This window comes from Patagioenas fasciata, chromosome 25, assembly GCF_037038585.1.
Source record: "Patagioenas fasciata isolate bPatFas1 chromosome 25, bPatFas1.hap1, whole genome shotgun sequence".
In the NCBI taxonomy this organism is placed as follows: Eukaryota; Metazoa; Chordata; class Aves; order Columbiformes; family Columbidae; genus Patagioenas; species Patagioenas fasciata.
Genome location: NC_092544.1, coordinates 6,762,231 through 6,823,496, shown reverse-complemented (window position 1 = coordinate 6,823,496; position 61,266 = coordinate 6,762,231). Strand labels below are relative to the sequence as shown.

Sequence of the window (61,266 nt, the reverse complement as noted above, 5' to 3'; positions counted from 1 at the left end):
GGTCCACAAGGCAGAAAGGCCGGGGCACTGCCTGTGCGGCCCCAGGGATGGGTCCCCAGCTTGGTGACCTGCAAACCACGTTTTTGTGCAGACGGGGAGGAATGGGGACTGAATCATTGTTAGGGAGGACGAGACAGGAGGGTGCTGGGGACCCGGAGGGTTCTGAGAAAAGGATTGTCAGCGTTGTGGCGATGAGGAACGATTCACACAGACGCAAACGGGCCGCACAGGCACAGGGTTCTTGTTGGCAGCAAGAGCAGAGCCGGGCAGAGCTGAGCTCTCTTTTATTAACGGTTCTCCATTTATAGATTTACAGGGATGAGCTTGGGCTAAGAGGTTAGACAAATGACTTTGTTCAATAATTGTTATTCTAAACACACCACACTCCTATTGTGACTGGTTTCAGTCACGTTCCCATGCGTATCTTGTGGGCGGCATTCCGACCCACTCGTTCACACGCCCAGGCCCAACATTCACACATCGCACACACGGGGGTGGTTTTCTGACCCGATATTGTTCTCACCAGTCTGGGCCATCACGTCTTACACCCATAGAAAACATACTTCTGTGTAATCTGTCCAAGGCCCTTTAGCTGGAACCGCACACCCTGCCATTCCCGCAAGAGTTATCGACCCTGAGCCCTTCGACGGCCCGTGGGACCAGGCGGGCGGCCTGGAGCCGGGCGACCTGTGGCACGGAGCGTTAATGAGCCCTAGGGCACCGCGAGTGCTGCTGCATGGACCAGGCCTCTCTCCTGGGAACACCAAGGGAGCAGCGGCCATCCATCACCACCCTGTTTGGTTCGGCAGCCTGAACCCCCTCCCCGAGTTTGGCAACGGCACCCCCCTCAGCACCTTCAGCAAATCAGAGCAGTCCTCTCCATGGCACTGGGAACCGTGAGCAGCGGGAGCTGCAGCGGGACCCGTGTGGGAGCAGGTCCGGTGCTGCCGGGGCCGGTGGGAGAGGGGTGCAGCCGGCTCCAAAGCCGGTGTGAGCAGCCATCGCCTGCCCAAGCTGCGCCAGGCAGGGCAGCCGCGCTCCCCGCTGCAGACACGTTGGGTGAGAGGGGCAGGAAGAAGCGGGGAAGGGTGGAAGGAAGCCCATCGGCGCTTGCAGCCCGGTGTCCCCATGTGGGGACATGGCAGGGGTGGCCTGGGGAAACCCCTCCCGCTCAGGACACAGTGGGGTGGGGGCAGCTCCCGGAAGCCCCTGCCCACTGCAGAGCCCCTGGCAGGGCCTGGGGGGAGGGTGTGTGCAGCCCCTCTGTGACACGGTCCGGGGTCACAGTGGGACAGCCACACGTCACAGTGGTGACAGCCCCCCTGTCCCTGTCGTGACCAGCGTCTGCCCCACTCACCCGGTGAGGCCGAGTGGACTCCAAGTGCTGAGAGCTGCTCTCGCACCGCTCTGCTCTGGAGTAGCTGCTCTGCAGTGAGGAGGAGAAGGCGGAGAGAGGGAGCACGACAGCACCAAGGAGGGTGAAGGGTGGAGAAGGAGAAGGAGGAGGAGGAGGAGAGAAAAAGAAGGAGGAGGAGGAGAAGGAGAAGGAGAAGAAGGATCAGGAGAAGAAGGAGGAGGAGAAGGACGAGGACAAGGAGAAGCAGTAAAGCCATTGTCCAGCCACTCTCTGCAGTTGTTGACTTGAAGCAGGAGTGGAACTAAGATGGCAAGACAGCTCTTCTTGCAGCCTCACCTGAGCCCAACTATTGAGAAGCTGGAGCGTTATGGTAAGGCCTTCAGGCCCAATTTCACATGTGTGTCTGGGTCAAGGACATCTCTGAAATCAGGCATGGAAACCCGAGGGCTGTGGGGGGTGGTTGCTCAGGAGTGGTGACTGCAAGGAGGGACCTGCTTGACCATCCCAAAGGGCTGAGGGGCTGATGTGGCAGCCAGGGCTCCTGGTTCCCTCCCTGGCGTGGCCCCTGCCTTCCTGGGGCAGCCCAGGCAGAAGCCCCTGACCCCAAGGGGCTGCCCTTGCCTGGCGCTGGGCATTGCCCACGCTGAGCTCACGTCTGAATGGAAGAGCTGAAGGTGCTCGTGGGCCACGTGGGCTCTGTGTGTTCAGAGATGTGACCCGGCAAAACTGGCCCCTGCTGGGGAGACACCAGGGCCTGCCCTGAGCCTCCGAGAGCCGCGTGGAGCGCAGCCCCGTGCCCCGCGGGCAGGGCAGAGCACTGCCGGCTTCCCGTGGGAGTGGGTCACACCCTGGAGAGCTGCACCCGCAAGGAAAGGAGAAAGGAGCCCCTTGGAGGCAGCATGAGGTGTCCCTTGGTTCTTGCCGGGCTGGAGAGAGACCACCTGAAATGCCTGAGTGAAAGATGCATCGCTCCTTGGACAGGAGTGGGCCGAATGGTCTTGAGCTTGCTGCCTCAGAGCATGACGGGTCTTTCCCTTGTTCTTCCAGAGTTCGCTAAGATTTGGGCCAGCACATCGTATCACCTCAGCCTGCAGCTGGCTCTCCACCAGGTGGGCCTCACCTCCTTCTCCCCTCACACCCTGATGAACGCTGATCAAGTCCTGACAGCCCTTTGCCATCGGGTGCAGCTGTTCTTCCCCTCCATTGAAAGCAGGAGCAACGCCCCAGCACAACACTGCAATGCACACCGTGACATGGACACCTTCTCTGTCCATTCAGATGTACAAGAAGGTCCCCCCGTCAGAGTTGCATGTGAAAACCTGGAAGCCTGGGACACATCTGGATTTATTCCAAGCGTGGGAACCCCCTGCCTTCTATCTGATTGAGCCAGAGGGTGTTTGTCAGCTTTCCCTCACCTATTTGGTTCTTCGTAGCTGAAGCGGGGTGCGAGGGAAAAGCGCAGCCCCTGTTTGTGTTCTCCCAAGGAGCCCATCTTGCTCCTTTGTACCTCAGGCCAGGGCAGGGCACTAAGCACCATCAGCCTCCTCTGACAAGTCACCCGTCTGCCCCTCCAAGGCTTCTTCCCATCCGCCATCTCCTCTGTTCCAGGCTGTCCGCATTCCCGGAATCGGGACTTTTGCGGTTGTCACGAAGCGAGTAGCCCTCAGCGAGCAGGATCTGGTGATCGTGGAGAGACCCGTGTTTCAACCTGAAAAGGCTGTTGCGCAGGACCGTGAGCTCCGCTGTGCTTGCACAGACTTTCCTGGTGAGCAGCGTGAAAGCGGCGCTGGCCTTGAGCAGGGTGGGAGGGGTGCTGTGCTCTCCAGAGGTGACTGAGGGGAGCACCAACCACCCACCGCGGCCCTGCCAAGAGCTCCACTCGACAAAGCCGGCCGGCTGTGGAAGGACCCTGCCCAGCTGTTTGTTTTAAAGAATCACCAGAGGACAATGCAGCTAAGAGCGCACTCTCTTTGTCCTGCTTCAACAACAGGGTCCCTCACAGCTTCCTTGGTGTGGTGTCTTCTGGTTCCATGATGCTTCAACTCTTGCTCCCCCTTTCCGCTGCTCTAGACCTCGTCCAGGCAAATGCCGGGGCTCTTCCAGCTCCCTCAGCCTCCTTGCACGGGGGAAAAGCAGGGGAAACCCAGGGGGGAAAGACGGTTCCTTCCAAAAGCCACTGGCGGGACACCTGCGCCTTCTGGTCACTGCTGCCTTTGGGGCAGCTGTTGTGGGACCCCGGGGAGCACCCAGAGCTTGGGGCTGTGTTTGGGGTGCGTTTCTCTCTAAAGACAAAGACAGCACCGAGTGTGGGCTGGCACCCTCCAGCTGCCCTGGGACCTGGCGCCTATCTCCCCACTTTGTCCCGCAGTCACTCTTCTTCCCACCAAGTGCCTAAGACTCTTTGTTTCCCTTTCTGTATCAGAGAAGGCACCACTGTCTGCTCCGCACCTCACTGTCCGCTTTAAGAGGAAGGGACAAGCCGAGCGTCTCCTCAGAGGCGCTGGCCCAGCCAGACAGCCCAGTACCAAAGTGCTGCCCGAGGGCCTGGAGGCTGCAGACCTTTGATTGTAGCCTGCCCAGCAGGTCTGCAAGCTCATGTGTTCCTCTTCTCTCATCTTTCAGGCCACCAAGATTTCGAGCAACTGCCGTATGCTCAGATAGCCTCAGAGAACGCTGTCTCTGAGGGCACCGTGCAGCTCTACATGGAAAGGACCACGCACCTTTTCCATGCCTGCGTAGAGAACGGGCAGAACGTTGCCATCATCTGGAGGGACGTGGGCATGCTGATTGTCCAGGGAAAAGACGTGAAAATGAGATTTTACTTAGACTTTCTGGAAAGGCTGAATGGCGCTGGCAAGATGCTGCAAGCTCTTCTCGAGGTAGGATTTTCACTTTCCCAGCGCCACTCCTGCTGCTTCTGAAATGCTTTCTGGGGGCTGCTTTCCCCTGGCCGGCCATGCCTCGTTCAGCCCCTGGGCTCCTGGAGCTCTAGAGCACAGCAGGCTCTCTGCAGAGCACCTCCCTGGCGTGCAATGGCCCGGCTTTGCAAGAGCCACCCCCAGAGGAGCTGCCCTTTGCGAGAAAAGGCCGGCGTTGATGGCGGGGAGCGCTGCGTGCCCCACTCTGGGGGCCGGGAGCAGAGGCACAGGCAGAGCAAGGCTTGCTGAGCCCAGAGCCCTTGGGCGGCTCTGGCTCTTTGCTGGCGCTAGGCTGAGGCGGAGCGAGCAGCCGGCCCTTCCCAGCGTCCGCTCCTCCCGTCATCCGCCTCTGTCCTCGTTGCAGATGCCGGAGATGAGGGACTCGGTCATCTCACGCCATGACACCGCTGCTTCCCAGACCTCTTCTGGACGTGTTGTCGTCCTGCCATGGTACGTTTGACTTCACTTGGAGGAACGGGGGACAGTGGCACAGCTTCTGCATCTGTCCTGCTGTGGACCTAGAGACGCATTTAGGCAACATTTCCCGCTACGTTTCTCCTGCTCCTTTTCTTTCCTCTCTGGGAGAGACTGCTCTTAGGTCTGGAAACGTTAATCTGCAAGGCTCTACGAGGAACTCGGAGGGCAAGATCAGAATTCAAAGGCGTCTTAGAAAACCAGAGCACTAGATAATACTCTGCTCTCCATGTGCGCGATGAGCAGAGTCATTTCCCCAGCAGCAGCAAGGGGGTTTTGTGGGAGGACGGCCATTCTCAGGGAAGGATGGAGAAACGCGGGCACAGGCTGACGGGGCCTCTCCCGGCACTGGAGCTTCTGCTGCGTCCCTCCGGGTTGGGCTGCGGTGGGAAACAACGTGGTGTCCTTTCTTCAGCCTGCTGCCTTCTTCCTCTGCCAGGTACCAACTTGAGACCGTGCCCAAAGTGCCAGCGCTGATAGACCTGAACGGATGTGTGAAGGGAAAAGGTGATGGCCTGTGGTGTGAACCTGCCCCAGCAGCAAATCTGTGTGCACGGGACCAAGGCAGAAACCCCAGAGCCGGGTTCCCTTGAGATAAATGATTCCCCTCCCCAGAATGACTCCTGGACAGCACCAGTATCTCCCATGGAACCCCCCATTTCAGCACACGGATGAGAGAAAGCCATGCAAACAGTCTTCCCCAGGGAATAACGGTGCACTGTAGGCATGGGGCGTTGGATGAAAAAACAGTGTCAGAAAAGGCCTAAGACCTCCCAGGAAACATGGCTTTCCCCCAAAGGGATGAAAAGGACCACCTTCCCCAGTGTTACCACAGCCCTGAGCAGACCCGCACGTCACTCTCCTTGGAACTGGCACACGAGTGGCACCCGGTTCCCAGAACAACACCGAGATGCTGTTCTGAAGAACCGTCTCCTTTCCCGTTTCTAGAGGATGCTGCCGGGAAGCGCCTCCTCCGTCGAGCCAGGCTTCCTCCACATCGGTTACCTGCCCTGACTGTGACGCCAGAGCAGGGTCAGAAAGCCGAGGGGAGTGAGCCTCGCGCCAGGTGAGACACTCGCATAAACGGGTGAGCGTGGCCCCCTGCTCCGGTCTCTGTGGGAGCGAGACGTTTCTCCCGGAAACACCCCACGTGCGCTTTGCCCACGTCCCACTGACTCACGGTTTCTTGCTCATGGCAGTGTCTGCAGCTTCTTGGCAGACTCTGCTGGCACCACCATTTCTTTCTTCCCTTCCGATGTGCAGATCTCTTGAGTAGCCAAGTGCAAAGGCTCGTTCCAGGAGCAGAAGGTCATTTTGGCGTTCCCTTCAGGTTGAAATGAGCCTGGCCTTTCTGTTTGCTGAGAACAGAGCTCTGCAGTTAGTTACTGCAGAGGATTGCCCTGAGCAACCAGGAGCCTCTTCTGCGCTGACGCCTGTCTTACGGAGAGCTCAGTGGCAGGATGGCTTTTCTCGTGGGCTCGTGTCCTCCTCCCTTTGACACTGTGTCCCCAGCGCCCACCCTGCCCGTACAGGGCGTAGCGCTATCTCCGGGCACAGGACCCTGTTCCTCTGGGTGCTCCAGCAAGAGAGGGCCGAGACCTGGGCATCCTGGGTTGCAGGGGGGCTGTTGGGCACATCCGAGGCTGACAGCTTGGGGTCTTCTCTGTGCCTGGGGACTTGATCACAAGGATGTGAGCAGAGCCCGTTCTGCTGCAGAAGCAGGGGCGCCACCTGGAAGCACAGGATGCAGAACCAGCTCCTCCTGCGCGCCTGCCAACACGCCCTGTTGTGTCTTTGCAGGCAGCTACCGGTCATCCAGAGGAGCTGCTTGAAGGAAAAGGAGGAGAAAGGAAAGCTACCGCCTCTGGTTGCCCCCAGAGAAGTGGACTTCATAGCCAGAGCCATTGAGAGGAGAGAAAAGGTACCCGACACCGGATGCTGCAGGAGCACATCCTACTGGACTGTAGAGCAGCGTTGCTCCACACATGCCAGCGCTCACAAGATTCTTCACTGGGTGTTCACGGGACCACTGACCGGTTGCTTTGGTGTTTGCTTGGAGAGAGGCGGGTCACTGTCAGTTGAGAATATACTTGTCACTTCCAGCAGCCTGGAAACACCCCCAGAGCCCTCACGCGGGGCTGTTTCTGTCGGCCCGGTGGCTGCAGGGCTTGTCTGGGCTCGCCAGCTGCCGGCTGGTTTGTAGCCCGGTGGTGGCTGATCTCCCTGGTCATCCCAGACGGGCTCCTCGGTGGAGCCTGCGGGAACCTGGGAGCAAACCAGCGTGGACAGCGAGGCAGAAGAGAAGGGAGGGAAGGGAGGGAAACAGCTCAGCCGTGGCAGGACAGACTGATGCTGCCTGCTATTGCATTTCATTCGGCCTCCAGAATAAACGGCAGAAGAAGAAAGAGGAGAAGCTTCCACAGTATATCCAGAAATTCCTGGAAGGAGAGGAAAAGAAGAAAAAAGAGGCGGCGGTAGGGGAAAAAAGTAAACGGCCGTCAGCCGGAGCAATGAAAGCAAAGGCCGAGGCAGAAAAGGAGACACCCGGTGTGGAAGGAGAGGCAGAAAACCCAGAGGAGATGCAGAGGAGCCAGGTACTTGGGATTCCTGCAGAAGAAGAGCACTTTCTCCCGCGGGGCGGCTGAGACCGCAAAGCACCTCTGGCACCCAAGCCGTCACAGCAGCGTTGCTGCAGCAGAGCCGGGCGGGTGATGCTGCCCTTCCTGAGCAAGAAGGGGGACACAGAGTTGCAGTGAAACCCTGGTGACACTCAGAGGTCACCCCAGGGCCTGCTGAGCTCCTTCTCCCGGTTCTCCCCGTCCCCTGTGGTCCATTCAGAAGTGTTCTGGGGTCTGCGTGCTGGGAAGCAGCACCCTCCGGGTGCGGGGCTGTTGTGTGAGAGTCTCCTCCTGTGCAGGAATCCAGCTCCCCCGAGTGCTCCTCAGACAGCTCCTCGAGCAGCGTGGAGTCAGACGAGTCCAGCTGGGACCTGCTGGAGATCAGGACCATTATGGAGGACTGGGAAGAGGCCGGAGAAGAGCCCCCCACAGTCCCTGAGGACAACAGCGTCCCCCCGAAGCGGTACGAGTGTGCCCGCTCCAGCCGAGCCCTGGGGCCGTGGGGGTGAGCCAGAGGTGGTGGGTACAGGGAGCCAACCCCCGAGCCACGGGGCTGCACAGGGCGCCCGGGGATTTCTGCAGCCACGGGAACGGGCTGGGTTAGACCCCACGGCAGGGGCCAGAGCAGGGGCTTGAAACCCCTCCTGCCTCCGGGGGGTTGTGGGGCAGAACGGGGCCGCATAGCTGTGGGGCTGAGTGTGGGAAGAGGCAGGACGGTCCCAGCTGCAGAGTCAGGGAGACTTTGTCCTTGCTGTTGCAGGAGCCTTTCCCCACGGACAGACCAGGCCCTGCGGGAGGTGGTGACCTGCATCCTGGGGCAGGTGGCCCGCAAGAGGAGAGGGGAGAGGGATGAGCAGCTGGATCTGCAGGACAAGCTCCAGTGGTAAATCTCTCCGGACACGGGCAGCGCTTCCTCTCCCGCAGTCCCTTCCTCCTGCTCCCCGCAGCCCCGCGGGAGAGAGCCGCTTCTCCTGGCACCGGCCTCTCGGCAGAGCCGCTCCTGCGGCCGCGGCTGGCGCCCAGCTGGGAGCCCGGCTGGAGCGCGCTCCTGTGCTCACACCACCTCCTCCCGCTGTGTGTCTGCAGCGAGCTGGCCGTGCTGCGCTGGGAACGGTCGGGGAAAGAGGCAGGCAGCAGCCAACACCTGCGGGAAGCTGCACCCCAGGCTGAACCCCCTGCCAAGGCGGGGGAGAGGAGGGCAGGACCGGTACGTCCCCAAGGCTCGATGTGGTGGCGTTTGTAATGGCGACGGCGCAACGGTGCGGCCAGGCTGGTCTGGGACAGCAAGCAGCCGGGTTGCTTTCAGCCCCGCGCTCCCTTGGCTCAGGGGTCGTTGCAGAAAGGCTCTGCAGTCGGGACCGTGAGCAAAGCAGGGCTGATGGAGAGGCTGAAAAGAAGGGGCAGGAGGGAGGGGGGCGCTGAAATCCCCCCAGCCCCTGCCAGGGACACCAACACTGCCTGCTGCTGCATTGCCGTGGTCCTGCAGGCGCAGCCCCGCGCGTGCACGGAGGAGGAAACACGCAAGCTCTGGGAGTCCTTGTGCAGCAAGATAGAGCAGAAGCGCAGCAGTGGCACCGCCAAAGGCCTGGAAAAAAGAGCCAGAGCAATGGGAGGCCCAGGTACCGCAGGCCGTGAAAAACAACTGGGGAAAGAGCATTCCCAGTTGAGTGTTTGCCTTTTGGAGTGCTCGCCTCTGCAAAAGGGGCTGTGGGCCAGCTTCAGGCCAGAGCTGGGCAAAGAGGGTGTTTTCCTGACAGCCCTGGGGGCACGGAGAGCAGCAGGGTGGGACTGCATCCCAGGGACCTGGACCTGCTCTCTCCAGACAGCAGCAGATCCCACCACAGGTGTCCTGACCAGACTTGTTGCTCTGCACCTCTGTGCATACAAGACTGCAGAGCTTTGTACTCAACTCCGCAGCTCTGGAGAGCGGATCTGCTCCACGTCGGCCAGTGCCAGGAGACCGTCTCAGGCGCTGAGGCTCGCGAGAGAGACGTCCAGCAAGAGCCTTCTCCGGCGTGACGAGCGCCAGTGCCGGCCAGGCTGCTGGCACCAGCTCTTGCCCCCATCAGTAAAGCCCCCCCTGCAAACCGCTGGGTCTCACGCTGTGGGTGTTTCCTTGGTGGCTGTGAGGCTGCGCTGGGCAGTGGGTGAGCGCTGGTGGGGCAGGGAAAGGCCTGCAGGGAGAGGGCTGGAGCTCCGGCCCTGCTCCAAGGGCAGCCCTCCCCAAGGCTCTGCTGGACCCGCTCGGCTGCGGCCCCGCTCTTGGTGCCCCTGCAGCCCGTGGCCCTGGCACTGAGCCTGCTGCAGCTGCACATCCCGGACAGGAGCGGGAGGAGGAGGAGGAGGAGGAGGATGTGAAAAATGCAGTTGTGATTCGCGCTAAGATGTTGAATGTTTACAGATATAACCAAATGAGGCACGGACTCTGAACTTGGAAAAGGGAAAAAGGTGGTTAAGTTCTATGTAAAAAGTTATGAAACTTGTTTAGGAAGTTATATTGATAGAGGGAACTAACGTTTTAAGGGTTAAGCAACTGTATAGTAAGGGCCTACTAACAAGCTAACATTTTAAACCACGTAATGAATATCTAGTTTAGAGCTGTATGTAACCAATTGTGCTAAAAAAAGCAGGACTTCATTAAATGCTGAGATCAGAAGTTTTACAGCACCAGCTGCAACCTTGAGGAGACAAGACAGCCAAGATTTACAGCAAAAAGGGGGCGCCAGTCCGGTTTCAGTCGGTTTGGCCGCTTGGGTTCCAGCCAGTTCCTCGTAATGAGCCAAAGGGAAAAGTCCACTGTGAGGAAGCTGAAGGAGCCTTCATCCAAAGACCCCTAAAGACCCCTCCTCAAATTCACCCAGTGCCACTGCGCAGGCGAACAGGGGAGGGGCGAGGAGGGGCTATGGAAATGGTGACCTGAGACTCACTTCATGAATATGTAGAGGCGTTCCTGGGGTCATTATGAATATGTAATACCTTACCGTATTTAAGCACACTTCTTATTGTTAAGAGTGTGCGTGCTGGGCGGAGCGAATCCCCCACGCACCCAGCGCTGTTTTGCTTATGCTCTAATGAACTCATGTTTAAAGAATACAATTAAGGAATTGGATTAAACGTTGTTTATCCATAGAAAAAGCGTAAGTGTCTTTGAGTCCTTTGGACTAAACCGGCTTTGAACATCATGAGCCACTTGGTTCGTTTTAATGGCAAAGAGCCCCTCCTGGTGTGCAGGAGCTGCCAGTTTTCCTCCCCGCACCTCCAAGTCCACTGTCAAATTCCAAAACCCTGGGGCCCCGTCACCTCCTGGGGCTCCCGGCTCAGGAGCGGTGGTGCTGGCCCAGCCGCCACACAAATGGAGAAATAACAGCAGGGTCGATGATCCCGTGACGCGGCCTTCTTTATTTTATCAGCGCACCGCGGTCACAGCCGTGTCTCTCGGCTGGCGGACAGGGCCCCTGGCCAGTGAAACCCCCCAGGTGAGAGAAGCTTCTAGTCCGCCACCACAACTGAGCACAGCTCAGATTCAGCTAGAGGTTTTAAACGTCAACCCTTGTGGCCATTGAGGCCATGAGAGACTCCAGCACCTGTGACAGGGAGGAGGCGAGCAGCATCCTGGATGTGGCCGTGAGAGAACCTGGCTCCTGGCTGAGGAAGGTGAGCGGCCCGTGGCTGCCCTGCCCTGGAGCCCTTCCAGGCCTTGTTCTTCCCTCCCTTGCCCTGTTGCCTCAGGCACCTGGAAACCATTTCAAGGCAGCAGCTTTGGGATGGGAAGGGCAGCAGGTTCAGAGGCAGCTGAGGAAATGGCTGCACTCCAGTGGCAGCACCATCCTCAGCTGGGTGCCCTCCAGCTCCCAGACACTGTGAGGGGCTGTGGCAGATGCACCTTCCTCCCCCAGCCCCTGAAAGCACCAGAAACTTCTCCACCAACAGCCCACCCTGCTCATGGCCCTTGGCTGGCAGACAGGGCCCCCGGCCAGTGAAACACCTCGGCTGAGAGACGCTTCTAGTCCACCAGCACAACTGACCAGAGCTCCGAAGGAGAAGGAGACGGAGGAGGAGAAGGAGGAGAAGAAAGAAAAGGAAGAGAGAAGAGCAGAGAGGAGGAAGAGGAGGCTTTTTGCAGGAAGCAGCAAAGCCATCATCCAGCCACTCTCTGCAGTTGTTGACCTGAAGCAGGAGTGGAACTAAGATAGCAAGAGACCTCTTCTGGCAGCCTCACCCGACTCCAACCACTGAGAAGCTGGAGCGTTATGGTAAGGCCTTCAGGCCCAATTTCACATGTGTGTCTGGGTCAAGGACATCTCTGAAATCAGGCATGGAAACCCGAGGACTGTGGGGGGTGGTTGCTCAGGAGTGGTGAGTGCAAGGAGGGACCTGCTTGACCACCCCAAAGGGCTGAGGGGCTGATGTGGCAGCCAGGGCTCCTGGTTCCCTCCCTGACGTGGCCCCTGCCTTCCTGGGGCAGCCCAGGCAGAAGCCACTGACCCCAAGGGGCTGCCCTTGCCTGGCGCTGGGCATTGCCCACGCTGAGCTCACGTCTGAATGGAAGAGCTGAAGGTGCTCGTGGGCCACGTGGGCTCTGTGTGTTCAGAGATGTGACCTGGCAAAACTGGCCCCTGCTGGGGAGACACCAGGGCCTGCCCTGAGCCTCCGAGAGCCGCGTGGAGCGCAGCCCCGTGCCCCCGCGGGCAGGGCAGAGCACTGCCGGCTTCCCGTGGGAGTGGGTCACACCCTGGAGAGCTGCACCCGCAAGGAAAGGAGCCCCTTGGAGGCAGCATGAGGTGTCCCTTGGTTCTTGCCGGGCTGGAGAGAGACCACCTGAAATGCCTGAGTGAAAGATGCATCGCTCCTTGGACAGGAGTGGGCCGAATGGTCTTGAGCTTGCTGCCTCAGAGCATGACGGGTCTTTCCCTTGTTCTTCCAGAGTTCGCTAAGATTTGGGCCAGCACATCGTATCACCTCAGCCTGCAGCTGGCTCTCCACCAGGTGGGCCTCACCTCCTTCTCCCCTCACACCCTGATGAACGCTGATCAAGTCCTGACAGCCCTTTGCCATCGGGTGCAGCTGTTCTTCCCCTCCATTGAAAGCAGGAGCAACGCCCCAGCACGACATTACTTCCCCCTCCTTCCTTCCTTCCTTCCTTCCTAAACCCGGCACCCCAAAATCCTGTTCTATCCAACCCTTCACCCCAAATACCTTTACCCCAATGTCATGCTTCCCTAAACCCTGCACGCCCAAATCCTAACCCTGCACCCCAAAATCATGAACCCCCAAACTCAGCCCTACCAAACCGTGCACCTAAAATCCTGCACCTCAAAATCCTTCTCCCCAACCCTGCACCCCCAAATCCTCCATCCCCCAAGTCCTGAACACCTGAACCCTGCACCCTTCAAACCCTGCCCTCCAAAAGTCTTCACCCCCAAACCCTGCACCCCAAGTTCTTGAAAACACAAAACCTGCACCCCCAAAGCCTCACTCCCACCCCTTACTCCAGAGCCCTGCACCCTAAATCCCTGCAGCCCCAAATCCCATCTAACCTTGGACCCCCAAAACCTGCACCCTTAGATCCTTCCCCTCAAAACCTGAACCCCCAGATCCTGCTGCCCCATACCCAGCACCCCAAACTCTGCACCTGGAAATCCTGCACTCTCATAACCCTGCACCTCAAACAATTCCCTCGACCCTGCACCCCCAAAACCTGTAACCCCAAATTGTGCACCCCCAGATCCTGTCCCCAAACTCTGCACTGCCAGATCCTGCCGCCCTAAACCCTTAAAGCCCAAATATTGCACCCCTAGGTCCTTCAACACCCTGCACCCCCAATTCCCCACCCAAAAACCTGTACCCCAGATCCTGCACCCCAAATTCTGTCCTCCCACACAATGCACCCTAAATTACTGCAGCCCCAGGTCCTGAACACCCGAAGCCTGCACCCCCAAGTCCTGTACCCTAAAGCCCTGCACCAAAAATGCTGCCCCTCAACTCTGCTGGACGGGGCTCTGAGCAACCTGAGCTGGTGAAGATGTCCCCGCTCACGGCACGGGGGGGTGGGTTGCAGCCTGAGCAGCTTTTGCAATGGATTTGTGGTGTCTCTGCACCCCTGTGCAGTTGTATGGATGTGGCTGTGCTTGGCTGCAGGATGCTGGAGGAGGAGCTCAGGGCAAAACTGCAGTCACAAGAGGCCCGGCGGGACCGCATGCGAGCCCAGATGCTGAGGGACCAGGAGCTCCTCCTCGGGTTTGAAAACAACATCGACAACCTCATCTTGCATCTGCACGGCATCACCGTGCCCGGCCAGGTACCCACCCAGCGCTGGGTGGTGCAGTGACACAGCGCGGTGACACTTGGCGCAGCCACCGTCACCCCAAGTGGCTCATTTTGCCCACCAAGGTGGTTCTCTCTGTCTCCAGGATGATTCTCTCCTGTCCCAGGGGGTGGAGGAGAAGCTCCAGTACCTGGCCCAGAAGCTGCAGTACCTGGCACAGCGGGCGGCCCACCTGTCCCTGACAGTCACATCCCCGATGGGAGCAACGAGGTACGTGGGGTCTCCATCCCTGCTGGGGTCTTCGGGGACCTGCACCAGGCTCCTCCTGATGGCCCGTCCCAAGTGAGGAGGATGGAGGTGGCCCCCTGGAGCAGCTCAGCTCCAGGTGGCACTGGGCACTGCAGGGTGTTGTCCCCAGGGGATCATCAAGGGCATCCCTTGGGTTGTAACACCCACCTCCCCTTCAGCAATTAACCCAGGGTGTCTTTCACAGACTTTTGCGAAGGCCGGGGATTTTCTGGAGAAAAAAATGTCGAGCGATCCTCGGAACGTGGTGGTTTCCTTTGAGGAGAGAGACAGCAGCGATGACGGTAGGAGAGCTTAGCGGGGACGCGTCCCACGGGGACTGTCCCTGCCCCTGCCTGTTGGGATTTCTGACCATCCTCGCCTGTCTCTCCTGTCCCAGCAGAGCCCAGCCCATGAGTTCTCTCCAGACCTTGTGCTGTCTCCAAGCCTTTGAGCATGGGTGGTGCTTTTAGGTGGGGATGTGGGAGCACGAAGGCAGCCGGTGGGGTGGCGAGCATCGAACCACAGAAGGAACAAGAAAAGATGCTATGGGGCAAGGAGGGAGACCCTTGTCTTCAAAATCACCTGGTTGTGAAGAATAACCAGTGCTGGGGTCTGTCTGTGGCCTCTTCCTATTGGATGCTCTTGGAGGAGCCACTGAGTTTTTGGAGCTTGCCACCTCTTTTGAATGAAGCTGGAGCGGCGTCCAGCACCGCGTGGCTCCAGACCTTTCTGGGAAGCCCCAGCAGCGGGGGATGGGCCACAGCAGCGGCACTGCCAGGCCCTGCAGGTCAGCCTGGGATGCTGGGCAGGAAGAGCCAGGGCTTGGCAGGAAAGCTCACTGTGACGCCACCAGCCCTCCAAACCGTGCTGGCTCTCCCTGGTGACACCGGCACAGCGGAGGGGGCCCTGCAGACCCTCTCCAGCCCATTTCTCTCTGTTCCCTCCTCCAGAATCCTCTGAATCTGATGACGAAGATGACGAGCACGTCCCCACACGGGAAGACATCAAGGAGGGGCAGCAGCTGATCGAAAGCAAGAAGAAAGCCAGCAAGAAGAAGCAGCAGTCGCTCCAGGAGAGCTTTGGATGTCCCAGACCATCCCTTGTGCTTCGGATGCCCCCACCACCCCATGTCTTTTGGATGGCCCAGACCATCCATTTGGCTCTGCACTCCCCCGCCACCCCTTGTACCCTTTCTCCACTGGGTTTAATAAAGCAGATCTTTTTCGTTCCTCCCAAACCTGTGGTCAAGCTGCAATGGGGGGTCCTAGGTCACTTCTGTCAACCGGGACGCATGGGGGTCAAACCCTGAGGAGCACTCACCTGGGTTTGGAGGCAGCCCCATCGCCCTGGCCCTCACCCAGCTGTTCTCCTCGCAGAGCTGGGGATGGGCTGGGGTGGGGACGGCGTTCCTGGCCAGAGGAAAGCCGGGGGCAGCCTGGCTTCCCCTCCTTGATCCTGTGGAGCCAGCAACTTCCTGGGACCTCTGTCCCCCAGATGGCTCTGGCTGCACCAGTGGGCCGGTGTGTGTCCACAAACATCTGCCAAAGCCTCAGCTGACCGAGAAACCCACCTCTCAGCAGTGACATCACCGAATCCAAGATCCAGAGTCTGTTGGTCAACAGCTGGGAATGTCCCAGTTCCAGGTATTCTGACAGCCTGAAGGTCATAGAGAAGAAAAATCATAGAATCCCAGAATCAGACTCACAGAACAGTTTGGGTTGGAAGGGACCTTCACAGTTCATGCAGTCCAACCTCTGCCATGAGCAGGGACATCTTCACCCAGATCAGGTTGCAGCTGGTAGAAATGATGACCTTTCAGAGCGTGCTGGTGGTACTTTGTCCCTTGTGCCCTGCCCTGATGTGCAGAGGAGACAGAAGGGACACTGGGAAGCTTTGGGGAAGACCCTCTGTATGCTGAGGTGTTGCGTCTCCTTCCTCTTCAGCCTCTAAAAGGTATGTGGTAAAGAGCAGAGCTGGAACCGGGGGTTCCCATCATTTGGGATAAACCCTAAAAACTCATTAATCATTTTGGTTGGAAAAGACCCTCAAGATCATGGAACCCAACCATAACCCACCCCTGGCACTGACCCATATCCCTGAGACCCTTGTCTAAGGCTTGACAGGAGCTCCAGCGCAGTTGTCTGCAGCCAGTGCCGGCGAGAAACCTAAAATAGGACATGGGAGAATTTGCATGGGAGCGTTCACCACGCGGAAATATCTCTGCCTTGGGAGGGCTGAGACTGAGTGGGTTGGAGGTTCTTTTTGTTTTCAAGGATGTGATCAAAATCACATGAAATGACGCACAACGAAGGGTAGGCACAGGCTGGGACTGACACCGGAGCCTCAGCACCGGGTTTTATCCTTCATGGAGAAAGGGAACCAGGCTAAATCAGCCAGTTGGAGGCCAAAACAAGCGGCTCCTTTGGCTGTTCTGGGACGGGAGATGCAGGCAGGGCCACCAGTGTGGGGTCTGTCCTGGAGCTGCAAGGGTGGGATGCGGGACGAGGCAGCCAGAGCTGCATCCACACAAGGAGGCACAAACATCTGCCATTTCCATGTTGGTTTTAGGAGGGTTAATATATGTGATGGTGATTTTTGACCCACACATCGCCTGGGTTGGCATCACCAGCCACAGGTTGGGTTTTAGGATCGTTCTAAAATGCTGGAGGGAGCAGGGTGGGACTGAGGCAGCACTGGTGACAGAGGGACAGAGCCCCTGGGGTCCATGTCTGTCTTGTGCCGGACAACCCAGAGTTGGACTCGGTTCTCTGGGGAGCCCCAGGAGAGCAGAGCAGAGGGGGAGCATCCCCTCCCTCCACCTGCTGGTGATGTGGCCCAGAAGACACTTGGCTTTCTGGGTGCGAGTGCACATTGCCAGCTTATGTCCCTTTTGTCACCCACCAGCCCTTCTCCACAGGGTTGCTATCCATCCATCCATCCATCCATCCATCCATCCATCCATCCATCCTCCCCCAGTCTGTGCTGGTACTGGGTATTGCCCTGACCCAGGTGCAGGACCTTGCACTTGGCCTGGTTGAATTTCACGAGGTTCACATGGACCCCCCAGCCTGTCCAGGTCCCTCTGGATGCCACCCCTTCCCTCCAGCGCATCGACGACACCACTCAGCTTGGTGGAAAAGCAGAACTGAAGTGTCTTGGGTGATGCAGAGGCCAGGGAAATGTGCCTGGCTTTAGCTCTCTGCCAAGAACACCTGGGGAAACCCTTTGAAATGCTTCAGCCACTTTAGCAGAGAAAAATAACACCCCCACACAGCTGCCAGGCTTTCACTGCTCACGCAGGGACAAAGGACAGCGCGGGGACAGCACAGCGCTCACTCTGGAGCTCGCCGGCTCTGACACCCGTGCCTGTTTGGGAGAAATCTCAATGGGAAAGATTTTGTGCTCTGGGATTCAGGTCATCTGAAGAACACCAGCAAGGAGAACGACTGCCAAAACCTGCACAATGATGTGACCAGCTCCAGCTCCCCTGGGGAAGGAGGCGGCTGGTGCTTGTCCCAGCCCAGCCATGCCATGGGCGACCCAGAGCGGATGACAGCAAAGCCTCTTTCCAGGCTCTATTCGCTGTGAGACCGTGGGGCAGGGTCCCATCCAGGGGGAACACGGGGAGCACATCCTGCCCGAGCTCTCACAGGCCGCTCTGCTGCACGGGGGCAGAGGAAGGGACAGAGGGGTCTGGGTGGCCCCAGAGGAGCTTGGAGCAGAGCAGGGGGCACAGAAACCCAGGGAGGGTCTTGGAGACGGGTCCAGAGAGGATCCAAGTGTATATGGGGAGGGGGAAAGGGATGGGACGGTGCAGGGGGTGTCACACAGGGTGGGAGTGAGCATGCACGGACCAGAGCCAAGCTGAAGGTGCTCGGTGGGGATAGAGGTGATTGAGCAGGGGACAGGAGCAAAGTCCTGCGGAGGGCAACGGAGCTGGAGGGGACTTGGAGGGGTAAAGAGGAATGGGGGAGACCCAGGAAAGAATCTGGGGCATGGGGGGTGTGAGGGGGAAGCACAGGAGCTGTGATATTTGGGATCAGAGGAACTGGAGAGAGGATGCAGAGGGGAAGAGGGATGGGGAGAACCTAGAGTGCACAGAGAGGGGGGCAGAATGGGTGCCCCCGGGGTGGGGGGAAGGCTGGTTTGCCAGTCATCACCCCCCAAATGAGCCGGGGCTGCAGGTGGTCCCAGCACCCCCACCCTGGGCAGCAAAGGGGGACCATGGCAGCAGCAGCAGGTCCCACTGCACATCCAGCATCCATCAGGGGGAAATAAAACACCTAAGTGGGGGCAGATAAAGCAGGAAACCCCCAAAGTGGGCACAGGGAACAGAGCTGAGCACAACACATCCCAGCACTGGGGCTGCTGGGCTTAAATTGGTGTCCAGGAGCATGGGGGTGCAGGTGAGGATGCTCAGGGTGATAAAGGCATCAGAGTGGGGATGCCTGTGGGAGGGGGTGGTGGGGGCTCTGAGGTGCTTGGGTATGTGTGTGTGTCCCCAGCCCTGCAGGGGACAGGGGGACAAGCACAGCCCTGTGACACACACGTAGTGGCTGCTGCTGGGTGTCACGGTGTGGGGACCCAGGATCACCCCAACATGCTGCCCTGGGCTGGGGCCAGGCGGGTACTCCCCCAAACTGTCAGCACCCACTCCTGGGCACCCCCCACTGGCTGCAACCCCCTGGGCAGGCACAGCGGTGCTGGGCTGTACTGGGACCTGCTGGTTCACAGCAGGATTTGGGGGGGGCCCAGGAAGAGTAGTCGGGCACCCCACCCTGTGCTGAGCTGGATCCATCCACCAGCACCACGTGGAGGACATTGGGGTGCAGGGGGGTAGGGAGGGGGTATGCAGGGTGAAGGGGCAGTATAGTGGGGTACAGGACAGGACAGTGGGTGTGGCAGGGTGCAAACCCCCCTCTCTCCCCCTCCCTCCTTCATCATGGAAGGAGTAGACACATCTCCCTCTCTCTCTGCTACAGCTTCTTTTGTTTGGCCCCAGAGCCCCTGGCCAGGGCCGTTAGGAGAAGGGAGCACCGAGGTGCCAGGGAGCCGCTGGGCGCCCGCAGCCAGTGTGGGGGATGTTTGGAGGCTTCAGGGGCACCCACAGCCAGAGTGGGGGTGCAGAGAAGCTTCTGGAATGCCCACAGTCAGATGTGATCAGCCAATAAAAAACGGGACTCTCGTCAAGACTCCGCCCATTTGTCGCGGGTCTCTCGCAGCACGAGCGAGATGCTGCCGCCGAGAGCCCCCCCGGGATGGAGACTCCGCTGCCTTGCCGCCGCGGGTGTGAGTGAAACTGCCCATCGCAGGACTGCGAGTGTATTATAAATTTACCCTCGCAGAATCGTGAGTGTGCACTTTCCGTACTCACTACAGTACGTGTATCTCTTCAAAATAACCCCACACCGTGTTCAGGCAAGTGCGGACTCCTCCCGGACTCAGGGACGGCTCCGGCACTGTTTTGGTGAAGCCACGTGCATGCACTCTGTGCACCGCCTGTCGTATTGGTTGCTGCCCCTTCATCATTTTCCTCAACTGGTATCCGAACCTGTATTCGAGTCACTTTTGGATGCTAAAACCCTGTTTCTCACCGGTTTAACAGAAGTTGTTTTGGACCCTGTTGTCCCTTAAACGAACCTGGGGTGCCTCCGGGACACCCCCCTTTCCATGTTGATCCCCAGGAATGAGTCCCCCCTCAGTCTCCTCTTCTGCAGCTCCAGAGCCCCAGCTCCCTCAGCCTTTCCTCACACGGGAGATGCTCCACTCCCTCCAGCATCTTGGTGGCTGCGCTGGGCTCTCTCCAGCGGTTCCCTGTCCTTCTGGAGCTGAGGGGCCACAACTGGACACAATATTCCAGGGGTGGTCTCCCCAGAGCAGAGCAGAGGGGCAGGAGAACCTCTCTGACCTACTGACCACCCCCTTCTGTGTTCTGGAACATGGCCTTTAAAAACCAGAAGAACATCCCAGAGCAACCTCCAGACCTAAGGACCTGGGGCAACTGATTTCTGCCCTCAAATTCTGGCTTCGTCCTTCCAGGTCAAACTGGCAGTTTCTCCAACCACCGCGTGTGGTTTTTTGGCTCCAGAGAAGGACGAGGATTTCCTTCCCAGCTCCATCAGCAAAGCAGTGCCACACGCGGATTCGTGTGCACAAAACTGCCACAGGAACGTTCTTGTCCCCAGGTTCCCTGTATCAGAGTCTCAGGCGTTTGCATTTTAAAAAGATACTTGAATTATAAGACAAAATACAACTTAAAAGGTACAGCAAAGAAAAGTCCAGACTGGGGGCCTCTCAGGGGGAGGGAACACAAGGCGAAAGAGACTTGGGCTTTTAAACCCAAAGCGGCCAGAGGAGGAGCAGGTCCCGCAGCAGCAGCAGGAGCAGCTGGAGCAGCAGCAGCAGCGTCTGCATCAGGGAGGTGTCTCCTCACCCTCCCCACTGGGCCTGGGGCCACAGTGCCCAAGCCCTGAAGCTTTTCTGACAGCTTCTCTCTCTCCCTTTCTCCCAGAGACTGCGCAGCAGCGGCTGAGCGCGGCTCACCAGAGGAGACGGCGTGAACAGCCCCGCCAGGAGCTGCCCAACCACCCTGTGACACCGCTGACCGCAGCCCAGGACCTCGGTGCCCCGACCGAGGGTCTCTCCAGCACCCTGGGTGAGGCTTCCACGAGCTGCGGGTGGGAAGGGACTCGCCAGGGGAAACTGCGCTTGTACCAGTGTCTCCAGAGGCTTGGGATGCTCCTGGGGGCTGGTTTAGTGTTCCTGTATGTAAACCTCAGGTGTGAATTGGCCTCTGCGTCCTCTGCAGGGGCTCAGCGGAGCTCTCTGAGCCAGGGCAGTGCCTTGCTCATCTCCCTGAGATCCCCAGGCAGAGCCCTCAGCCCTGCTGCGCTGTGCAGAGGAGCTGCTCCTGGGCAGAGCTGTCTCTCTGCAGCGCTGCCGCTTGCCAGGAGCTCCCTCTGTCCCAGGAGCCCAGCCCAGCTCAGCAGCACAGGAGCAGCCCAAGGCGCTTTAATGACCCCTCTGGTGGGTTTGGTGCTGAGTCCATGGACCTCAAACCCTGAGGGGAAGCTGATGAAACCTCTCAAGAAGTCAGATTCAAACTCCAAAGTTTCTTGCAATGTTAATGAGTCCCACTGAGGGACACTACTGAGGAACTGACCCCATGGTCCGGTTAGAGAAGAAAACGGGATGCAGTGACAAGAGGTCAGGAAAAGCAAGGTGAAGTTCTCTTAGATGCTGAGTAAACCCGAATGTGTTTCATTAACCAAAGGGACAAGCCCTGACCCCCAGCCCTGGGAAGGCAGATCCTGTTCCTCCCACATTGCTCAGGGCTCTTCCTGGACAGTGTGATGTGGGGCTGTGCAAGGCCAAGGGCAGGACTATGGTCCCACACCACCCAGGTTCCTGGCTGGGGACAAGGAGGCCATGAGGCCCCTGTGCTGGAAGGACAAGGTGTCTCCTCACAGGCATCAGAGGTGCAGACAACAGCCATAGCCAAGGGGAGAAGGAGCTCATGTCTGGTGGGGCTTTCAGCCTCTTTACATCCCTTGATCCTCTCCACCACAGCCTGTCCTGTGCTGTGGCATCCCCTGCACCTCTCTCCCTGCAGGCTGCAGACATCCCCCCTGCTGCCCCACCTTGCTCTTGTCTGAGCATCTTCCTTCCTTTGCTGAGATCTCTCCATCCTCCCCAGCTGTTCCTTGGAGCACAAAGCCTTGGGCTGATGCAGACTCCCTCTGCTGGCCTGCTCCACCACAGCACTGCCCTTCCAGTCACATTCCTTCCTGCTCATCTCCAGCCTGGACCTCCCCAGCTGCACTTTGTGCCATTATTTCTTTTTCATGCTCTTTCCCAGTATGCAGAAAACCTCCACCACCTCTGAAACCACCCTTCAAGCACTCTCAGGCTACTCCTGCACTGCTGCAGCCTCCCCAGCACTGCTGCGCCAAAGCAGCAGAGTAATGTTACAGTGCTTGGCAGATGGAAAGTTAGGGCTGAAATTGGGCAAGAGGAGAGTGAGCAAGCCCTGCTGTCCCCAAGGACAGGGAGAAACAGGGCTGGGAATGACAGACCCGGAAGGAAACGTGTGTTTAGTCAGTGGTGTCTCTGCTGCCCCTGAGGTACTTGGGCAGACGTGTCACTGATCTCTAGGAATGACAAGGTGCTGCTGACAGGCCCAGTGTGACGATGCTTTGTCTGTGCCTTGATTGTGTTACCAAGGGTGTGAGAACAGGGTGGTGAAAAGAGGGAAAGGAAATTTGGCAGTGTAGCTATACCCATGGACACCCCGGTGTAATGCACTTCCTATTCATGGGCTGCCCTACATCTACTGGATAGAGAAGGGACAGATCTTGTGATGCTTCAGAGGTGGGAATGAGTTTCTTGCACAAAGGCACCGAATTTGTCTGCAGTGCTGTCTGTGTGTCCGTCCCACACTCACTGTGAATGGGGATGGCTGCCCTGGACAGGACCATCGCCGTCCCTGCCCAATGCATGTAGGGGTGTGTGAGAGCCTTGGCACCTCACGTAACACTGCAGGCCTATAACGCATATTAAAGGGAATAACTGTCCTGAATTCCATTTGTCAATAGAATTATAGAATAATATCAGCTCTAAGAGACCCTCAGGATCATTGAGTCCAACCATAACCCAACTCTAGCACTAAACCATGTCCCTAATAAATCCATCTAAACATCCTTTAAACTCCTTCAGGGATGGTGACTCCACCACTTCCCTGGGCAGCCTGTTCCACTGCTTCACAACCTTCTCCATGAACAAATGTCTCCTAATATCCAGTCTGAACATTCCCTGGCACAACTTGAGGCCATTTCCTCTTGTCCTATCACTTGCTACTTGGGAGAAGAGACCAACACCCACCATGCTACAACTTCCTTTCATGTAGTTGTACAGACCAATAAGGTCTCCCCTCAGTCACCTGGGCACACGTTGCCTCATGTGCAGGTGCTGTCAACCAACACCCCCAGATCGCTCTCTGCCAGGCAGCTTTCCAACCACTCTTCCTGAACCTGTAGAGGTTGTTGTGACCCAAGTGAAGTGCATGGCCATGTTAAACCTCAGACAATTGGCCTCAGACCAACAATCCAGCTCATCCGGATCCCTCTGCATGGCCTTCCCACCCTCCAGTGCATCAACACTCACACCCAACTTGGTGTCATCTGCAAAGTTGCTAAGAGTGCACTTGATCACCTCATCCAGATCATTGATAAAGAGATTGAACAAAATTGACCCCAATACTGAGACCTGGGGACACCACTCATGACCGGCCACCAACTGGATTTGTCTCCTTGGGCCCGACCCTCCAGCCAGTTCTTTACCCATCGCAGATCCGTCATCCAGGCCATGAGCTGCAGCTTCTCCAGGAGATGCTGTGGGATACGGTGTCAAAGGCTTTACTGAAGTCCAAGGACAAAACATCCACAGCCTGTGTGGTGGATTCACTCCCCACGACAGACTTTCCCTCATCTGCTCAGTCGGTCACCTTGTCATAGAAGGAGATAGGTTGGTCAATCAGGACCTGCCTTTCATAGGCCCATGTTGACTGGGTCTGATCTCTTGGTTTTCTTGTATGTGCTGCCTGATGTCACTCGGGATCATCTGCTCCATGACCTTCCCCGGCACCGAGGGCAGACGGACAGGTCTGTAGTTCCCTGGATTGTCCTTCTGGCCCTTCTTATAGATGGGTGCCACATTTGCCAATTTCCGGTCAACTGGGACCTCCCCACTTAGCCAGGGCTGCAGCTGAATAATTGAAAGTGGCTCAGTGATCACCTTAGCCAGCTCCCTCAGCACCCTTGGGTGTATCCCATTTGGCCCCATAGACTTGTGGGTGTCCAAGTGGTGTAGCAGGTCGCCAACCATTGTCCCTTGCGCTATTGGGGCTTCATTCTGCTCCCCATCCCTGTCTCCTGTCTCAGGGGGCAGGGTACCTGGAGCACAACCGCTCGGACTCTTAAAGACTGAGGCAGAGAAGGCATTTAGCACCTCAGCCTTTCCCTCATCTCTGTCATTGTGTTTTTCCACACACACCAGAGGGTGGAGATGCTCCTAAATTATCCTTTTCTTGCTGATGTATTTATAGAAGTATTTCGTCTTGTATTTTACCGCAGTAGCTGGCGTCAGGTCTAGTTGGGCTTCAGACCTTGTTTTCTCCCTGCATAACTTCACAGCATGCTTGCAGTCCCCTTGAGTTGCCTGTCCCTTCTTCCAAGAGTTACTGTTTGATTCCCAAGTTGCAGCCCCAGCTCTCTGTTCAGCCAGGCCAGCCTTCTTCCCCACCGGCTCACCTTCCAGCACATGGGGACAACTGCTCCTGTGCCTCTGAGATCACCTTCTTGAAGAGAGACCAGTTTTCCTGGGCTGCGTTGTCCTTCAGAACTGCCTCCCAAGGGACTCTGCCAACCAGCCTCCTGAACAGGTCCAAGTCTGCCCTTGAAGGCCAAATAGCAGTTCTGATGACCACGCTTCTAACTTCTCCAAGGATAGAACACTCAATTATTTCATGATCACTACACTCAAAGCAATTTCTAATGAGCCCTTCTCTATTGACTAACAACAGATCCAGTGGGGCTCCTTCCCTGGTTGGCTCACTGACCAGCTGGGTCAGGAATTGTCTTCCATACACTCCAGGAGCCTCCTGGACTGTTTCCTGTCTGTGGGGTTGCACTTCCAGCAGACACCTGGTAGGCTGAAGTCCCCCAGAAGAACAAGGACTGGTGATCGGGAGACTTCTCCCAGCTGTCTGTAGAATATTTCATCTGCCTGTTCATCCTGGCTGGGTGGTCTGTAACAGACCATCCCCTAGGATGTCCACCTTGTTGTCCTTCTCCTTAATTCTTACCCATGGAGACTCAACCCTATCATCACCCTCATAAAGTTCCAGACAATCAAAACCCTCCCTAACATACATGGCCAGCCCACCTCCTCTCCTTCCTCGCCTATCCCTTCTGAACAGTTTACTGTCATCCATTGCAGTGCTCCAGCTCCGAGAGTTATCCCACCATGTTTCTGCGATGACAATTAAATCACAGCTTCTCTGCCTCACAAGGGCTTCCAGCTCCTCCTGTTTGTTGCCCGTGCTGCGTGCATTCGTACAGATGCACTTCAGCTGGGCCATTGATAGCACTGGGTGGCAGACCGAAGGGCACCATTAGCACTGCCCTCAGATGCCAGCATGTCACCCTTGGCTGTGCCTCTGCCACATCTGGTTTCGTCCCCCTCTCCCTTCAAATCTAGTTCAAAGCCTCTCAATAAGTCCTGCTAACTTAATATGGTGATCAATGGGAGTCAATGGGGGTCATTGGGGTCAACTGGGGGCAATGGGAGTCAATGGGGGGCAATGGGGGGCAACAAGAGTAAATGGCAGTCAATGGAGATCAATGGAGATCAATGGAGATCAAAGGCGATCAATGGGAGTAAATGAGGGTCAATGGGGGTCAATGGGAGTCAATAGGGGTCAATGGGGATCAATGGAGATTAATGAGGATCAATGGGGGTCAATGGTGGTCAGTGGGAGTCAATGAGGGTCAGTAAGAGTCAATGGGATTCAATGGGAATCAATGGGGATCAATGGGGATCAATGAGGGTCAATGGGGATCAATGGAGATCAATGGGGATAAGTGGAGGTCAATGGGAGTCACCCTGCCTGTATCGGTTCAGGGTACATGGTGATCTGCCCAAAGATATGGGAGACGTTCCTGCTTCTTCTATCAATAAATTCCATTAATGTTCACCCAGTCGAGTTCCCGTCTGCTTTGCCTGTGATGCTGCCGGGTCCTCCCTGAGCTCACTAGAGCTCCCCGTCCTTCTCTAAACCCACCAGCCTATGGGAGACTTCAGGAGTCCACAGCAAGATTGTCCGGGTTACGGGAAAACAGGAAAACTCAGCCACAAATCTGCAGAAAGCCTGACATCCACACTCTTGCTGCGACACAGGAACATCAGCAAGGCCCTGCCTGTACACCAAAGATTAAATTAATGGACAGTTTTCCTGTGGAGGAAGCAACTAAGGATCGACTGAAGGGAACCATCTGTTGTTACCTGTTTTCACAAGAGGCGGATGTTGCTTCAGCTCCCATCTTTCAGTCGGTTGCCGATGAGAAAATGGAAGTGTGGTTTTTTGTAAGAAGGAAACCTTAGTTGGAAAGTTGGTTCATGAACTTATTTGCCTCTCTGGCACATATAGAGTTAATAGCCCTGGAACTGTTACAGAGTGATTAGCAAAGCAATCCCAGGACACTTAAGAGATCCCATACCCACACCAGTCTGTCTTTCCTTTTGACCCGAGTTCCCCAAGCCCCAAGGCCATAGAGACCCATAGAGACCCATAGGGACCCACAGAGACCATAGAGACCCATAGAGACCCATAGAGACCCATGGAGACCATAGAGACCCATAGAGACCCACAGGGACCATAGAGACCCGTAGAGACCCATAGGGACCCACAGAGACCATAGAGACCCATAGAGACCATAGAGACCCATAGGTACCCATAGGGACCCATAGAGACCCATAGAGACTCATAGAGACCCATAGAGACCCATGGAGACCATAGAGACCCATAGGGACCACAGAGACCATAGAGTCCCATAGAGACCCATAGGGACCATAGAGACCCATAGAGGCCACAGGGCAGTCGTGCACTTGGGTCGCACCAGGGAGGAGAGAGCAGGACCAGCGCTTGGCACCCAGGGCTGGTAACAGCAATTTGTGCTCTGAGCTGGGGCTCAGTCCATGTGCAAGCCCAGCACGGGTCCAGACACCAAACTGAGGGTGTCAGTTCATCCCCGGTGCCACACACACAGCACCTTCTCCCATCGCCTCCTCCCGATGAGCTGTTTTGCAGCCCCTTCCAGCTCAGCCCAGCTCAGGCACCTGCACTCTGGCTCAGGGCTGCGTGGGGCTGGTGACCCTCGGGGCAGCAGCAGGAACCACTCTGCCCCTGGTTGTGGGGCTGTCCCTGCGCTGAGCCCTCGGGCCCAGGGCTGCTGAACTGGGCCATGGTGGAGCCCAGGGGTGCTGAGGTCCACAGGTCCCCCTGTTGATTTTCCCATAGAGACCCAAAGGGATCATAGAGACTCTAGAGACCCACAGAGACCCATAGAGACTCACTGGGACCATAGAGACCATAGAGACCCATAGAGACCATAGAGACCCATAGAGGCCACAGAGAGGCATGAACACCCATAGGGATCCATAGAGACCATGGAGACCCATAGAGACCCATAGAGAACCATAGAGACCCATAGGGACCACAGAGACCCATAGAGACCTATAGAGATCCATAGAGACCCATAGAAGCCACAGAGAGCCATAAACACCCATAGGGATCCATAGAGACCATAGAGATCCATAGAAACCTATAGAGATCCATAGAGACCCATAGAGGCCACAGAGAACCATAAACACCCATAGGGATCCATAGAGACCATAGAGACCCATAGAGACCATAGAGACCCCTAGAGACCCATAGGGACCATAGAGACCCATAGAAACCATAGAGACCCACTCTGCGACTGTTGCTGTTCTCCGTGGGGCAGCGTGGTGCTCAGCAGGCACAGCCAGCGCTGTTCCTGTGCCAGGAGAAGACTCCAGACAGAGCCTTGGCTGAGGGTGACAGTTCCACCAGCCGTCCTGCTCTGGAAGGTCCAGGTGCCACAAAGGGAACACTGACTGGTTGTCACTTGTTTTGCAGGAACAGGATTGGCCAGCAGGAGGGAGGCAGGACCAGAGGGTCCATGAGGTCAGGAAGCACAGCAGACAGCTGGTACAGTCATGGTGACAGCAGAGGGAGAAGAGAAAGAGATGCAGTGAGCTGGCTGGGACAATGCTGCTGATGTGACACGTGCCACACAAACACAGAGACAGATCCATCACCACATGATGCAGAAGGCAGACGGTAGAACACATGAAGTACCGTGGATCAGCTGGGGACCATCCAAATTACATGTGGGAAGGATGATCTACCTGGTGACAAGAACATCGTCTGGTGGTTCCCTATGGACATAACAAGACATGCGTAGAAAGAACTGAACAGGGAGAATAAATCAATTGGTGTAATATGTGTGAAATGTCAACGGCACACAGAACACACCCTCCTGGTAGGAACTAAAGCTGCGCTATTTTAAGGAACATTTAACGAAGAATTGTTGTTTTTACATCACTGAGGACCTGGCACCTGAGCCCAGCAGGGGGGAAGGATCAAGAGACATTGGACTGTGAATCCTTAATGTAAAACATGGTCTTTTCCCAGAATATATAGACACCTGCATATATACTGATACCTGTATTGACAAGTTAATTTAGGGGAAGGACCGAGAGACATCGGACTATGAAGTCTTAATGTAAAACACAATCTCTTCCCGGAATATATGCTGATATCTGTATATATACTGATATCTGTCTCTATGGTCTCTATGGGTCCCTATGGGTGTTTATGGCTCTCTGTGGCCTCTATGGGTCTCTATGGTCTCCTTGGGTCCCTATGGGTGTTTATGGCTCTCTGTGGCCTCTATGGTCTCTATGAATCTCTGTAGGTCTCTATGGGTCTCTATGGATCTCTATGGTCTCTACGGGGCTCTATGGTCTCTGTGGGTCTCTATGGGTCTCTATGGACTCTGTGGGTCCCTACGGGTGTTTATGGCTCTCTGTGGCCTCTATGGGTCTCTAAGGTCTCTATGAGTCTCTGTAGGTCTCTATGGTTCTCTATGGATCTCTATGGTCTCTATGGGTCTCTATAGGGACAGACAGAGGCCGCGGTGGGTCCTGGAGGAGGTGGGAAAGGTGCCTGGGGCGGAGGAGAGCACGGGGAGATGGGGACAGAGGGGCAGAGCAAAGAGCCGGTGTTGGCAGTGAGGACACTGCTGCTGTGCAGGTGCTGCTGGGGTCACAGCCCCAGAGCAGGGACAGACATGAACGGGCCACTGCCTTGTGCTGGGCCCTGGTGAAGCAGAAATCCCCCTGCAGCCTCTGGAGCTCCACGCAGGAGCAGCGTGGCCACCACCACGGTCCCTTCTGCACCCCTTGTTCCACCCCATGGACGTCAGGCTCAGGTCCCACACGATCCAACGCGTCCTCACCAACCACCGCTCCCCTCCCCGCCCTTTGATGTCACACACAGACAGTTGCCCTCAGTCCATGTGAGACGTCCATGAAATGTCACAACAGCCCGTTGAGCTCCTGGAGGCCGTGGCTTTGGGCTCCGTCTGTTCCGTGGCCACTCCGGACAGCACAGGTGTCGTTCCGTGGGGTCACGGGCACCAAACCCAGCTCGGGTGGGAACCAAGAGGGTCCCCTCGTGTTCCGGCCCAAAGCGCCATCTGTAGCATCTGCCCGTCCTTTCAGTGCCCAGAGCCTCCTTCTTGCGGCCAAATCCTCATGTTTAGGGTCCCAACGTGTCTTTTACCACCCACGGCCTTTCTTCAGGGCCCACAGGTTCATTTTTAGGTGGAGCTCGTTGCCTGGCAACAACCAACCAGAAATCTATGGGGAGTCAGTGGATGAAATACAGCCAATCACATTTAAGCAGTCGGGGCAAGTCACATGATTGACACGTAACCAGCCAATCAAGCTTTGAGACCTGCAGGAAAGGTGGCGAGAGTTGAACAGCTTGTCAGTGCTGAGGGGCGGGCTGTGCTGGCTGCACCAATCACACCAGGCGGGAGTGCAGCACATGGATGATTGACAAGCGGTCTGACCAATCATTTGATACAAGGAGCCAGGGAGAAATACCAGACCCAGCACTGCCATCCTGACAGGGGCTGAAGAGGCCCCAGCGTCTGAGAAGCTCCATCTCTGCTCTCTCACGGATGGTGGGAAATGCCCCGTGGCGCTGGTTCCAGCAGTGGAAGCGGAGCCGCTGGCCGCGCAGAGCCCAACCCATCTGGGCTGCTCATGGAGATGGAGAACCTGCCTGTGAGAGTTTGCCACGGAGAAGCCGTGTGCCCGAGAGTCGGCCCAGTGCAGAACCCGATCGAACAACCAGCGGGGGGATTGAGCTGCCCAGGTTGAAGTGGCTGAGATAGATTTGCACTGGCAAGATGAAGGTGAATTATTGGGGTCCATTGGGCCCACGATGCCCCAGGTCATCGAGGAAGGGATGCAGCACATGGATGGGCTCGTGGTTGAGGGGTGGACTCGACCATGGACACCGTTGCACAGGTTACCCACCATTGTGAAACATGCGCGACGATCAAGCAAGACAAGCGGTCAAAGCCTGTGTGGTGTGGGGCGATGACTGAAGTGTCCATATCACAGCACCACAAACCCGCCACGGCAAGAGCTCCGTGCTTACAATGGTGGAAGCCACCACCAGATGGCTGGAAACATGAACTGTGCCCCACAGAACCACTCGCAGCGCGGTCCTGGGCCTTGAACAGCAAGTCCTGTGGCGATGCGGTGTCACTGGGGAGTAATTTAGGGTTCTGCTCACTGCAGAACAGCGTTTGGATTTCTTAAAGACAAGTGCAACTCCAAGAATTCCATGGCAGGTTCACTCTATTGTTCACTGCCTGTGGGAAATACGCCAAGCCCAATGCTGCTGACCTTCTCTGCAGGTGCCTGTACCCGTTCACGGAGCACACGGTCCGGATTCTTCTCTCCCTGATAACCGTTCGCCCTGCAGTCCCTGTTTAAAGCTCCAGTGGCAAACTTCTCTGATTCCACGTGGGCTTTGCTGTGTTGAGCTGTAGACGTTGTTTATTGTCCATAGCCTTGCAGGTGCTGTTTTGCCTGGACGCAAATTCCTTTCTTCTCAGCGAAGTGCAATACGGACCTTGTCTTGTAAGTGATCAATGTAGTTTGTAGTTGCTTTTTGTAGATATGAGCAGAACTTTGCAGCTTAAAATTTTAGCAAATCCAGCTTATCAAGTAACACGAAGCAAAGAGTATATTAAAAATCATACCACCTTATGTCCTAAAGAATTGATTGTATTTAGTGTGCATCTACTTAAGGTAAATGATTAATATTAAACTTATCTCTGAGTAGTAAAACCATTACCACACAGCTCACTTATTTAGCAGGGAGAGCTCACAGTGGGCTCATCCAGGCTGTCGTATTTATGGAGTGAAGGGATACGCTCGCAGTCACGTTACGCACAGTAAGAAAAGTGTGTCTGAGACTCATGCGCTCACAAATTACCAGCGTTCATCTGCTCTTCTGCATCCCCGTGGGTCTCCTGGCAGGAGTTCTTGGCCTGGACCAAACTGCTCTGGTTTGGCTGGGGGTGATTGGGGATCGAGTGCATCTGCCACCCCTGGCAGCCCAGAGAGAACTGAGCCAGCCAACGGGATCCTTTCCGCAACATCCTCATAGGCACCGGGAGCAAGGAGCGTGGCATTGAGTGTGTCTGTGACACCCCCATCATGCACCAGTCGCTGGGAACATGGAGCGGTGCAGCAGACTGTTCAAGACTCTGCTCAGAGCAATGGGTGCTGGAGCTTTTAGAAACTGGGATGGAAACTCAGCAGCCAGGTGCCCAGGGCTGCGCTGGCCTGTGCCTCCCAAGGGACATCCTGACCCTCCCTGCCCAGGCACAGGGTCACAGTGGGGCCCTTTGTGACGTCACTTGGTGACACCCACTGCCCCGCATGTGCTCAGCGCCGCTGCGGGCCCAGCCCACACTGTCCGACAGGACGGTGACGGGACAGGGTGCGAGCACGGAGCTGGCGAAAGCCCCGAGCGTAGCCCACGTCTGTCAATCAGAGAATCTTCTTGGTTGGAAGCGACCCTTAAGATCATCGAGCCCAACCACAACCCAGCTCTAGCTGCCCCGGCAGACTCTGCTGCCCCCGGCAGACTTGGAGCAGGGAGATCCTGAGCTCAGCTCCCGTCTTTCCCCGACGAGGAGCACACGGGCGCATCCCACACCTTTCACTGCTGCCTCTGCAGAGCTGCAGCACCGAGGCGTTTGCCGAAGCGTCCGCCTTCCCCATCTGTAGTCCTTCCCTATTGACTTAAAAATGGCGGAGAGACCCCCCATCCGACCTAGGCTGGCCTGGCAGGAGAGACCCCCCAGCCGTCCCCGGGTGGCCTGGCAGGAGGAGGTTGGGGATCCCCAGGAGGTCAGATCTCCACCGCAGCCCAACCAGGTGGATGCGGTCCAGCCACTGCAGATCGGTGAGTGAGGGGCCCTGATTGTCTGGGCAGGGTGGGGCCCCACGATCGCTCCCCGCTCCACACCAAAATGACGTTTCCCCACATGCTGGCAGGGGGTTCCCATGGGTGGTGATGATGCTGCCTGAAGCCCAGGGCTGCTCCAAGTGGGGAGCCAGCCCCAGCACAGCCTCTGCGGGCAGAGGGGACCCAGCTCCTGCTGCAGGGCACGGGCAGCGAGAGGCAGCTGGGCGGGCAGGAGGCACCGTGCTACGGGACGGGGACCTTTCCTGCCCATCTGAAGCGAGTTCCTCACCTGCTGCACCAGGGGCTTTCCCCGTCCTGCCTGGCTCCAGCATTGCAGCCCATCTGCCGGGCACCCTCCAGCCCCCACACGCACAGGGAGGCTGTGCCGGGGCAGCGGGCACTGGGATGGACATGGGGCAGAGCTCCTTCCTCTGCTCTCTCTTGCCTGCAAACCCTCTGTGCAGCCCTCCCTGCTCTCCTCCTTTATTAGATGCCGATTCGTTATCCGCCTATGAGGTGGAACCAGAACATGTGGACTCCATCGTGTCCCTTGTCAGCAGCACAGACAAGGTAACCGCGGCCCTTTGGAAGGCGGCTGTGCCGGCGTCTGCTGGCAGGGGCTCTGCTGCGGGGTGCTGGAGGGCGCTGGCTGGGCAGAGCTGCTGCTCCCAGGTCTCTAATGGGCACTGCACCCCATGCTGCGCTGCCGCTGGCCGCGAGTCCTCATCTCACGCTTCCTGTTTGTCTCTCTGTCCCCTGGCTGCCAGGACGAGGAACAGAAGATGGAGTTCCTTAAATGCATTGCTATGATCTTCAGAGATGCAACGTACAACGACTTGTCCCAGGGCCTAGACCTCTTCTGCCAGAGATACGAGCTGGTAGAGAATATCGAGGTGAGGGGATACCCGGCAGCGCTGGGGAAGTGAGCAATGCCGCCGGCACCTGTGAGGACAGTGCTGGGCAGGGCCGGGGGCTGGTGGCACTGGGTGCTGGCAGCTGCCAGGTCCCATCCCGGCTGTGCTCTGCAGGTGCTGCTGGAAGAGGAGCCCAGGGACCAACTGCCCACAGTGGTGCAGCGAATTGCCGCATTTGCCATGGCCGAGATGAGGTACCTGTCCATCCTTCCTGGGGACTCCTGCCCCAGAGCCCCGTGTCCACCTGTACGAGACCTCCAGGCACTGCTCCCAGCACCCGTGTCCTACTGGCCCCTCTCTCTTTGTAGCTTCGTGGTGGAGGTGCTGGAATGCAAAGATATGAGCCACATCCAGGCCTGCTTCTCCAGCGTCTTCATGCTTCCTCCAAAAGAGGAAATGAGGGACCTGAAACCTTACCTCTACTTCATGGTAAGTGCTGGGGGAGCTACAGGAGCCCCAGTCCCTCTGGGCTGCTCTCTGGTCACCCCGTGCTGCGCTATGACCAGAGATCCCAGACAGGCTTTGCTTTCCCACTGTTGTCCCTTCCCCCGTTCCCGTGGGCCTGGCCTCATCCAGTGCCATGGGCTGCTCTGACAGCAGCAGATTATTTGCCCCTGGGTCTCTCCCAGGCACAGTGAAGCAGCGCACGAATCCTCCCTTGGTGCTGGGACTTCAGATCAGTCTCTTGGGGTGAGGGGGATGGCAGGAAACGTGGCCATAACTCGTTGTCTTCCTTGCAGACCATGAAGGCTGTGGACAGCATGCTTGTGGCGTTGGTGCTCAACTCTCCTGCCTCTCAAGTCAGTGAGAAGATGCAGGATATCTTCCAGGTCTGGCGTGTGCAAAGAGTGGGCTTCACCAGGGCTGTTCCTCACCCTGGGGGATGGGGTGTCCACTCTGGAGGTGACAGTCCCACCCGTGCCGTGCAGAGAGCGCTGCCGGGAGGGTGCCCACCTCCTTGGGGAGCCAGGGGCTGCCCACCAGGCTCTTCCGCAGCACAGTGGCCGCAGAGGGTGGCATCCGCCTTCCTGCCTGGCCACAGGGCTGGCCCGGGGCGTTTGTCCCAAGCCTGCCAGAGGACAGGAACCCATTACAAGCTTTGTTCCAGATCATAGGAAGCCTTAATGGACTAGGCCAGTCCAAGCCTGGACTTGAGCAGTGCTGCTTCTGCTGGAGCGGTGGCTGCTCCCAGGGCTCACCAGCAGCTTCTCTCTTCCCAGATGCTCTTGACCTTCAGCACCTCTGAGAGGGCATCTGTGCGGGAGAGGGCCGTGGGCAGGATGAGGCTGCTGAGCTTCTTGCTGGCCAACTACTCCTCACTGAAGGTAAGGACCAGGCACTCCCTGCTCTGCCAGGACCCAGCTCTGCCCCAGCCCTGTGTTGGCTGGGACTGCCCAAGGAGCACCGAGGGAGCCCAGGTCTGGCAGCTCTGCCCGCATGGGGCTGTTCTGGGATTGGGGTCTGCAGGGCCCTGCAAAGCTCTGACCACCCTTGATCCAGCCCTGGGCACATTCTTGGGTTCAGGGCTTTGGCCCCACATACCCTCAGCCCTTCTGCACTTCCTTTGCCCTTGTCCAGGCTGATCCGAATGAGGACAGAGATGATTCCGGTGCTGAGATCCAGATGCCAATCCTTGGACAGCTGCTAGGACATCTCCTCCTATTCCTGTCATTCAAGGAAGAAGACACCAGCTGTTTGGCTTTGGACACTCTCTGTTTCCTCTTCCAATTCAAGCGTCAGCAACACTGTAAGAGAAGCTGTGGTGGGATACATCCCTCTGCACAGCCACATCAGCCAGCACCTCTGCTTGTCCTCCTGGGTGTTGTGATGGACTCTTCTCCTGCTTCCTGGAGACAACACCATGTCACCAGCACTGTCCCTCCTCTGCTCCTGACCCGCAGCACTGCAGCCATGCGAGACGTCCCCCACATCACTGCTATTCCAGCCATGGGGGACTGAACTGTGGCACTGCATGCAGAGCTCTAGGGCCTTGGAGTTTCCAGGGCCAGGAGCATTCGCACATGTGCACTGGAGGAGGGTCAGCCTTTCCGTGGCACTGCTCTCCACCACCTCCTCCCCTGACTGTTGGTCATAACCTCCCTGCTTGGGCATTCCAGGTTCAAAGCTCTGTCTGGTACTGGCGAAGCTGCTGTGTCTTACTAACTCTTCTGTATTACCCTGCTTTTTAGGCGTGACACTGCCAGAGGAGAATGCACAGCTCCAGGAGGACTGGGAAGCCGAGGTCACCTCCTTGACCTCTTCGTCCAGCGCTCCTCACATTACCAAGGTAATGAGCTCCCCCCTTGCTGTGGCACCAGCAGGGGACTTGTGAGAGCAAAGGCCTCCAAACTCAGGGGGCTGGTGTGGCCTCCCTGTCCCTGCTGAGAGGGTTCCTGCTGTCCCCGAGCAGGGACCATGTGAGGGCTGCTCTCCAGTGTCCCAGCAGCAGCCCCAGTCCTGCTGGCCACCAGCAAGCCCTGGTTCACGGCAGGACCAGCACCCTCTGCCCATGACTCCAACACTCCCCCCTCACCCCGGGCCTCTCTTCTCCTCCTCCCCAGCAGTCCCTGCCGCCCTGCTGCCAGCTTTGCCGCAGCACCCACAGCACCGCCGGGCGTCTCTGCAGGGCTGCTGGCACCGCCCGGCGAAGCAGCAGCACCAGGGCACTCGGTGTGACTTGGCTTCGCTGCCTCCCTTCCTCCCTTAGCTCTTTGCAGAACATCTCCAGCCTTCCGAGAGAACAGACATGGTCCTGGTGTTCATCGAGGCACTGACCGACTCCAGCACCTTTGACAAGAAGGCGGCCAGAAACATGCTGGACATGGTCAAGAGAGACTGCGATTTCTGGCTGGTGGATGTAAGTGGCCTTTGGCTGGATTGCCCTTCGGCCCTGTCCGACCTTGTTCTCCCTCCATCCATCTCTTCCTCCCAAATCCCAGTAAAGTGAAGCCAGATGAAGGCGACAGAGAGGGATGGGAAGGGCAGTGAGGAAATGGCTGCACTCCAGTGGCAGCACCATCCTCACCTGTGTCTCCTCCAGGTGCCAAAGATCACGAGCTGCATCCACAAAACCCTGGGGTGCATCAACACGGCCCCAGCCCGGCAGAGAGTGGTGTCCCTAATTGTCTGGATGGCTGACAAGTGCCCTGGGGAGGTGGTGTCCACGCTGCTGACAATCGCACCACCAGCAGACAGGTACTGGCCCCAAAAGCCATGAGGGCTTGTTCCCTGTGGGGAGAGGGACACAGAGCCAACAAATCCTGCAGGACACCCCCGAGGAGCAGGACCCTCCATCCCACCACGCTTCCCAGTGCTGGGGGTCAGCCAGGCCCGCAGCAGCCACAGCTGAGCAAGGCAGCCCAGAGCCCCCCACTGTGCTCCTGCCAGCCCCACGGGAGCACCAGCTCAGCCTCTGCTGCTGCCCAGGGCATCCCCACCGTCCTGCAGCGCTGAGCCCGGCCACGCTGCTGTGGCCCAGGCTGCCCTGCTGACAGAGCGCTCTCCCGCAGCACTGCCCTGGCACTGTGGGAGGTGATGTTCTCCGTGCCCCAGACCCTGCAGAACGTGTTGAAGGAGCTGCACATCCAACTCCAGGACCGGCACTGTAGGGTCTTACATACATGCTGGGAGGACACGTCCATCCTTCGCTTGGCTGTGAGTTACTGGATAAAGCTCCTGGTGCCCCAGGAGCTGCACAGTGCAGGGAGCCCCACCAGCTCTGCCGATCGCTCACGGCTGGCTTGCTTTCAGATCCTGGTCAGCAGTGACCTGCAAGATGAGGAGTTTGCTCCAAAGTACCTCATCATGAGGTTTCTGAGGCAGCGAAGACCAAAGGTGCTCTCCCTGGTGCTCAGGGGCTTGATGACGCTGTCAGAGAGAGAAGAGATGGTGAGTAGGGTCATGCCAAGGGAGCCGTGGTGGCAGCCAAGGGTGCAGTGGGTTCGGGCTTGGCCTGGGCTGGCAGTCAGGCGCTGGGGTGCCTGCTCCAAAGGCCCTCCCTGCCATGGTGGGACCTGCTGGCTGCCTGGGGAGCTCTCCAGACATGGACCTGGTCCCAAGAGGGAAACTCTCTTCTTCATACAGGCCAGAAAAATGAAGGTCATGCTGCCAGACCTGTCGTGGGTCCTGCAGTATGGCAATAATGTCATCAAGACCAAGGCTCTGGTGGTCTTCAGAAACGTGATGGCTCAGCTGGAGAGGGAGGAGGCCAGCCCCATCGCCGTGGTGCTGGCAAAGCTTCTCCGGCCCTTCTTTGATGACGTAAGGCTGGTGTATAAACCTGAGCCTAGTGGACGAGAACTGGGCAATGACAGCTGCCCTTCAGCCCGGCCACACGGAGGAGGGGCTTCTCCTCTTCTTTCTCCCCGGGGCTCTTGTGGGATGGTTTCTGTGTTCTGCAGCCCAGCCCAGCTGCTCCCTGCCAGCTGCTCCCACAGCTCCTCCCCACCATGGCTGCTGAAGCTGGTGGGGGATGCTGGGTGGTTGGGAGAGCACTTTGAGGCACAGGCACTGCTTAACAAGTCTCTTGAGTGGCCTTTCGTGGATCCAGGGCCACAGATCTGGCCACAGCTGCAGTGTGCACAACGCCGCCCTGGAGCATCTCCCCTCACATCAGCCGTGCAGGAGCTTCTGCTCCCCGTGGGCAGAGAGCTGCTGGCGCTCAGGTCCTACTGTGCTTCTCCCTCCCAGGAGCTGAGCCAGCTGAGAAAGGTCTCCATCAGCCTCTTCAGGGACCTGATGAAGATGGTGGTGGAGAACGACAAGAGAAAGATGAAGAACACGGTGCGACTTGGCCTGCTCCCTCTCTTCTTCCACATGAGTGACCAAGTGCAGAGCGTGGCCAAGGTGCGGATTTCAAAGCTGAGCAGTGATGCGGGGAAGAGACCCCTGGACGTTTGGGGCCCCTGCTCCCTAAGGGCAGAATCACCCCAGGAACAAAGCCCAGAGGAAGGGGACACCAGGTCTCCTTCCCCCACAGTGGTGCCATCTCCCAGCTTCTGCTGTTCCGTAGGTGGCCAGGGAAGCCCTCCTGGATGCAGCAGAGCTCCTCAAGTGGAAACAGCTCAGACATCTCGTGCAGACTCAGCAGACATGGAGGATTGGAGAGAGCTTGGTGAGGACAACCCCAGGGCCCAGGGGCCAGGCTGGACGGGGCTGCCCCACATGTCTGTGCTGTGGGCTCTGCAGATGTGCCTCGCCTGTCCTGCTGCAGCCCCGAGCTGCATCCTTGTTCCCTGAACTCAAGAACAGAGCCCCCAAGGGCTCTTCCCTCTGCCCCGCAGCCAGCGGGCGGGAGGGCGCTCAGCACCCCTGGGACCCCTCGGCCTGTGTCTGTCTCTCAGCCTCAGCCCCACAGGGCTCCTGGCTGGGACACAGGAATGGTCGGAGGGGAAGGGGAATGTGGGTTCCTGGGAGGAGGGACTGGTCCGGCCAGCTGGGGAGGGACAGTGAGGTGCTCACACCCCTGTGCTCTCTCCAGCTGGAGCGGGACAGGAGCAGGGCTCAAGAGCTCTTGAGGCAGAGCCTGCCGTACCTGAGGGACCCTCAGGCCAGCTTGCAAGAGGCCGCCTTGAGGTTCATTGGTGAGTCACAGCCCCCAGGTCCCTCTTTCGGCAGCCCGGCCCCAGTCCCCGCCACTGCCCTGGCACAAGGAGCAGCCCTGTGGCTGCCAGAGCCCCGGCTGCCCCATGCAGGCCCTTGGCCTCCCCTCCCAGCCCTGCCCATGCAGGTGGCCATGGTGGCCGCCTCGCTCGGTCCCACCATCTTGGCTCCTGCTCTCCCCTTGGGTCAGCGCTGATGAGGGGAGGGAGCAGGGGCTGATGGAGCTCTGTGCCCAGGGCTGGCTGTGCGGCACCTGAGGGACCCAAGCAAGGAGAGTCTGTCTGAGATCTGCAGAGGTGAGCAGGGAGCGTGGTCGGGAGGGGATGCCTGGGGGTCTCTGCAGACATGGGAGCTCATCTGGGCTCTGCTTCTTTCCCTTGCAGCCATTCAGCCCTTGGAGGAGGACAGTGACCCCTCCATCAGCTCCCTGGCAACTCATACCATTGTCACCGTGTGCTCTTCATGGAAGCGGCCAAGATCTCGATGGAGCCTGAGAGCCCTGTGCTGCTGGCGCTAAACCAGCTGGAGGAGCAGCTCTTCTTGAGGAAAACGGCTGGATTTTAATAAAGAGCCCTTCTTGAAGTTGGGTTGGATGTCTGCCTTTTCCAAGGACCCCAGAACCTCTCTGAGTGCTCTGGTACTTTTGAGAGCACAACCCAGGATCATGGGCAAGGGTGACAGAGCAGACAGGAGCACTTGCAATGCGCCGTTCCAGCAGCTGAGATGAATCTCACTGAGCCACTGAGGTTTGTTCCTGGAGTCACACACAGAAATGTCAGGGTCTGTCAGGCGTCCATGTCTGAGCTGGCCTCGTGAACTCCTGCACCCAGGAGTGTTCAGAGACAGAGTCCGTCCCTTTTAAACACAGAGGCAGGAGTCACAGTGTCTCTCTGGCCTCCTGTTGCCACTCCCAATGGACGGGAGGCACCTCAGCCCTGCGCTGTGTCACCTGCTCTGCACCCATCTGAGATGTCCCATGGCAGAAAGAATGGACACAAGGACCTTGGGTGAAGGAATCACATCCCAGTGCTGCATGCAGGCAGTGAACAATGGGATGTTTCTTCCAACATGAAGTGACCTCAAGACCTTGTCTGTGCCACAGGCCTTCATGGAACCCCAAGGAATAGTTGATGGTGTTTGTGCTCACTCGGGTTTATGTAACCTGACGTACATGGTGTGCATGCTCTCATCTCAGCTGTACAAAGCAAACACAGACTGCTGAATACTCATTCAGTGTCCATGCATGGAGGGAAGAACAGCTTCTCTGGGTGAGAGGCCAGGGCTGGAAATGGTGGTTGTGAGGGGCTGGTCCATGGTGATTGACCTGAGGCTCCTTCCGTGGGGTGTCCAGGGCACAGGGGCACAGCCCAGCCCCTGCTCTGCTGGTCCTGCAGGTCTCTGGCAGGAGGCCTGGCTGTGAGAGGACACTGCTGTACCAGCCCTGCACACACACACTGTTCAGCTGTACAATGATGTTGCATCTGTGGCCACTTGTGTGGCCATGTTCTTGAGAGAATCTTTGTACGAAGACCGAAATCTTCCCATCCTGCCCACAGGAGATCACCTTTCTCTCCGGAAAGGCTGTTGTGAGGCCAGCTCTGTCACAGCAGTGCCCATTGCCTGTCCCTGCCTGCGCTCACAGCACTGACACACAGCAGGACGGGGACCAAGCTGCCAGAGCACTCAGGCCTTGCACCAACACAAGGGATGAGAAGGAGAGTGGGGGAGTGGAACCAGAACAGCTCTGGAAGAACAAGCAGCAGCAGAGGGTGTGAGGTCACTGTCAGTGTAACCAATGAGCACACAGCGGTGGCAGTAGAGGGTGTGAGGTCACTGTCAGTGTAACCAATGAGCACACAGCGGTGGCAGTAGAGGGTGTGAGGTCACTGTCAGTGTAACCAATGAGCACACAGCAGTGGCAGTAGAGGGTGTGAGGTCACTGTCAGTGTAACCAATGAGCACACAGCAGTGGCAGTAGGAGGAGCAGTGCTCTCGTCACCAGTGACACCCCATGGCCATGGAGCTCGGTGCCGACCATCCATGTGCTGTCACAGGGTCCCCAGGAGGTACAGGAGCTGCCCGGCCCCGTGCCCCATGTGGTTTGTGCACCTGCGGGCTGCAGCTCTGATCCACCCGTGGGGAATAACAGCCCCCCGGTGACACCCTGACAGTCGGGGACACATCTGAGCCTCTGGGCTGCACGTCTCGTGCCAGGACAGGGACGTGTCCCAGCTCCAGTTCCTGCGAGGGACCTTCCACGGGCTCTCCAGGGAGCGGTGGGTGAGCCAGCGCTCCTGGGATGGGGCTCTGTCCCAGGCTACGGCCCTTTCCCAGCTGCTGCTCCCAGCACAGTGGGCTCTGTCACAGGGGCTGTTTCCTTCCCTTCCTGACACAGCCCCGGTGCAGTCCAAGCCCCCTGGGTCTTATGGCACCGGGGTCACTGGACACCCTCACCTCGTGCTCTTGGATGTGCCAGTCGCAGCACATGCTCAGTGCTCCTGGTCCACACTCAGAGCTCAAGGGGTGAACAAATTGTTTCCCCCACTACAGCCAGCCCTGTCCTGTGATGTTCTACCACTGCAGTGATGTGGCACCTGCAGCGGAGCTGTCCCTCATTTATGGTCATGAACGGCGCTGGAGAAGTTCATTGGAGGACTGGGGAGGGGAGATAGCTCCCCACGATGTCTAAAAAGGTGCTGCTGCTTCGATTGGCTCCTCCTGTAACTGGGGGGATCTGCAGAGATATATTGCCCTCCCGTCATCATTATCATTGCTGCCACGAGTCCCTGGAGCTGTGGTAGGGAGTGCGGCACAGAGGGAGGTGCCATCAGGGCAGGAGGCTCAGTATGGGCACAGAGGGACTGCTGTGCCCTCAGACGCTGTGGCTGCTCCTCTGGGTACAGCTGTGCAGGGGTAAGTGCTGACTCCCTTGTCCTACTGCCCAGGGCCAGCGAGTACCAGTATGGTCATGGGGATCTGTCTGGGAATGGGGTTCCTTTGCAGGTGCTGCTGAGACAGGGAGCAGAAGGTGCTCAGATCCATGGAGCCTGTGCCCTTCCCTGTGCCTGTCTGGGTGGCACAGAGTATCTTCTTGAACAGGGCTCCAGTGTTCTGTGCCTGGCTGGATTCACAGACCCCCTGTCCTGGGGTACCTTTGGGGACCCCTTGTCCCCAGCACTCTGCCTCTGGACCAGCGGTGGCCTCACTGGCGATGGCAGCACCCAGAGATCCCCAGGGCACTGCCAACCTCTGGGGTGCCCCGGAGGGTTTGTGTGCTGCTCACTGCCCCTTGTTCAGAGGGAAACCGGACCCCACGAGGGCAGTTTGTGCCCCCCAGAGAGAAGAGGACGGGGACACCTGCAGCAGAGACATGTCCTTCTGTCCTGCTTTTGTTAAAACCAAGTTTCTCTTTTAGTGAATTTGCCTGTCAGTTAAACCCTTCATACCAGCTGCATTTTCCTGGAGAACCAGACACATGTTTTGGTGAACCTAGCAATGGAATGCAAACTTATTGATAAGCACGGATGGACATCTCACGAGAGGGGCAACGAGAAACTGGTGACCAAGAGACTGACCAACGGTGTGTGACATTCCATTCACGTGAATACTTCATATAAAAGCGGGAGATCTCGAGGATCTCATCCCTTTCCCTTTTCCCTTTTCTTTTTTCCCTTCTGCTTATGACCGACATTAGGAGAGGACCTTGCTGGTTGTCCCTGTGAACTGAGACCAGTGCCAGACTGAATCCAGCTCCGGTTGGCTGCAGAGTCCAGTCCAGGACTTTGGGTGCCTGCCCTGCAGTTGCTGAGACTTTCAAGATTGGTTTTGTGTAGTTTGTATTATTTTCTCTGTTCTTATCAGTAGCAGAGGGAAGAGGTGGGGGAGTCGGGTGCGGGCACACGCTCCCACGTCTTTACCAGGGGCTGGGGGATGACTGGCTCTGCTCAGCGTGGGGTGGACGTGGGGCTTCTGCCCCTCACCTTTGTTCTGGAAAGGCCTCCTCTGCCTTCGTGTCTCATTGTAATGGTGCTTGTTAGCAGCGGGTCCCAGTCTTCCTCACACCCAGCTCTCCTGCTCACCTGAGCTGTTTCCCCTCGCTCAGCAGTGCGGTGCCGTTAGTGCGGGAAGCGGCTGTGCTGCCAGCAGAGGGGGTCTGGAGAGCCCTTGAGACTTGGGCCTTGTGGGAAGTGCGGTTGTGATCCGTGCTGAGATGTTCAGTGTGCACAGATACAACCAAATGAGGCACGGACTCCGAACCTGGAAAAAGGAAAAAGGTGGTTAAGTTCTGTGTAAAAAGTTATGAAGCTTGGTTAGCACGTTATATTGATAGAGGGAACTAACGTTTTAAGGGTTAAGCAACTACACTACTAACAAGCTAACACTCTAAGCCACATGATTAATATCTAGTTTAGAGCTGTATGTAACCGATTGTGCTAAAAAGAGCAGGACTTCATCAAATGCCGAGATCAGAAGTTTCACAGCACCAACTGCAACCTTGAGGAGACGAGATGGCCAAGATTTACAGCAAAAAGGGGGCAACAGTCCGGTCTCAGTCGGCTTGGCCGCTTGGGTTCCAGCCAGTTCCTCATAATGAGTCGAAGGTACAAAGTCCACTGTGAGGAAGCTGAAGGAGCCTTCATCCAAAGACCCCAAGGACCCCTCCTCAAATTCACCCAGTGCCACTGTGCAGGCGAACAGGGGAGGGCCAGGGAGGGGCTATGGAAATGGTGACCTGAGACTCACTTTATGAACATGTACAGGTGTTCCTGGGGTCATTATGGACATGGAACACCTGGTGGTTCATAGACCCCCATAAGTGCCGCAACCAGGAGTTCGGGAGGGACCCATAGAGCGGACCCAGGCATCCGAGGGGACCCAGGAGTGCCCCAGGGACCCAGGAGTTCGGGAGGGACCCAGTCTCTATGGTCACTTATGGGGCACTCAGGTCACTTATGAGCCACTTATGAGTCACTTATGGGTCTCTACGGGGCACTAATGGGGAACTTGTGGGTCGCTATGGGGCACTTGGGGGTCACTAACAGGCACTTATGGGGCACTTATGGGTCGCTAAGAGTCACTTATGGGGCTCCATGGAGCACTTATGGGGCACTATGAGTCATGTAGGGGGCACTGTAGGTTACGGGAGGGGACCCAGGCATCCGGGGGGACACAAATAGGGGACCCAGGCATCCGGGAGGGACCCAGGAGTACCCCAAGGGAGTCAGGAGTTCAGGGAGGCACTCCTGGGTCCCTTGGGGCACTCCTGGGTCCCTTCCGGCCCCCCGGATCCCTGTACGGGTCCCGGATTTGATCCCCCCTGGACACCTGGGTCCCCTATTTGGGTCCCTCCCAGACGCCTGGGTCCTTTCTTTGGGTCCCTTCCCTGATCTCCCGGGACTCAGGGAGGGACCCAGGAGTGCCCCAAGGGACCCAGGAATTCGGGATGGACCCAGTCTCTATGCATCACTTTTGGGGCACTAGAGGTCACTTATGTGGCTCTATGGGGCACTTTTGGGGCTCCATGAGTCACTTGTGGGGCACTATGGGGCACTGGGGAGATGCTATGGGGCACTTGTGGATCCGTATGAGTCGCTTATGGGGCTCCATGAGTCACTTGTGGGTCAGTATAGGCCTCTTTTGGGGTTATATGGGTCACTTATGGGGCTCTGTGAGTTATTTATGGGGCTCTATGGGTCACTTATGGGGCTCTATGGGGCAGTTATGGGGCTCCATGAGTCACTCGTGGGGCGCTATGGGGCACTGGGGAGACGCTATGTGGCACTTATGGGTCGCTAAGAGTCACTTATGGGGCTCCATGGAGCACTTATGGGGCACTATGAGTCATGTAGGGGGCACTGTAGGTTACGGGAGGGGACCCAGGCATCCGGGGGGACACAAATAGGGGACCCAGGCATCCGGGAGGGACCCAGGAGTACCCCAAGGGAGTCAGGAGTTCAGGGAGGCACTCCTGGGTCCCTTGGGGCACTCCTGGGTCCCTTCCGGCCCCCCGGATCCCTGTACGGGTCCCGGATTTGATCCCCCCTGGACGCCTGGGTCCCCTATTTGGGTCCCTCCCAGACGCCTGGGTCCTTTCTTTGGGTCCCTTCCCTGATCTCCCGGGACTCAGGGAGGGACCCAGGAGTGCCCCAAGGGACCCAGGAATTCGGGATGGACCCAGTCTCTATGCATCACTTTTGGGGCACTAGAGGTCACTTATGTGGCTCTATGGGGCACTTTTGGGGCTCCATGAGTCACTTGTGGGGCACTATGGGGCACTGGGGAGATGCTATGGGGCACTTGTGGATCCGTATGAGTCGCTTATGGGGCTCCATGAGTCACTTGTGGGTCAGTATAGGCCTCTTTTGGGGTTATATGGGTCACTTATGGGTCTCTATGAGTCACTTACGGGGCTCTATGGGGCACGTATGGGGAACTTGTGGGTCGCTATGGGGCACGTGGGGGTCACTAACAGGCACTTATGGGGCACTAAGAGTCACTTATGGGGCACTATAGGTCACTTATGAGGCTCCATGGGGCACTTGGGGGGTCACTAACAGGCACTTAGGGGGCACTTGTGGGTCGCTAAGAGTCACTTATGGGGCTCATGAGTCATTTGTGGGGCACTTATGGGGCTCTATGGGGCAGTAATGGGGCTCCATGGGTCACTTGTGGGGCACTATGGGGCAGTGTGGAGACGCTATGGGGCACTTATGGGTCTCTGTGAGGCACTGATGGGGCCCGATGGGTCACCTATGGGGCACTGATGGGGCACTATGGGTCACCTATGGGTCTCTATGGGGCACTCTATGTCTCCCCCAGCCCACTGGAGAACCCCAACACCCTTCTGTTCATCCACACGCAGGACTCCTTGGTCCCTCCCGAACTCCTGGGTCCCTCCCCGAGCTCCTGGGTCCCTTGGGGCACTCCTGGGTCCCTCCCGAACTCCTGGGTCCCTCGGGGCACTCCTGGGTCCCTCCTGAACTCCTGAGTCCCATGGGGCACTCCTGGGTCCATTCTGAAATCCTGGGTCTCTTGGGGGCACTCCTGGGTCCCTTCCAAACTCCTGGATCCCTCCCCGAACTCCTGGGTCCCTCCTAAACTCCTGAGTCCCTTGGGGCACTCCTGGGTCCCTCCTGTACTCCTGGGTCCCTCCCCAAACTTCTGGGTCCCTTGGTGCACTCCTGGGTCCCTCCCGAACTCCTAGGTCCCTCCCAAACTCCGGGACAACCCCCCAATCAATCAATTATTGGGGTCACTGTCGCTTTAAGAGCCGGGAGGGGGCGGGGCCTCGCGGAGGGGGCGGAGTCACGCTCTTTATCGCTCAGCCAATCAGCCGCCGGTGGGCGGGGCGCCCTCAGGCCTAGCCCGAACGCCTGGGTGCCCTCTGGGGGTCAATGGGTTAATTACCCCCACCCCACCAATTAGTGGCTCTCGCTCTTTAGGAATTGCGCTTATTGGTTCCTACGTTAATTAAGCGTTGGCCCTTAATGAGCCACGGGGTTCATTAATGAACAGATTCCCCCACTCATTAATTCAGCCCTTAACGAGCAGCTTTTCTCTAGGTGTTCATTAATTGGGTTCCTTAACGAGCTGCTTCTCCAGATGTTCATTAATTGCTTTCCGACCTCATTAACCTCAATCCAGCTCCTCAATCAGCCCCATCCCCTCATTAGCGCTAATTAGCTCATTAACGACCTCCAGCTCCGTGACGGCCAAGATGGCGCCGTTGTCCCCGCCTCCTCTTCGGCGCCGTTCGGAAGCGCTCGGGTGTCCCCGCCTCCTCTTCGGCGCTGTTCGGAAGCGCTCGGGTGTCCCCGCCTCCTCTTCGGCGCCGTTCGGAAGCGCTCGGGTGTCCCCGCCTCCTCTTAGGTGCCGTTCGGAAGCGCTCGGGTGTCCTCGCACGCTCTTCGGGGCCGTTCGGAAACGCGCGGGTGTCCCCGCCCGTCTTCGGCGCCGTTCGGAAGCGCTCGGGTGTCCCCGCCCGTCTTCAATGCCGTTCGGAAGCGCTCGGCTCTCCCCGCCTCCTCTTCGGCTCGCCCCGGCAACGCTCGGGTGGTGCCGCCCCTGCTCGTTACCCTTCGGCTCTTTCCGCCGCCTTCGGCTCTTTCCGTACGCGCTTCGTCTCTCTTCGCCCTGCGCCTTCGGCTCTTTCCGTCCTTGCTTCGGCTCTTTCCGTCCCCGCTTCATCTCTCTCCGCCCTGCGCCTTCGGCTTCGGCTCTTTCCGTCCCCGCTTCGTCTCTCTCCGCGCTGCCCCTTCGGCTCTTCCCGTCCTTACTTCGGCTCTTTCCGTCCCCGCTTCGCTGTCCCCAAGCCCATGGCCAGTTCCCTGGGGGGATCTCTAGGGTGTCTATGGGGCAGCCTGGGGGTTTTGGGGTGCTAACGTGCTGCAGCCGCGCTCTTGGTGTTTCCTGCAGGGGTGGGGATGGGTTTTGTCCGAGCGCCGGATCCCAAAAGCCGGGGTGCGGGAACCCCAGTGATAGTAATCGACCTTACAAAATGATTTTTTTTCCATGGAACAGGACAGGATGGGTCTTCCCTGAATATCGCTGGATCTGTTACAGTTGAATTAATACTAGGATAGCAACCAACCCTGTAGCCATAGAACTCTTGTAATCAGTAACCAAACTCTGTTCTTAAAGCTGACATAGATTTATGGTATATTCTTATAAGGCAGGTAACTGTAGCCGAGCCTTATTCTTCAGGTGGACATAGATTTACGATATATTCTTTTAAAATTGGTACCGTAGAAAATAACTGATAATTATAGCATCTTTTAGATAGAAAGTTTGTGTTATTATAGGTGTGGGTATGCTAATGGTTGTCAGGGGTGTAATGAATATGTATGTGACCAACTTGTATAATAAGGTATGGTCTGAATCAGCTGTTCGAAGCCAGCTTTGGGTGCGAACCCCTGGTTTCCCAGCGCTGAAATAAAGCACCGCATAGAACTACGTCCGTGGTTATGTGTCCTGATTGCTGACATTTTGGCGACCCAGATGGGACCTCGTGAGCATTGCTGAGACGGATCGTGTCTCGATCCTGCTCCGGCCGGCACCGAGGTATTCTTGGGGAGTGCATGGGACGCGACCGGCTCTCCGCTGCTCACGACGGACCTCTGATTGGTAAGAAGGTGCTTTATCTGTTGTTTTCCCTGGATTATTGGGTACCCATCTGGTCTGGTTCTGTTCTGGTCCTGTAGCCTGCTGGTCAGGCATTTGGTAGCCTGCCGGTCAGACGCGGCAAAAGCCACGCTCGGTTGGGCAGGGAGCTCCCGGGGTATTGCCCAGGCCGCCGTCCGTTAGACCGAGGGAAACCTCTGCAGGTTCGGCATCTGGTTCTGGTTCTGGTTATTTACGCCGCAGGCTCGGCACCTGGTTTGGTCTGGTTATTTGTGCTCACCTGATCTGGTTATCTGTGCTGTTCAGGACCTGGTCTACAGTTTTAGCAATTTGATCTGTATTTGCTGTTGAAACTGGTGGTTTGATCCGTCTTTACTGCTGTTCTGGTAAAGTTATCTGTGTGTTACCTTTCTGTGTTAATCGTCTGTGTGTTACCCTTTTGTGTTGATATGAGCGATACAAAGATGTCACCATTGGACTGTTTGTTGAAACATTGGAAGGAGGCTGGATTTGGACAATCTATGAGTAAAAAGAAATTAATTGAATATTGTACTCACTGCTGGCCTGAGTATGACTTGCCTAATGAAGTGCGGTGGCCACCGGAGGGTACTTTAGAACCTGGAACTATTAGTGAATTCATGAGGTTTTGTCAAAGGGAAGGTAAATGGGATGAGGTACAGTATGTGGATCTCTTTTTCTATCCTGTACAAAAACAGGACTGGAGGAAGGAATGTGGGTTAATGTTAGTCCGGAGGAGCGGTACTAATGATAAATGTACGGGCTGTACGGCAGAACAGAAATGCATGACGTGTTTGGCAATGGAAAGCAGCCGCGGTAACGCCTTAGATCTGCCGTGTTTGGACGTTGCGCCTTCAGAAACTGAACCCTCTGCACCTAAACCCCTTAAACCCTCGGCACCTGTGCGTCTTACTGAAAGTGATATTGATCCCAGTGGGGATGAGGGGGCAGCAACTGGTGTAAAAGGAGTAACAACCACACCAATATCCCAGAGGACTAGGAACAGAGGAAAGGAAGCCCAAAAGGGGGGTGGACTGCCAAATGTAATAGCACCCCTGCGACAAGCAGTAGGAGTGGGGGGAGAGCCGGTTTATGTAAAAGTCCCGTTTTCGCCAGGAGATTTAGTGATCTGGAAACAATCAGCTGGTCCTTACCAGGAAAACCCAGACAAGGTTGCAAGGGTAATTAAAATGATAATTAAAACGCAGAATCCTGATTGGGATGATTTGCAAGTGATTCTTGACACTTCGATGTATTCTACAGAAAAGGATATGGTTATACGGGTAGCAAGAGATAGAGTAAGGGAGGATATTCGGAATGGAACAGTGGGCGGTAATGTTGATGAAAATTTCCCAAAAGAGGATCCCCGATGGGATTATAATACTGGGGGTGGTCAGCTTCGCCTCCGGAGATATCAGGACTGGTTATTGATCGGTGTTCAGACTGCTATGCCGAAACAAATGAATTGGTCAAAATTGTATAATGTGAGGCAGGAAAAGAATGAATCCCCTTCAACCTTTTTAGAAAGGTTAAAAGAAACTGCAAAGAAGTATACGGATTTAGATATTGAAACGGAACAAGCAAGGGTTCAGTTGGCTTTAGTCTTTTTGGGACAGTCTCAGGATGACATTCGGAAGAAATTACAGAAACTGGAGGGGGCACAACTACGAGATCTGGATGTTATGTTAGAAACAGCCTGGAAAGTTTATAATAATAGAGAAAAGGAACAGTCGAGGCGTTCTCAGCAAGACTTGTTGGCCCTGCTCCAAGGGCAAGGTAGGGGAATAGGAATGGAAGCCCGTGGTAGAGGAACCAGAGGCGGCCGAGGGCGCGGTTTTCGGAATGTTCAGGGAACTCCTTTAAGACCTGTTGTAAAGCTTGGTATAAATCAATGTGCTTATTGTAAGGAGGAAGGACACTGGAAAAATGAATGCCCGAACCGTCCGGGCTCCACGAGTCAGGTACCAAGTGCAGCAGGGAATGCAATACAAACTATGGTGTTGGGAGAGTATAATAATAATAACAGCTGACTATATGGCAGCACAAGAACGGAAACCCAGAATAAGGAACCCCTGGTGACAATACACGTGGGGGACCAGGATGTGAGATTTTTAGTGGATACAGGGGCTACTTATTCTGTGCTAAATTCCTTACAGGGAACAATAGGTCATAAAACGACAACGATTGTTGGTGCCAAAGGGAGGGAAGAAGTACGGCCATTCCTGCAACCCTTAGATCTGTGTTTTGGAGAAAAGGAATTAACCCATGAGTTCTTATATGTTCCAGATTGTCCAGTTTCCCTTCTAGGACGGGATGTATTGACCAAATTGGATGCTGTGATAACATTCGAGAATGGAAACCTGGTAATGAAAATTCCAGAATCCAAGTTAGGACAAATCCAGTTATTAAAAGAAAACCTGGTAGTGGAAATACCACAAGCTGTGGAGGAGGCAGTGATCCCCACGGTATGGGTGACTGACACACCTGGGAAATCGAAAACAGCCCAGCCCGTAAAAGTGGAATTAAAGGAAGATGCCAGGCCAGTACAGTTGAGGCAGTACCCACTGAAACTAGAAGCTAGGTTAGGAATAGTGCCTCTAATTGAAAAATTTTTGAGATATGGAATTCTAGAGGAATCTGAATCACCTGCACTGGCCTGGCTGCCTTGCTGAGTTCCAGGTAACAGACCACCCCTGCTCTGCCCACATCCAAACCCTGTCCTTTCCTCACAGAAAACAAAGAGGATGGACAGGCAGAACCTGCCCTGGGTAAACCCCGTCACCTTCTCTTCCAGACACCCAGAAATGGGGTCCCAGTGGACATGTTCTGGGGCACAGCCCTTAGTTCCCCTGCTCACCCATTGGCCATTCTGAAAAGTGCACACACTGTGTGAGAGCTGCCAGTGGTCAGGGAGTCCCCCCAGTCTCCATGAGCTTTCCAAGATGGTGGAGAGTGGCCTCACTGTGACACCGTCCTGCTGTCTCAGCTCCTGGGATGCTGCCCCTGCTGTCCCATAGGCTGGAAAGGGTTGTGTTAGATCCAGTGGCCCGTGACTTGATCCCATCCACTGCTGGTTGTTCTGCCTCCAGTCACAGAGGCCTGGTAGACCTTGCTGGTGAAGCGGAAGAACAAGAGGACACAGGGATTCTTCCCTCCTACTCTTCTTATATTCATCAGTGGCCACACAGTGTCTTTGTTTCTCCTTTAACTGTTCCTGCAGTAGTAACAGCTCATTATGGGCCCTTGAATTGCCTTAGAGGTCCAGACTGAGTTCTGATCTGGGCTGTTCTGTGCTTGGAGGCTGCTGTCCTTGCAGACCAGATGAACTCACTTCTGCCACCCTGCCTGGCAGTTCATTCCACCCGTGTCACAGCTCTGTCTGCAGCACTGACAGCTCCAGCTCCCCAGTCAGGTCCCTGGCTGAGGCCATTGCCTCACATCTGGGCTGAACCACCCCAGCTGTGGCACCAGCCCAGCTCTGACCTGCCACAGGAAACCTGGTACCAAGTGTCCAAGAGCCCATGTGTGCAAAGGCTTTGTCTCAGAGCACAGACATGACATGGCCAAAGATTGATGAATGTCTCTCTAGACATAGGATATAAAACCAGAATACAATGCCTTAACTCATTCAACTGAAGATATTCCTCCTCTAGCTTTGAGGAATTAGATACTTTGCTGTAAGATTCCTGGTGTCCTGCCTAATGATGGGACAAGAAAATATGATTCTCATAGTGCTTTATTTTTTAAAACTAAATATACAGTGCTGGAAAGAAGTGTCTCTGAAGAGGAGAGAGAATCAACATCACTGATTACTTCAACTTTGAAGTTGTGCCCCTGGAGCCCCAGAGGCATGTGGAGGGAGCCCAGAGGGGACAGAGAAAGGGACATCACGGGCTGCTCCTGTGCTGCTGAGCTGGGCTGGGCTCCTGGGACAGAGGGAGCTCCTGGCAAGCGGCAGCGCTGCAGAGAGACAGCTCTGCCCAGGAGCAGCTCCTCTGCACAGCGCAGCAGGGCTGAGGGCTCTGCCTGCAGCACTGAGGGCACAGGAGGCAGGCACAGAGAGGGGAAAGGCAATGTAGGTGGTTCGTTGCTGAGGGCTCATTGAGAGACAAATCTTCACAGTCCTTACATGGTAAGTCTCTAGCTGTTGGACAATACTGCTGCATTTCCTGGAGAGAGACCCTAAAGATGATACATCCCACAATTTACAGGATCTGTCAGGTCTCTCTCACAGTATCTCTGCTGTAGAGAAGAACACACTCCAGAGCAGGGCTTCCCTGCGGCATCATCAATGGGAAAGGGCATCATGGCACCTTCTGCTGAGGGTGACTGCAGGGGGAGCTCCCAGGGGTGCCCAGGGCTGTCCTGCAGAGCAGGGTCCCTGCACCCCAGGGCTGTGCCGGGGCAGGGACTCTGCCGCCTGCCCGGGTCAGCGCTCAGCCTGCCCGGGGAGATCCCAACAATACTGAGGGGAGAAGATGTCACATGAAGGAGCAAACGCTATAGGGCAGGAAATGTGTTTCTGCTGTGGAGAGGGTGCTGTGTGGGTCAGGGCTGCTCACAGCTCGAGATCACCCCAAGATTTTTCCAAGGGGATGCCTCAAGGACAAGATCAGTGCAAGGATTACCAGACAGAAATGGAGCTTTCCTGAGCCTCTCTTTTCAGTTTCCTATCCCAAGGGGTGGGGGTGCAGGAAAGGATAAAGTAAAAATGAGCTCTCATGCTTAAACAAGTCACTGAGACTCCTGAACTGCAACTGTGAGTGATCAGTACATCTGCCAGAAGGCTCATAACATCCCTTCACCACCCCTCTGCCTCTGCACAGCACCTGCATCGCCTTTGCTGGACCCGTCATCCTTAGTCTGACCTGTCCTGTTTTCCAGCCTGCAAACAGGAAGATGCCCCCAGGCAGTGCCCTGTGAACAGGCAGGATCTGTAGGGCCGGGGGAGGGCACAGAGGGTGGGATGGGGTCTGTGAGCACTGACAGGGAAGAGACATGGACAGGGAAACACCTCCCAGGGGGAGAATCTCCAGGCAGCAGGGACAGGATCAGAAATGAGAGGAAACTAAACCCGGAATTGTTATGAGAGGGAGAACAGAGAAAAGTGCCTGTGATCCCCTGCAGTGCAGATCCCTCCTGTGAGCAGCCCCCTGGCCTCCTGTCCCACCCAGCAAAGCCTCTGCCCTCAGGGCCGGGGGCTCCAAGGCATGAAGCAGCTCCTGTGCAGCCAGAGCTCCAGTTCCTCTGCAGAGCACAGGGGCTGAGAGCAGCTGCCCGGCAATGTTGGTGTCTGGGAGGTGGCTGCACCGCTGGGGAAGGGTGACGCTGCCTGAGTGCCCGGCTGCCTCTGCCCTGGCCTCTCTCACACCCACCCTCACCGCATTGTCCTTCTTGCTCCCCTGCTCTGGGTCACTGCTGTTGGGATCTTGTTCTTGCTGTCAGGCTCTCTGGGGATGGCAGTTTCAGCTGCAGAGTCACAGCCTGATCTTGTGGGTCCTTTCCTGCAGGTGTGTCCATGGGAACACGTGTCCCAGCTTTGCTTTGACCTGTGGGGTGTGGGCAATGCAGTCTGTGGGGCTGGGGAATGAGGTGAGTCTCCCTGAATCAAATGCCATCCTTAGAATTCTTGACTGTCTCGTTGAGATTTCCTTCCTAGCTGTGAGGTTTCCTCCTAGAATGCAAACCTGTCCTACAGCATCCTTGTGTTATCTGAAAGCCCCATGGAAATGCACAGAGATGCTACAACAGCAAAAATGTTGTTGAGTTTGTGAAATGAGCCGTGTGTCCAGGGCTAAATGTGGAGTGCCGAGACGTTGGGAAAGGGTGAGCCATGTCATGGTCTGAGTTGGCTCCCTCTGCTCTCAGCAGTGCCTGGTGGCTTTTCAGGGTAACATGGGAGTATGATCAGGCTCCATCTCAGAAAGGTGCCAGCCCAGGGCAGCTGGAGCAAGACAGAGGGACAGACCAGCTGCCCTCACTCTGCACTGACCCACAGGCATCCTCTGGTCTCACAGGACTCGCTCTGTTCTCCCTGAGTGCAGCAGAAATGCTGAGGGTTTCTGACACCCAACAACACTCCCCAGGGTGGGAGGGCAGAAGGAGCTGTAGAAACACCAAACCTCTCCAACTCAGTTTCTCCGGCCTGGGGGTACAGATGCTGACAGTCCCTTCTGCACCAGGAGAGGTTCCAGCTGACAAAGCTGAACCCCAGGACTGGCCCCTGCCCACCCAATCACACAGGGTCAGGCTGACTGCTCAAGAGCCCCTGGACAGAGACCCTGCTCTTCATTGCACACTCATCAAGCACCGACGAGGGCTCCAGTCAGGACGTTCTCCTGGAAAAGAAAAGTGTCTCTGTATGTGATGGGGTAGGGGGGTCTATAGGAAATGGCTTTGGTTTTTCTCAGAGAATTCTCCTCTAACTTGTCACAATCTTTTGCTCCTTGCACAGGTCCTCATGCCCACAGACAGCAAATGTCCAACAGCAGCTCCATCACCCAGTTCCTCCTCCTGCCGTTCGCAGACACACGGGAGCTGCAGCTCTTGCACTTCTGGCTCTTCCTGGGCATCTACCTGGCTGCCCTCCTGGGCAACGGCCTCATCATCACCACCATAGCCTGGGACCAGCACCTCCACACCCCCATGTACTTCTTCCTGCTCAGCCTCGCCCTCCTCGACCTGGGCTCCATCTCCACCATTGTCCCTAAATCCATGGCAAATTCCCTTTGGGACACCAGGGTTATTTCCTACAGAGGATGTGCTGCCCAACTCTTTTTGTTTTTCTTTTTCATTTCAGCAGAATTTTTTCTTCTCACCATCATGTCCTATGACCGCTACGTTGCCATCTGCAAACCCCTGCACTACGGGACCGTCCTGGGCAGCAGAGCTTGTGTCCACATGGCAGCAGCTGCCTGGGCCACTGGGTTTCTCAATGCTCTGCTGCACACGGCCAATACATTTTCACTGCCCCTGTGCAAGGGCAATGCCCTGGACCAGTTCTTCTGTGAAATCCCCCACATCCTCAAGCTCTCCTGCTCACACTCCTACCTCAGGGAACTTGGGCTTCTTGTGGTCAGTGCCTGTTTAGCATTTTCATGTTTTGTTTTCATTCTTTTCTCCTATGTGCAGATCTTCAGGGCCGTGCTGAGGATCCCCTCTGAGCAGGGACGGCACAAAGCCTTTTCCACCTGCCTCCCTCACCTGGCCGTGGTCTCCCTGTTGGTCAGCACTGCCATGTTTGCCTACCTGAAACCCCCCTCCATCTCTTCCTCATCCCTGGATCTGGTGGTGTCTGTTCTGTACTCGGTGGTGCCTCCAGCAGTGAACCCCCTCATCTACAGCATGAGGAACCAGGAGCTCAAGGATGCCCTGTGCAAACTGATGACTGATATTTTCCTGAAGCAAGTCTTCTCATCAGCTTCTGCATAGCAGTTATAGAACAATTCATTGTATTACATCTTCTCTTTTTGTGTGGTTTGTTTGTTTGTTTGTTTGTGGTTTGTTTTTCTTCTTTAATTTTGCCTTTTTTTTTTTTTTGTGATGGTGGTTTATTTTTAGTCACTAGAATATTGTCATCCCCTTTGTAATTCACTCTCTTATGTGCCTTTCTGTCTGAGTGGATTTTTAAATAAAGTGTTGTTTTTATGTGTTTAACCATAACAAAGGCCACCACAAATATTTGGGAATATTTCCTGAAATCCTTACTCCAAGGTATTTTTGGAGCTGCAGGGACAGTTTGTGTGTTTGTATGGAAGGAAATGAAGTCCAGGTATGGCAGTGTCACTGGGGAGCACCATCTCTGGATCTTCGGGGGCTGCTTTTTTTCCACTTCCACAGTTTCCTTCCCACCCCTTGTGTTGGTTCAAGGCTTGAGTGCTCTGGCAGCTTGGTCACCATCCTGCTGTGTGTGAGACCTGTAACCGCAGGCAAGGACAGGCAATGGGCACTGCTGTGACAGAGCTGGCATGCATAATGAAGGGTGATCTCCTCAGGACAGTGCCCGTATGTTTATGTGTTTTTACAGAGTTTCTCTCAAGAACAAGCCCAAGAAAGTTGCCCACGGATGCAAACACCATTGTACAGCTGAGCAGTGTGTGTGTGCAGGGCTGGCACACAGCAGTGTCCCCTCACAGCCAGGCCTCCTGCCAGAGACCTGCAGGACCAGCAGAGCAGGGTACGACTGGTGCCCGTGTGCACTGGACACCCCTTTGGAAGGAGCCTCAGGTCAATCATCATGCACTGGCCCCTCAGGACTACCATTTCTAACCCTGGCCTCCCACCTTAGCTCAGAGAGGTTGTTCTTCTTTCCATGAAGATACATTGAATGAATGGGTCTGAAGTCCACGTTGCACTGTACAGGTGAGTTGTAAACATGCACATCATGTATGTGAGGTGAGATGAACCCAAGCGAGCACAAATGCCATCAGCTGTTCCTTGGGGGTACCATGAAGGCCTGCTTCCTGAACTGGGATCTTTTTCCTTGAACCAAGGTCCATGTGTCCATTCCTCATGATGTGGGAAATCTGAGATGAGTACAGAGCAGGTGACACACCAAAGGTATGAGATACTTCCCATCCTTTGAGTGTCATACCAGGAGGCCAGAGGGACACTGTGACTCCTGCCTCTGTGTGAAAAAGGGACAGACTCAGTCTCTGAACATCCCTGGGTGCATAAGGAGTCCACAAGGCCAAATCAGATGCGGATGCTTGATGGAACCCTGATATTTCTGTTTGTGACTCCAGGAACAAACCCCATTGGATCAATAGGATTCATCTCAGCTGCCTTGGACAGGATCATTGCAAGTGCTCCAGTCTGCTACGTCACCCTCAACCGTGATTCCGGATTGTGCTCTCAAATGTGTCATAGAAACCAGAATGGCTCTGGGATCTTTAGAAAATGCAGACCCTTCTTGAAGAAGAGCAGGAATAGGAACTGGGAGAATTACAGGCTGGCCACCCTACCTCCCTCCTTGGGAAGGGGATGGGACATGTGGTCCTGCAGCCATTTCCAGGAATGTGAAGGACAAGGAAGGTATTGCTGAACCCAAATGGACAGAGGAAAGAAAGGCATGTTGTGTACAGGGCGTTTGCAAGGCTCAGACATGGTCTGCTTCTGGCCAGAGTGGTGCTGATGGGGCTCAAGAAGTGGATGCTGGGTGGGAAGTTGGCTGAACCGTCAAGCCCAAATATCATCAGTGGTACAAAGTCCTTTGTGCAGTCAGTTACTGGTGTCATCTCTCAGTGACCAGCACTTGGACAACACTGTTGAACATCTTAATTCTCATCTTCTGTGACATAACACAGAGCACGAGAAATCACCCAGAAGGAGCAGGAGATCAGTCCATCTCCTTTTGTTTCAAGGAACAGAGCATGAGAGTGGAGACACATCAGTCAATGTACGGAAATACCAGGGTGAGAGCAAGGGGAGGAAGTGAGATGGGTGACTACAGCCTGCAGTGGGACAGTGTAGGACAACCTGTGGTGGAGATGGCAAAGGGCACTGGCAAGGCTGGATGTCACCAAGAGAACCCAAGCCTTTGTCCCCTTGGCTATGGCCATCGCCTCTGCCACCAAGGCCTGTGAGGAGACATGTTGTCCTCAGGCACTGGGGCACCTCATGGCCTCCTTGCACACCCCCAGTAGGGCTGGGAGCTGTCACACCATTGTCCTTCACTCAACATCACACAGCCCACATCCCCCTGGCCCAGGAAGAGCCCTGAGCGATGTGTGAGGGACAGGATCTGCCTTCCCAGGGGCTGGGGGTCAGGCCTTGGCCTCTCTGCTTCACCCAACAAAACCAGGCTTTTCTCAGCACCTCAGCTGCCTGCACATTTCCCTTTGTTTATCTGCCACCATGGCCTCCAATCCTCTGCTCTAGCGAGTCCCTGGGGAGGCTTGGCTGGTACTTGCCCTCAGTGGAACTCATTAATACTTCAAGGTACTTAGTACTTTTTCTTCTGGCTTTGACTTCTGGAAAGGTTTGTGCAATCTCCTCTCAGCACCTTAGTAATGTTCAAGGACTGAGCACCAAATGCTCCATGGGGCTCATTACAGAGAAGAAAGCTCTAACAAACCATGTCTCTTCTTGTAATTTCATTCCAGTCTTGTACTGTGAATTAGAGAGCTTTCTTTTTGTAATCATGGCGAAAGATTTAAAGAGCTTCTAATAAAAATGTCTTTTTTATTGTAAAGGGTGTATTTTATTACTCTTCAGTTTGCAGAAGAGGTGACTGCAGCATTATCTGATGTTGATCCAGGGTCTCTCCTAAGGTGGTCTGGACTGGCTGGAGAAGCTGTCCCTTGAGCTCTCACACCGTGTGCACAACCTTGCTCCTCACCTCCCCAACCCCATCGTTTCTCTCATGGCCCCCTGGGCCTTGCATCCCTTTTCCTTACACCAGACTTCTCCACTGCAGTCTGCAGCTGGATGTGCCAGCTCCTTTGCACCAGCTCCCACCTGCTCTCCTTGGAGACCTGGCTGCACACAGCAAACAGGGACTTTGCTTTACCTTTGAACAAACAAAATACAACTGATGAGAGTAATGGTTAAAAAAACCCACATTCCTCAACTGTACACCAAGGACAAACTGCCACCGCTGAGGTTCACCTTCTCCAAGGCAGAAACATGCAAGAAATGTTTTAGACAGAAAGAAAATTATGAAATAAACACAATAAAAGAATTGGCTAAAGACAGAATTAGACAGACTACTGAATGACAAGGAAGCTTTTAACTCCTTGAAGCTGAAAGCAGCAACTGTATTGTTGACAAGTGTCTGAGTGATCAAACAGTAAGAGGAAGGGAAACCCAGAGAGCAATTGCAAGTGCTTGTGTGCAGATCAGCTGCTGGAAATGGGACTTCAGACATGGTCGGTTTAGTTAGGGCAGGAGGAAATACCTGGAGGATGAGGGAGATCAGATGCACAGATAACAGAGAGAGTGCTGAGAAAGCAAATGTTGTGGAGGATCAGAAGTTCTCCTCTTGCTCTTGATGCACATCCTGAAAAGTCTCTTTTTTATCTCTTTGGAAAACACTGGTATTTAAAGTATTCAAAACAAAGAAAGGACAATTACAACACCAACAGCGTTTGATACTTAAAGCTGCAAGAAGATATTTCCTTCACTCTACATCTTTCATTTGGTCTGTTTTTCTCTCCAATTTTTAGAAGTGTTCTCTAGATTTCTCTCCTACCAAAGCCTTCAGCATTAAGAACGATAATCCTTGTGTCTTGCACAGAGTCGAAGGCACCAAACAATCCACTGCCATGGACTGCCAGTGCCACTTTTTACCCCTGGCACACAGTGAGTCCTGCTGGAAGCTGTTGGCCACTCTTGCCTGATGGAGGAAAGAAGGACAAAAAAGTTAATTGAACTGTTCTCTGTTTAGATGGTCATGTTGACAGTGATCTCAACAGATCTGTGTTATCTGTCTATGTGATCATAAGGTAAAAAATATATTTATGTGTCGGCAAATGTATACATTTCCTACCAGCACTCTGAATGGAAGAATCTTTCTTCTGAGAAATTGCTCTCTCCTAAGCCTCTCTGACTCTAGGCAGGAATCTGGAGAACAACCAGCAGTGGATGAGGACCAAGTCAGGGGTCACCAAAACTGACACAACCCTTTCCAGTCTATGGGACAGCAGGGACAGCATCCCGGGAGCTGAGACAGCAGGACGATGTCACAGGGAGGCCACTCTCCACCATCTTGGAAAGCTCATGGAGACTGGGGGAACTCCCTGACCACTGGCAGCTCTCACACAGTGTGTGCACTTTTCAAAGTGGCCAATGGGTGAGCAGGGGAACTAAGGGCTGTGCCCCAGAACATGTCCACTGGGACCCCATTTCTGGGTGTCTGGAAGAGAAGGTGACAGGGTTTACCCAGGGCAGGTTGTGCCTGTCCATCCTCTTTGCTTTCTGTGAGGAAAGGACAGGGTTGTGGATGTGGGGAGAACACTGATGGTCTGTTACCTGAAGGTCATCAAGACATTCAATGTCACCCTCTAATATTCTTGTATCCAAGATAGGACATTATGGTCTGTGTCAGTGTGTAAGTAGATGGGCAAAAAGCTATTTGCATGGTTGGACTTGGAAAGGTGTTGTAGAAAGGGAGAAGCTTTCCAGTCATGAGGACAGTCAAGCACTGGAAGCTGTTTCCCAGGAGTGCGCACTCAGTCTGTCCCAGAAAGTGACCAAGATGTGTTTGGATAAAGTCTGAGTGATCTGGTCTGACCCTGCTTTGAGCAGGAAGTTGGTCAAGACACCTCCTGAGGTCCCTTCCTGCCCGAATGACACTGTCCTTTCATCCTGTTCATGTTTTCAACTCAGAGAAAATTCTCAGGTTCTCTCTGACTCCAAGAATAATTCACATGAGCTGCAGGGCTGCTTTACAAGTACCCTAAACATCCCTGACCACATCTTGTGCATCCCTTTTCATTTGCCTCAACCCAGGGTCTTCTTGTTTGCTGTCCTAATACCCTTCCAGAAAGAACAGCCCCCCTTGTTGATCCTTTCAGAACAAGTTTTTCAAGAGGTGTCAGCATCCATGTACAGAGTCTGCACATCTGCCAGGCAGCAAAGTCATCGTTACAGAAATGGAGACGAGACACTTGACCAGCTCCTTGAACCCAGATATCAGCGTGACGTGTCTGCTGAGATTCCAGGGAACACCTGAACTGTAAGAGCAGAGCATGTGAGTCCTCTTTGGGTATTCTGGCTCAAATCCTGACCCATGTGGTGCTTCAGGTTGTGAAGAGAATCAAAACCAACTTTTTGAGGGGATTGGTTTATTTTACATGTGTCACACAGGGCAGGTGAAGGGAGCTCAGAACTTTAATCTCTGCTGTACTGTAATGCTTGATACCCCATCCACAGTGGTTCTGATATTTTAATGGTTCTGATAAAGGGTGGTCTGGCAAACGTCGCCCTTTGTGTCCCCAGGTGCATGGACACTGGTCTTGCGCCTCTGCAGAGAACGACAGAAGCTGAATCCCTTTCTCAGGAGAAACTCCTTGTTGGAAAGACACGGCTATGGGGCTGGCTCAACAAGGTTTTAATGCATTTCAGTCGGTATCAGATTTGATATATTGGATGCTTTTCTGTGATAACACAAGTACAGATGATCACAGAAAGACAACCATTTCATAAGAGAAGGTTACAAAGGCCTGTCATGAACAAGAAATGTCACCATGAGCTCTGGAGGCAGTGAGGAAGATTATAACAAGCACCAGGAAAAAACAAGGAGCTCCAGGTCTCTTCTGAAGAGCTGGAGGCCCTGAGCAGCAGTGACCGGACATGTGTGGTGTGGAAGAGGGTCAGGGGATGTGGGGTAGAAAAGGGTGATGGCTGAACACCTTAGGAAAATCCTTATAACCATTTCTGAGCCTGCAAGTGGAATGTGGTTGGTGTCTGAGGGTGGAGGGGGAATAGGAGGAAGATTTTTGAGGGGTTATGAAAAGAAGGCATGCTTCTCTTGGTCTGGTCATATATGGCAGTGCCCTTTGCATGCTGTGGGCATGGCTGTGCCTGGGAGATGAGGAATGGCTGCTGCTGAGG

General features: G+C 55.8%; 2 protein-coding genes across 2 annotated transcripts; both read left to right on the top strand.

The window, feature by feature from the left end:
* Positions 1-1,594: 1,594 nt before the first annotated feature.
* LOC136112523 (uncharacterized) lies at positions 1,595-9,447 on the top strand. Its single transcript, XM_065857264.2, has 7 exons — positions 1,595-1,727; positions 2,405-2,466; positions 2,966-3,122; positions 7,039-7,343; positions 7,667-7,830; positions 8,128-8,250; positions 8,454-9,447. Exons 1-7 carry the CDS (start codon positions 1,664-1,666, stop codon positions 8,608-8,610), a joined length of 1,032 nt encoding a protein of 343 aa, XP_065713336.2. The 5' UTR covers positions 1,595-1,663; the 3' UTR covers positions 8,611-9,447.
* A 27,708-nt stretch (positions 9,448-37,155) lies between these two features.
* Positions 37,156-39,091, top strand: LOC139825603 (maestro heat-like repeat family member 5). The gene is made up of 5 exons (XM_071799054.1): positions 37,156-37,233; positions 37,663-37,818; positions 37,985-38,086; positions 38,453-38,555; positions 38,958-39,091. Exons 1-5 carry the CDS (start codon positions 37,156-37,158, stop codon positions 39,089-39,091), a joined length of 573 nt encoding a protein of 190 aa, XP_071655155.1.
* The last annotated feature ends 22,175 nt before the right edge of the window (positions 39,092-61,266 follow it).

Coding starts and splice junctions, on each gene's coding strand:
- LOC136112523 (XM_065857264.2), top strand. CDS start 1,664: ATGGCAAGACAGCTCTTCTTGCAGCCTCACCTGAGCCCAACTATTGAG. Junction 1,728..2,404: donor TGAGAAGCTGGAGCGTTATG/GTAAGGCCTTCA, acceptor TTGTTCTTCCAG/AGTTCGCTAAGATTTGGGCC. Junction 8,251..8,453: donor CTGCAGGACAAGCTCCAGTG/GTAAATCTCTCC, acceptor GTGTGTCTGCAG/CGAGCTGGCCGTGCTGCGCT.
- LOC139825603 (XM_071799054.1), top strand. CDS start 37,156: ATGGCTCAGCTGGAGAGGGAGGAGGCCAGCCCCATCGCCGTGGTGCTG. Junction 37,234..37,662: donor TCCGGCCCTTCTTTGATGAC/GTAAGGCTGGTG, acceptor TCTCCCTCCCAG/GAGCTGAGCCAGCTGAGAAA. Junction 37,819..37,984: donor AAGTGCAGAGCGTGGCCAAG/GTGCGGATTTCA, acceptor GCTGTTCCGTAG/GTGGCCAGGGAAGCCCTCCT.